Source organism: Leptinotarsa decemlineata, unplaced genomic scaffold (genome assembly GCF_025532065.1).
Source record: "Leptinotarsa decemlineata unplaced genomic scaffold, Ldec_3_MD MMD2_tig00000505_RagTag_RagTag, whole genome shotgun sequence".
In the NCBI taxonomy this organism is placed as follows: domain Eukaryota; kingdom Metazoa; phylum Arthropoda; class Insecta; order Coleoptera; family Chrysomelidae; genus Leptinotarsa; species Leptinotarsa decemlineata.
The window spans coordinates 8,598,067-8,655,622 of NW_027412549.1; the positions used below are offsets into that span (position 1 = coordinate 8,598,067).

General features: G+C 34.9%; 3 protein-coding genes across 3 annotated transcripts; 1 reads left to right on the forward strand and 2 right to left on the reverse strand.

Annotated features, from left to right (window-relative positions):
- Positions 1 to 10,082: 10,082 nt before the first annotated feature.
- Positions 10,083 to 14,948, forward strand: LOC141481880 (uncharacterized). The gene is made up of 2 exons (XM_074174222.1): positions 10,083 to 13,080; positions 14,284 to 14,948. Exons 1-2 carry the CDS (start codon positions 10,083 to 10,085, stop codon positions 14,946 to 14,948), a joined length of 3,663 nt encoding a protein of 1,220 aa, XP_074030323.1.
- Positions 14,949 to 28,192: 13,244 nt separating this feature from the next.
- LOC111507205 (uncharacterized) lies at positions 28,193 to 30,846 on the reverse strand. Its single transcript, XM_023162491.2, has 3 exons — positions 30,687 to 30,846; positions 29,614 to 29,731; positions 28,193 to 28,437 (listed from the first exon to the last, which is right to left on the reverse strand). Exons 1-3 carry the CDS (start codon positions 30,779 to 30,781, stop codon positions 28,273 to 28,275), a joined length of 378 nt encoding a protein of 125 aa, XP_023018259.1. The 5' UTR covers positions 30,782 to 30,846; the 3' UTR covers positions 28,193 to 28,272.
- A 4,817-nt stretch (positions 30,847 to 35,663) lies between these two features.
- Positions 35,664 to 38,514, reverse strand: LOC111507204 (uncharacterized). The gene is made up of 3 exons (XM_023162490.2): positions 38,356 to 38,514; positions 37,296 to 37,413; positions 35,664 to 35,894 (listed from the first exon to the last, which is right to left on the reverse strand). The coding sequence occupies exons 1-3, from the start codon at positions 38,448 to 38,450 to the stop codon at positions 35,718 to 35,720; spliced, it is 390 nt and encodes a 129-aa protein (XP_023018258.1). The 5' UTR covers positions 38,451 to 38,514; the 3' UTR covers positions 35,664 to 35,717.
- Between the last annotated feature and the right edge of the window lie 19,042 nt (positions 38,515 to 57,556).

Genomic DNA, 57,556 nt, shown 5'->3' on the forward strand with positions numbered 1-57,556 from the left:
GGAGATCTTGGCATTCTTCATATATTTCGGAAAAGAATGAGGAATATTCCATAATTATATGGATATGGATAATTTTATGGATATTGACAATAACAAAAACCGAGACAATTTCAAATGTTGCTGGGTTTCTCTTGCTCGTACCCGATGGATTCATTGCCAAAAAGGGCGCTTCGTTAGTTCCAACAGAAAACTAAAGAAGAATTTGAAAAATCAAAAATATTTCATTTGAAGTATTCACCACAAAAATGAATGAATTCAATGAAAGTTTCGCCTATTTCGACTTTATTCATCTATTCTTTCGAATTTTCTGAAAAGCTGTGTACTTTTGGATGATATTATTCATATTATGTATTAGGTATGTAAACGAACATTGAATAAATTATATAAATGAAATATATAATTATATATGTTCGTGACTATGGTTTCTTAAGGCAATAACGAAGATATTCATCGAGTTTCACGTTCGAATAATGAAATACAGATGTCGCTATTCCGCAGTTCTGATGAGAAATCAAATGAAGATATCTCAGTGAAGAGATAATGAAGTTATCTTCTTTTCATATACTGATATCATTTCATGCATCACCTGTTCGACTAGTAAACAGAAGATGTCTCTAGTTGAATCGTAATCATTCATTTAAGTATTGAGACTTGATTTATTTGAGTACAAATAATTTCAAAAATTCCTGTTATGAGTTATAAGAATTCGGCTCGCGTCGAGTAACGGCCACTTTTCTCGCTCCTTGAATGATATATCATTCTGCCACTCAGTTCAGTAATTTGTGTATCCTCTGTATTACACGTCCAAAGATTTTTTCGTTCGCAATTATATTACATTTTTCACTTTTTGAAATCCCATGAGAATTATAAAGAGAAATTAATACTCTGTTTAAAAATAACTAACAACATGAAGAGGAAAAATGATTTCAAATGAAACACCCTATATACTTCCACTATATTGATTCATTTCACGGCTATTTCGCGTAGTTTAGAATGTGAGATTTATGTCGAAAAATGGTTTTATTCAATACTAAATATCTCCTAATCGATCAAAAGGGAATGAAAAAATGTTCAACCGAATATCTTTTAGAATGGTGTATTTCCGTTATCTGCTTATAGTTCACTCAAGTGACGGTTTCTCAATAAAGGAGTAAAAAAAACTAGGGATGACTTCATGCTTAACGTTTTTCAAATGAAACTTCCTGCAAATAAGGCCATAACAGAATAGTACACACTATAAGCATGCAGAACTTGTGGGGTTTGAATCCTTGATTTCATATCAGAAAAGTATCCAATTCTTAAAGAGAATATGAAAACATCGGTTAAATCAAAACAATAAAAGATGAAACCCGAACCTTTGAAGTAGAATGAATTCAAAGCAAGATGAAGTTTTTCTTGATCTCCTGAAGTAGCCGACTTGTGGGTGAAACGCTCGTGGAGAAAAGTATCACAATTCTGGTGAGTTGATATCTTCAGGAGATGGAGTTTTCTTCTTCTCCTGAAGACGGCTACATGGCTGGTGAAACGCGCGTCGAGATGAGTATTGCATTTTTGATGATTGGGGAGTGTGCTTGTTTTGGATTGATCAAAACAATTCGACTTTTTTATTGAAAACTGATGAAAGCAGATGAAAAACTGAAGTCAAACCATTCGAAGAATCACAAATTCACAACAGCTGTTCAACTGATTTTCTATTTTGGAAAACTTCTTTGATTCTATTCATATTCCAGTGTCATAGGTTTCTTGCAGTAAACCCATAACATATCAACAAATATCAAAATCAGTTTGATGACAGTGTTGTGGATAGATACGGATGTATCAAGAAAGTTCATATTGCGTAAATGATCAGAGAATATTATAACAGTGTTACGTGTTAATTTACATTTTTATGATTTTCATTAAATTACCTAGAAAAAAATATATATACAGGGTGTCCCTGGACTTCCTCTTTTCCTCTCGGGAATGTATAGATGGGGTCAAAATATCACCAGTACTTCATATAACTTTTTTTCCTAAAAGTCTTCGTAACCAAGTTACGGGCCCTCGAAGTTACAAAATGAAAAATGTTTTTCTTTGATAAATTTTCAAGTGGATATTCAAAATCATCCAAATTTTGGTAATTGACTAAACAAATGAATTCCGTCGATGAGCTTTCATGCAGGAGTCAGTTGTTTTGCTACAAAGTCAGGAACGGACTACCCCCGATGGTCCACACCCCAAAACTTTGAAATGACAGATATTTTTCAATATTTTTCAACAAAATAAGGTTACTTGGACAATTTTATGAATAAAAGTACTCGTGTGGAAAGTCGATCGGAGCAACGAGTCTTGATAAAAATGTAGTTCTACTCGACGACATCAAACCCGCTCGTCCACCATTATTTGAAATGAATAATTATCAAAGCAGAAATAATAATGATAACGTTAATTCAACAACATTTATAACAGGAATAATACAAAGTATGCTAAAATGAAGTCGTAAACAAAAAGTACAGTACCTATATGGAATTTAAGTCACAATTGTGATAGCAGATATTTTTTCAAAAGAAATATCAAGTTCTGTAGATTCGTGGTGTTTTTAAACTAACAAGCTACTCTACTATGAAATATCGAATTCATTCCATATTCTGTATGTACATAATACGTGTGGAATAATCACGTTTCGTGTTGATCAGTTATCTGAATCTCATGAAACTCAACATTCGAATGTTTCAAATTCTTCTTCATAGCTAAACTGTTGAGGAGTTTCACTGATAATTATAATTTTATGGGAGAAATTCTTCAACACGAATCTAAATTTAGCTGAAAAAACGCACATCGGAAAAAATATTTACTATACTAATTAAAAGCAAACGAATGAACTACAAAAACGGCTGCACATGATCAGGTGAAAAATATCCAGGGAATAATGATGTTCCATTTCTTTCACAGATGTTGACAAAAAAACCTTTTAGAAAGTTTTGATAAAAAATGAGAAACTGGAATGCGATTTGTTTTGTTGAGTGGTGCGTTGTCATATGACTATCATTGTATTGTCAATATTCTATAGGATATTTTAAATTTTTTTGATATGGACGAGCATTTTGTAATGCTGCAGAAGCTCGTCGTCTGTATTTCGAGCATTTTCCCAATCGAACGGTACCGTCAAGAGAAACATTCGAGCGTGTCGATCGCAGCTTGAGGGAGACAGGTATGTAATAGTTGATAATTAATTTGAGCACGTTGTTTTATTTCGATATTATTGTAGGTACAGTTTTGCCAAAACGAGGTGGTGAGGGCGCTCCTAGGACTGTGCGTACCGTTGTATTGGAGGAAAATATTTTGGAAGCCGTCGCTGATGATCCTTCAATGAGCATCAGAAATCTATCAGAACAGTTCCATACATCCAAGTCCACTATTCATAGAATAATTAGGGAACAACTGCTCCACCCATTTCACATCCAGAAGGTACATGCCATGACACCTCAAGATTTTCCAGCACGACTGGAATATGCCAATTGGTTCATGGATAGGCAAAGAGAGGATATGACTTTTAATAATCGAGTTTTATTCACTGATGAAGCAGGTTTCAGTAGAGATGGAGTTATCAACTCTCATAATCTCCATATATGGGCTGAAGAAAATCCCCATGGGATATTGCAAACCAAACACCAACGGAAATTCAACGTGAATGTTTGGGCTGGTATCATAGGAAACCATCTTATAGGACCATTCGTTCTACAGGACCGATTGAATGGAGAACGTTATTTGGAGTTCATTCAGAACGATTTGAATGGACTTTTGGAACATGTTCCATTGCAAACCCGAAGAGATATGTGGTTTATGCATGATGGCGCTCCTCCTCATTTTAGTTTGATTGTGCGTGACCATCTGAACCATATTTTCCACAATAGATGGATTGGTAGAGGTGGGCCATATTCATGGCCATCGCGGTCTCCGGATTTAAATCCATTGGATTTCTTTCTGTGGGGGCATCTAAAAAGCCTTGTTTACGCTACACCTATTCACACAAGAGATGCATTGTTGAATAGAATAACATTACATTGTGAAGCCATACGAAACGACCCTGGAATGCTATTTCAAGTACAGAGAGGGTGTCTTCGCAGACTAAGAAAATGTATAGAGAGAGAAGGTGGTCATATCGAGCAGTTTCTGTAACGGATTTTTCATTTCTGTTTGCTCTTGAGGCTCTTGAGTTTCGTTAGTTAAACGTGTTTGCATTATAAAAATTCGTTATGAACATTTTACCTATCATTTCCATTTTCCTTAAAAACTAATATTTTCGAATAATGGTAGACATCTCAGGATAAATGTTGTTGAATTAACGTTATCATTATTATTTCTGCTTTGATAATTATTCATTTCAAATAATGGTGGATGAGCGGGTTTGATGTCGTCGAGTGAAACTACATTTTTATCAAGACTCGTTGCTCCGATCGACTTTCCACACGAGTACTTTTATTCATAAAATTGTCCAAGTAACCTTAATTTGTTGAAAAATATTGAAAAATATATACCTGAAAATAATACGCTTTGTATATTCAATTTCATCTAGTTATCATTCAATCACTAACCATCAATCAGTTCTTGTTTGTAATTGCCTTGTGGTAATTGGTGCTTCGAGTGTTCTCTGAGATTCCTGTGAAATACAAATACGAGAAATAAATAACCTAACGTTCTAATATTTAGTTCTTCAAAATATACCTTCACATTACCGTTGAGTTATATGCGCAATCTGTGTCACTTCTGTTGAGTTCATATCATTGAAAGGTTTGATTAAAAGGGTTCACCTGTGACGTCATTGAAGATTATTTTACCCCGAACAGACCCAACGATTATGGACATACAGGATTGCTTACTTATATATATCGCCAAGTTAAACAAGCGCCGAGCAGATGTGACGTAACACTGGTGACACTTTTAGTAGCTGCCATAAGACTGTATGTTATTTTACCATTATTTGATGATTATTTCCGGACAGTATTACATTGTTTTTGTTTATTTTGATTGAATTTTTATTTAACTATAACAATTAGGTTTCTGAAACATTGAGTTTGTTATTGTGAAAGTCGTATTTTTTTGTGCTTTTCTACATTTTTACGAGTAGACGCCATATGAGACTCTGTTATTTTCTTCTGTTTTGAGTTTTTTTTTGCCATTTTGAAACTTTTTTTGTTTTTTGAACATTTTGAAATTAAATTAATGTAAAAATTGAAAATATTCACATTTTTGTAAATAATAGCAATAATTATCTAACCATTAAATAACCTTGTAATTTTTAGTAAAAATGCCTGGTCGTATTTGTGCAGTGTCAACTTGCAGAAGCAATCAGTTGACTTTAAAGAAAAGTGGTGTTACTGATGTAATATTTCACTCTTTTCCTATTGCTAAAAATATGGTTTCCACAACTTTGCAAAAAAATGGATTCGTCGCTGCAAAAGAGGGGATAAATTCACTCTCAAAAATGGATTTTCTCAACTTAGAAGCCGTGGTACAAATGGAATTGAAATTAACGCAGACACGATTTTAGAGCAGACAGAAGGATCAAACTGCAGTAGCTCATTTTCATCTAGTAGTTCTGATATTTCTATTAACATTCCTTTAACTTCAAATACAAATATTCCAGAAATAACAGAGGACTCTTTAGAATATATTGCTGGATAATTTGCTAGAAAGCATAAAAATGATCTACCTGGTTTGAGCGACTATACTTCATAAAAGCAGAAGATCATAATTATAATATACCTTCTTGGGTCTAGCAACTTTCATTGGGAGGTCTTATTAAACCCACAGATAATTGGTTGGAAAAAATTAAAAAGTGGAACAAGCTTTTCGAAAAACATCATTTAAATGGATATAGAAAAGGGCCAGGAGTTGTAAAAACTCTTTCTTTTGAATTTTGCAAACTGAGAACAATTATCAGAATGAAATATAATAACTTAAAGGCCGACGAAAATAGGTCACTTGAAAAAAAAAATTTAAACAATTCTGATAATAGAAAAAAAATCGAGAATTAAATAAAGTAATACATTAGTCCTTTAAATTTATTTTTCTACATTCATGCAAAAAAAATTATATGAAATGTATTAAGTGGATACAGTAGTTCCTTTTTTCTCTAATGTAGTATTATAATATATTAAATTGTAGATTTATCAAGTTCATCATTTATGGAACAAAGTTTAAGCTAAATTTTTCATTTTCTCAATAAAAAATAAAAACCGTATCATGTATTTTCTGTCAAATAAATAAAAAAAGTTGTTACACCTATAAAAAATTTATTACTTATATATTTTTGATTATCAAGCGTTCATTATAAAAAATGGAACAAAAAGTTATAACAAAATTTTGTAGATAATACAATTATCTAAAACAAAGTTCATTACATAATTTTTGGGGGAGTTACAGTTATCTACCAGTGATTCTGGAAGAAATAACACAAATAACTCAATATCACAACTCTGGAATTAAATTTATTTATGATAAGTAAATATAATTTCAGAGTTGTGATATTGAGTTATTTGCATTCTTTCTTCCACGACCCACTCTTCGAAAGTAGCTAACCACATTATTTTCATTAGTAAAAACCCCATTATAGCCTCCAAATGTTGCTCCTATCATTTAGAGGCGTTTGCAGGTTATAACAGAGCGTGCTGGATTCTTGATCTTCTCCTCATCTCGAGGATGATTCCAACCTCTTCCCGAAATATATTATTCTGATGTCCAGGTAAGATGTGGGTAATATCCTATCATTGTAGGACGTTCCAAATAATAACACGGTGTTGCGTCCTGAGGATTTCTCGAGATACCCTGAGATTGTCGTAAGACAATATCATAACGTATGGTGAGGAAATCAATTGAAAGATATCACACGATTCATAGTATATATTACAAGGGTTTCGTGGAAAACTGGTTTGAAATTCCGAAACATCGAGACAATTTAGAAAAAATTCCATTAGGATCTATTTCATATATTTCTTCCAACTGAGTTATGGCGGTTCGGCTAATGTCGATTGTCATCGGTTGGAAATCCAGACTACCAACGCAACGCAGACTAAAACGGTGAAGCGGAAAGAGGAGATAAGTGAAAGTATTCGAATGACCCTTAAATAGTCATCTGGAGAAATTAGTCCGGTCATCACCCGAAGACGATTGTGGACACTAACAATATAAAGCGTATAGTGTATTAATCATAATCAGTTTCGACTCAAATAATGATTCGAAATATCCTGGCAAATGTATGATCCGATAAGATCTGTGTTCGATCTTCTTAATAGATATAAGAAGTTCTCAAGTTCGCAAAATTTGATCCATCTGTCCTAATGACATTTGCAGAACATCTATGAAGTCAGAAAATGGCAGCCTACGGATGATTTGACCTGGCTTCTTTCAATTCCCAAAATAGTTAGTTTGTCCCTTTTGGGTATATTCTACTAGTTGAATGCAGCTTATGTGATATTTTTTCGAAATTTAGATCACTTCGTTCATAACAAATCACCCATAGAACATTTAAATAGTAATTATATAATTATCGAGAAGTAGGAGGGAGTTGAAACCTAATATTCAATCAGTTTGACATCTTGATTCAAGGTCTATTCGACATTATATCTCGTTTTCAGAAATGAATAACCTAAGATTATCTGAAAGAGATTTTTGTAAACAAAACGTGTAAGACACAAGAAGTGAAATCAGCGACGATATCGTGAACTGTGTTGAATATTCACTCGAGTAGAAGGGATTATTGCAACTGATACATTTCTAGAGAACCGCAATAGTCTCAGACCTCATTTCTTTAGAGTTTTGTTATCAAGAGATAGGACTACTGCGAGAAACCAATTATAGTTAAAGGAAAATATAATTAATTTTTGCCCTATTTCGAAATAGGCATCACTTGAAGTTTGAAACCTGATGAAAACCTGGAATGAACCTAAATAACTCTACAATTTCGAGAAAGTTTTTTGGTGAGATGGAATGGAAATATTTAGAGTTTTTCATTCATTCACAAACTCAAAAACAAAGTTCCATTTGTGTTGGACACCCTATATGTTGTTAATTATTTTTCATTTCAAATAGAAAAGCACCTATCGTCCACCTATAAATTCTTCATACACCCTGTATAGAGTCGTCTCCCCAGATTTGTGAAAATTTTGTATATCGACATCAGTCATACATTCTTGAATTCACTCGGAAGTGAGACTTGGTAAATATCTATTTCGATTTTTACACACAAGATTTTTCAAATAATATGAAGTTTTTAGATGACTCAAAAATTTTTTGGCACAATCTCCTAGAAATTTTGGATATAAGTAATACGGATAATGATCAAAATTATCATCCAGTGGGTTACTTTCTAGAATTCAGACAAATATTTGTGGCTATTTTTTTGTATTAGCTGAAATAATTGACTGTCAACAGTGTGACTAGCGTGACATAACTTTAAGGAATCATTAAAATATTCCAGAATTTTATCGAAACTTTTGTCGATAATTCAAAATTAATTTTTCCAAAGATTGATTACTTCGAATAGGTCACACGTGCGTTCCTCATTGATTTTTTTGTGATGAAAAGATATTTATAAATAGAAACAATGAAGCTGATAACATTGTGAAAATGCATATTTTTTGTTTTCAATTTGATATATCACATTTGATAAAGTTTCATGTTTGTTCTACAATCAAATATATTTCTCTTATCTTAAATGTATGAGATTACGATATTATTTGAACAAAAATAAATAAAAAAAATATGTTAAAATGTTTTATTGAAAAAAAGGTGATAATGATACAGATAATGTACTTGAAAAATAAAAGTTGAAAGTGATTCTGATAGATGATTATCAAAAAAATTATTTTAATCAGCACTACGTGTTTTCTATACGTAGCTTGGCACAAAAAAGAACCTTTTAAAACTTCATTCTTTACACACATAATGTTGAGTCTCATCTCAATTATTATATTGATAGTACAATTTTTATTAAATTCACATTTTATTATTTTTATCATATTGCGCCTTTTAACGGGATTGAGTTATAAAATACCAAGCCGTAAGATTAGTACTTCGAAATTCTAAGCATTTGAATTTTAATTAGATTTTATACCTAAGATTGTATCCCTCAAAATCCTTAAAAGCTTATAAATGGCCAGCTTATCTATTGCTCCGTAATCCATCACAAATCTAGAGAAATATTTGAAATTTGTAGAATTATGAAAGGACCCTATTGTATTTGCTCTCTTGGGTTTTTCTAATATTACACAAAGGATTAAGTCTGGTTCTGTAATATTTCTTTCATGAATATTTCCACCTAGCTGTAGCAACTGAAAAGGTTGGCATCTGTGAATCTTTTCATCTGTGGGGTGGGCCTTTTCAAATGTCTACCCAATGAGGTGCCTCCACCCCTGAATTATTCTCCTACCATAGTAAGTTGCTCAAATCTCAGTTCGATATTGTAAATTTAAAATTAAGTTAGTATAATTTGAACCTTTGTAGAGAACAGTTGAAATAAACACTTGTCTGTGCTATCTTCGCATTCCTTTTATTTGACACAAGACTCAGTGCAAGCCTTGTGTGTAACTCAAATACGGACGATAAAACAATCGTACGTCAAAACATTGGTCCTTCGAGCCGGATTAGTGTAAAAATAATCAGTGTTGTTTCTATAATCTGGAAAGCAGTAAGCTTTAGTCATCGCAACTTCGCTGTAATTGCACAGTGATCATCCATATTCATTTGTGAGTCATTCATCGAAAGCCGCAGGTTCGCGCAACATATCAGAGTCGAAAAAACCATCCAGTGTTCATCGACAACTTGAAGAAAATTATTGCAATTTTCATCAATCATCATTCATTTGCTGACACTCCGACGAGTTCCGACCAGTTCCCGGTTCCAATAGTCAATCATAATCTTGCCGAGTCAAGTTCAATTACAATTGGACAACAACAGTATCAGGAGATACATATTCAGCGTGCAGGTAAGTCAGTTGGTACCACCTGAAATATACTTTTTTCCATAACTCCCTTTTACTTTATCGCATCTATTTCGTACCATATTGTTATATACCATAATAAGATTCCAGTAATTGTATTAAAATGGCCGCGGAACAAATCAAAGCCTTGAAAAACAAACGCGCAGGTGCTAAACGATCGTTAACCAGGTATTCAAATTTTCTTAAAGCATTTGATCCATCTAGGGATTTTCCCGCTCTGGAAAAGAGATACAAGGAAATTGAAACAACTCGTGAAAAATTTGAAAGCGCTCAATCAGAGCTCGAATCGCTCTGTGAGCTTAGCGATGAGCATCACGAGTATGGAGATGAATTCGAAGATCTATATTTTGAAACTTATTCAATTGCTACGAACCTTTTATCTAACCGATTGCTTGAAACTACTGTCACAGCAACTCCTACAAAAACAAACGTATCGGTAATACCCGCGAGTACGGAATTTGTTTCTGATCCAGAATCCCACAATTCCATTATAGATAGCCAAACTAACAATATTGCCAACCCTGACACTCAGGTTAATGTCGATTCAGCACTCACTAGTACCGTTTCATTACCATCCAATGTCAACCCTGCGTCAGTAAGCGCAGATCAGCCTCAGCAATCAATTACACAGCAACAACAGTTTGCTTCTGTTATCCCAAGTTCGCAACTTAGCGCAAACCTACCAACCATTGGTCTTCCTACATTTGATGGATCCATTAATACATGGTTGGATTTCCGTAACTTGTTTACTTCTTTAATCCATGAAGAGCCTAGTATCCCGCCTGTTCATAAGTTATTTTATCTTAAAGGCTGTTTACGCAAAGATGCCGCGCGAGCGATATCATCTATGGACTTGTCGGCTCAAAACTATCTCATAGCTTGGAATTTACTGAAAGAGCAATACGATGATCCAAAATTCATTCGCGATAGCCATATAAATACACTACTAGACTTACCTAGTATATCGAAAGAATTTTCAATGCGAGAATTCGTAGATGGCATCCAAACAAATATTCGGGTTCTTCAGACGTTGGGAGAACCCATCGATCAGTGGAATTCAATTTTAGTTTTAGTATTTCGAAGAAAGCTTGGCGAGCGTCTCCAAGAACGTTGGCAAGATTACAGCATTGACATTCCTAACCCAACACTTTCGCAGATGCTCACATTTCTCAACCGGCACGCTCGGCTGGAGGGTACTAAATCTCATAATCAAGCACCGTTAGTCAAACCGCATATATCTCGAGAAAGGGGTAAGATTGCTTACCAAAAGGCGGACTCACGCCCTCAGAAGGTCTACATGGCTGCTACGTCGCCAAATAGATGCCTTCATTGTGAAGGTGATCATTGGATATACTATTGCCCTGAATTCCTTACACTTACTCCAAAACAGCGTCATGAAATTGCCAAAACGAGTAATTGGTGCAATAACTGTCTTCGCAAAGGTCATCGATCAGCTCAATGTTCCTCTAGTAATTGCCGCACTTGCAATCGGAAACATCACACTCTATTGCATTTCGACAGCAACAAGCCAGCAGCTCCTGAAACTTCATCGTCGACAGCGGCTGCATCTTCCACTTTAACTTTACACACTCGCGTTGCTTCGGAAGCTGTTCTAGCCACAGCGCTTATTGATATAGTTAACATGCATGGTAAAACTAAAACATGCAGAGTCTTTCTTGACGCAGGCTCTCAGGCTCACTTCATTACTGAGAGCGTCGCAATGTTCTTGAATTTAGATTGCAAACCAGTAACAATCGCAGTCTCAGGTCTTGATAATACATCAACTACCGTAAACCAGGCTACTACAGCGATTATAAAATCTCGTCACAACAAATTTCAAAAGACAATCGAATTTCTTATTGTGCCTCAAATCAGCGCTGCTATGCCATCTATCACTATTGATCCTTCTTCCATAGAAATTCCAAAAAACATTCATCTGGCAGATCCCGAGTTCTACAAGGTGTCGCCAGTAGACGCTTTGATCGGAGTGAAGCTTTTCTATAAGCTTCTGAGCATAGGTCAGATATCTCTGAAAAATCACCCAAACGCTGTGCTACAAAAAACACAGCTGGGGTGGATTATAGCAGGGGAATTGAGAAATCAACCCTCATCTCGAAGCATCGTTTGCCATCTCGGCCTTCATTCACCATCCTCTCAGCAAGAACTTACTAGGTTCTGGGAAATTGAAGAACTGCCCTCGTCTAAGGCCCTTTCTCCAGAAGAAGAAGCTTGCGAGGAGCATTACAAACTTCACACTTCGCGGAATGATTCCGGAAGATATGTAGTAAGATTACCTTTCAAAAACCAAATTGAAAATTTGGGTACATTTTATTCAGCTGCCCTCAGGCGTCTCCATATATTAGAAAACAAGTTTTCTAGGAACCCTGAGCTGCAGCGTGACTATTCAGCGTTTTTAGCTGAATACAAGGATCTCAATCATATGTCGATAGTCCCGGAGCACGAGAACAATAGTGTCGGTTTTTACCTTCCCCATCACGCCGTGCTTAAGCAAGATAATGTCACCACCAAGATTTGTGTCGTGTTCGATGGATCAGCAAAGTCTTCAACCGGTATCTCACTAAATGATACCTTAATGGTTGGTCCCAAGCTGCAGGACGACTTGTTTGTTATCTTGACTCGGTTTCGGTCTCACATATATGCATTTACCGCTGACATCGAACAGATGTATAGGCAAATTCTCGTCGACCCAATTGACGCTCGTTATCAAAAAATTGTCCATCGGGACCATCCACGGGCTGTCATTAACACCTATGTCCTCAATACTCTTACTTACGGTACAGCTTGTGCATCTCATTTGGCTGTTCGATCATTGTACCAGCTAGCACAGGACGAAGGTCATCTGTACCCTTTGGCGGCTGTCGTTCTGACTAGGGACTTCTATGTTGATGACGTCCTCACTGGTGCCAACACCCATGAGGAGGCGTCCTGCTTGCGAGATCAGCTCGTCGAGCTTTTGGGGAAGGGAGGTTTTAACTTGCGCAAATGGGCCTCAAACGAACCCTCTCTTATTGTCAATGGTGCCGAGCATCCCACTTCTACACATATGTCTCTAGACCTCGAAGCTTCCATCAAAACTCTCGGTATACAGTGGAATGCTCGGAAAGATACGCTATTTTACAGCGTAAACATAGTAGCGCAAGGATCACACACCAAGCGAAGTATCCTTTCCCAAATTGCTAAATTATTTGATCCACTGGGTTTGCTAGGCCCAGTGATAGTATATGCCAAAATAATTATCCAACTTTGCTGGAAGTCTGGGGTTACCTGGGATGAATCAGTCCCTCAAAACATACATGATATGTGGATCGCATATCAGAAACAACTTCCACTCCTGGAAAAATTACTCTTTCCTCGTTGCTTCGTTAGCCCGAACGTTGTAAGTATTCAAATGCATGGATTCTGTGACGCGAGTGAAAAGGCCTACGGGGCTTGTATTTATTTGCGCACCACAAACAGCGAAGGTATTGTGCGAATTACTCTCGTATGTTCTAAATCTCGCGTAGCGCCCGTCAGCACGGTAAGTCTACCTCGCTTAGAGCTGTGCGCTGCAGCTTTGTTGGCAAAAAACCAGCCTCGTCGCGAAAACTTATCATTGAAGGATATCTCGGAGGCTCATACGCTAATTATTAAGCTTATTCAGTGCTCGACATTCTCAAAAGAAATTAATTGCCTCAAGAGAAACGAAAGTATTTCCACGAATAGCCGGCTAATCCCGCTCAACCCCTATCTCGATGATGTCGGCTTACTCAGGGTTGGTGGGCGACTTCAACTCTCGGAGCTACCAGAAAAAACTCGGCACCCTATATTGCTGCCCAGCTCTCATCACGTAACAGCTATACTTATACGCGAAGAACATCAACGTCTCGAGCACGCAGGTACCCAAACTACCCTCTATTCTCTCCGTCAAACCTATTGGATTGTTAACGGTCGTAATACCGTGCGCAAGGTACTTCATCGTTGTATACGATGCTTTCGTGCTAAACCCCGCTTGGCTGATCACGGCTCCGGCATTCTGCCTCAAGCTCGGGTATTAGCTTCACGACCGTTCCTGAAAACAGGAATTGATTACTGTGGCCCTCTATTTATAAAAGAGAAGCGATACCGCAATCGAAACAAGATAAAGGTTTATGTAGCTATATATGTATGCATGGTCTCCAAGGCCGTACATTTAGAATTGGTGTGTGACCTCACCACCGAGGCTTTTTTAGCTAGCCTTAGGTGTCTTTTTGCCCGACGGGGAAAATTCATAGAGATTCACTCTGATAACGCGGCTAATTTCGTAGGAGCTAATCGTGAGCTTCAAGAGTTGTTCGAATCCACAGATCATAAAACTGCTATGCAAAGGTTTATTGAGCATGAACGTATAGTTTGGCATTTTATACCACCCAGAGCACCTCATTTCGGAGGGCTTTGGGAGGCCGCCGTGAAATCTTTCAAGTTACATTTGATTCGATCTGTTGGCGACACACTAATAACTTACGATCAATTGGAGACATACGTTGTCGAAATAGAAGCGATATTAAATTCCCGACCACTTTCCGCCATGTCTTCCGACCCTAACGATCTCCTTCCCTTGACCGCTGGTCATTTCCTCATTGGTGGTCCACTGACTTCGTTTCCACAGGAAAATTTGGCGGACCTCCCTGCAAACCGACTCTCAGCCTGGCAGCACGCTCAGAAGCTGAAACAGCACTTCTGGAATCGATGGCATCATGAATATCTCAACAATATCATCAGTCTTCACCGTCAAACCAAAGGACCTGAACTTAAAGTTGGCGATCTGGTTATCATGCATGAAGACAATCTGCCACCATTGGCCTGGGCCGTTGGCCGCATCATAGCTGCACATCCGGGTCCGGATGGCGTCATACGAGTTGCAACCGTGAGGACCAAGAACGGCGAATATAAGCGGTGCAGCAAGAAACTATGCCCACTGCCGATAGACTAGCGGTTCCCTAATGCTCTCATTTCTTTGAACTCAGTAGTTCAAGGGGGGCGGCAATGTTGAGTCTCATCTCAATTATTATATTGATAGTACAATTTTTATTAAATTCACATTTTATTATTTTTATCATATTGCGCCTTTTAACGGGATTGAGTTATAAAATACCAAGCCGTAAGATTAGTACTTCGAAATTCTAAGCATTTGAATTTTAATTAGATTTTATACCTAAGATTGTATCCCTCAAAATCCTTAAAAGCTTATAAATGGCCAGCTTATCTATTGCTCCGTAATCCATCACAAATCTAGAGAAATATTTGAAATTTGTAGAATTATGAAAGGACCCTATTGTATTTGCTCTCTTGGGTTTTTCTAATATTACACAAAGGATTAAGTCTGGTTCTGTAATATTTCTTTCATGAATATTTCCACCTAGCTGTAGCAACTGAAAAGGTTGGCATCTGTGAATCTTTTCATCTGTGGGGTGGGCCTTTTCAAATGTCTACCCAATGAGGTGCCTCCACCCCTGAATTATTCTCCTACCATAGTAAGTTGCTCAAATCTCTGTTCGATATTGTAAATTTAAAATTAAGTTAGTATAATTTGAACCTTTGTAGAGAACAGTTGAAATAAACACTTGTCTGTGCTATCTTCGCATTCCTTTTATTTGACACAAGACTTAGTGCAAGCCTTGTGTTTAACTCAAATACGGACGATAAAACAATCGTACGTCAAAACACATAATCGGTATCGGTTCAATTTTCTCACCTAATGAAATAGACATCAACAAAGCCCACCGATTCTAAGAATGACATCACTAACTATGGCAGTAAAGTCTACGACTGAACAAACGAAGGACAGAACTAGTTGACGTCTATTTGTATACCCAACCATAACATGAATAAAAATAATAAAAAATGGATAATATGGACTTTGAATAGGTGTCAGCCTTCTGTTTTTTATTTATTTAGAGTGCTACTGTAGACTGCGCAGAAGAACCTCAGATCTGTGAAAATATAAAACAGAAATTTGAATTATTGGTATGATACAATCTATGAGTTAAAATTGGCAAAAAGGCCTTATTTGTGTTCATATTGTGTCGCAAATAATATAACGTGAAAAGTGGAGAAATGATTATTAGTACTACTTTTATTCAACTGGGAAGTGATTGAATCTATTATTATTTCAAGATATGTAATAAAATCCATATCAAGTCGCACACTCTTGATACTTTCGCAGTTATTTTACAAAACATTCCACTTAATGCGAAGTCTGAATTGCATATTGACAAATCACCTCTAGTTTGTCGTCCTAGCAAACCGTAGATAACATTCTGTACCGAAGAATAAGAAGTTGAAAACTACAATTACCATGAAACCAATATGTTTCAAATTGTATCATAACTAATACTTACTGTATCATGAACCACCTACTTCTTCTAAGTGTGTTTACAAACCCTAAATAAGTTTGAAATATGTTTTTTCCGTTAACCAGCTATCGCACCCCTACGAACGAAAACTCTCAGAAGTCGAAACGTGTGCGAGCTAAGGACTAACGAGGTCTTACCTTTCAACGTGTGATTACTAACACGGGTTGGACGATAGCAAGTGAAAATCGAGCGTTCAATCTGGGGCTTGACCCATCGACTCACACATCGGTCGATTGACTGAGTTAACAAAGCACCCACGTTAAACCGCCCGGCTACCGACCTCCTGTTGAATCTTTGTGTTGCTCCAGGTTGTTATACATTGAACCACAATGTGTCTTTTCATCCTCTTGAATACACAAACTGCGGTGTTTCTGCCATGGGTATGGACAGCTGTTATGTTACACTCACTATTTGAGGATTTGCCAAGTCCAAGTAGCTTTACACGTGTAAGTGCGGGACAAGCAGATTTTGCCCCAAAATCTACAAAAATATTCATCTAAAAGCCCAAATTCCACCATCTACAGAGTGTACAGGTACTCATTAACAAATTGTAAAGTTTCCCAAACCACACAAATTTGGAAGTCATTTCATTAACTCTAACAAAATTTCTTAAGAATTCCCATTCAACTGATGCCCTGATTATTCATATTTTTTATATTCATACATACATATAGCTCAAAAATGTATACAAATAGGGCTAGTGATCACTATACATGCAAAATATAAACATTGTATTTTCTTCATATTATATTCAACTACTGTTCAGTTCGACCTTTATCTAATCAAACCTGAATTGAATTAGGTTCATGACTAACTTTCAGATACTTTGCCTGAATGTATTTTCTACAAATCATCTCATTACTAATGTAACAGTCAGAAAAATATAATTTCTAGAAACATTGAGACAATGTAATACAAAAGTCAGGATTGCATATGATATGTACACAAAAATTCAATCTGACACATCATATTCTAAATTCCATCAGTTCTGACTTCCATTGTTCAATATTAAATAATATGATTTGGAATCCTTTAAAGAATAAATGAAATTAAAACAAATTGAAATGAATAGCTGGAAATAACAATTATATTGGGCAAATAAACCCTGAAATGAAATAACAATAAAGAAAGCAAAAAATTTGAAATCAATTATAATGAAATGAAAATCAAAAATTGAAAGATTCCAAGCAAAGTTACTTCATGACACTTCTATTAATGATATTCACAATATAATTGTCATTTTGAGCTATTCATTATGATTCTTCAATTTTATTTTTTCTTTCAGGGATTTCGAATCATATTATATCATATTTGACAATGGAAGTCCGAACTAATTAAATTCACCGTGGAACATAGTCTACTACCTCCAAACTGATCAGATACTGATTCATGAAATGGTTTCAATTTTAATACATGCCAAGTTCCTGCATCAATTCGAAATTTTCTAATTCATGAACTACTTTGGACACGACTTTCTTCACTTTACATAATAAAAAACGCGGCGCAAACTTTGCAGCATATTCATCTGCAGCATCCGAAAGTACAACATTTTGTTTCCAAACCTTTTCATTTACCTGAAAAATATGCTCTCGTTTTCTCAAATCATAATAATTAGCCTTCCTCTAACATGAGGCTGTCAATTTGTCTTGAACCTTATTATAAACAACTTTCCACTATACATTTTCCTAGTTTGAGAATTATTGTTCCAATCAGATTCATTGATGTTACCATAATAATAACCATTAACTGGAACAATCCTACTCAAATTTAAAGAAATGGGACTGGAACCTGTTACCTCGTGAATAGCAGAATTGATGGAATGCTGAATTTTTAAAATTCCTTCATCCCACTGTAAATGAGAGTTTTCAATGGAACAGTTAATAACTGTACTATTATTTCTCTCTGTGAGACTATCATTTGGGTAATGATAACAAGTACACATGACTTCCTTCATTAAACATTTCACCCTTTTGAGCAGTTGCATTATCTAACAATGGAACTTGAGAAATACCAAAAGACAACATAACTTGAGCTGAGGCGTCTCTAATAAGTTTCATTACAATAAACTTAAAAAAAATTGGGAACTACTATCAGCAAATCATTATCCTTGGAACTGCTTGTGAATGGACCCATCACATCTGTATTCATAAATTGAAACATGAAATGAGCTTTTCTTTCTGCTCCCATCAAACCAAAACCTTGAGCATTGCTAAATTTTTTACTACAGCACATTATACATTTTCTGACATATTTTGAAATATCCCTCCTTATTTGAAACCAATGGAATTATTCTTCAACATTTTTCAATATTTTAAAATATACCATCCTAAAGTTGCAAAATTATGTGAATTATAAATGAAAATTTTCATTGTATTTGTTTACGAAGCAATTTTCCTAGGAGTATGCTTAAAAATATGATTATTTTCACCCATTGGCTGAGGATGTTTTTCAGAGTTTTTAATTATGTTAGTTTTCATTTCCTTATACCGAAGTTCAAGATTACTTAATGGAATGCCCAGAAAACTAACTTCTTCAGAAAGTGCTGCTCGAGATAAGGTATCAGTGATAATGTGGAGTTTACCCTTTCATTGAAATCAAATCAAATCGAAATCAAGAGTAGAAAGTCTCATAGCCCAACGACTAAGTCTACCATAGCTACCAGATATTTCAGAGAGGTATTTTGAACTAGCGTGATCAGACAAAACTTAATAATTCCAAATTATCTTATGACTTTCTTGTTTTCCCTTAAATAAATCATTTAGTGGGCTTACCAAAGTACTGAATAGAGAAATGAAGCTCCAATACCAGGATCACATTCCTATGAATCGTTTTACTTGAGTTGCTATCTCCAGTCTAGGATAACCTTCCATTGCTTTGATCTTATATGGTGAAGTTCGTAAACCCCTCTATCAACTACAGAACTCAAATATTGAATTTTTTTAAATCAACAGTTGAGTTTGTTTCTTTCAAACGATTGAAAACTCCTTTGTACAAATTTATATGTTCAGTGGAAGTCAAAGTACCCAAAACTATGTCATCTAAATAAACGAATACTTTGGGTTGTTGGGTTGTGTAGGTATTGCTTCTGAATTTGATAAACTCAGTCTCTCAAAATGATACTGACCTCTTCCAGGAATTAGAAATGCTGTCTTTCTTTTACTCTCTTCATCCAAATGGATTTGCCAAAAAGCAGATTCAAAATCAATTGTTGAGATGAATTTAACGTCACTTAACATTTTTAGAATATCATCTAATAAAGGAAGTAGAGCTGATTCAGAGCTGTGCCCTCAAAAAAACTCTAAATTCATTAATAGCTTTTTTGCAAGAACAGGTGAGTTTCAAGTACCAAATGAAGGTTCTACAACACCCAACTGAAACATTCTAACCAATTCTTCATTAGGAAGTTCCAACATGTGAGGAGAAAATCTAATATAGCCTCTTCTCAAAGGGATTGTTATCTCCTGTATGGATGTAAGCTACAGTTTTGTCTGCAAATCTGTCTTCCGAAGAGATTGACCTGAATGAATTGACTATCTTTTTCAATTCTGATTTTTGTTCCTTTGTGAGAAGTATACAAAAACCTACATTTCAATCCTTTTTACTGGACTTCTTGATGAAATATCAATATTTTGTTTATATTCATTTCCAATTTCCCAAGAAAATGTTTCTTTGGTAGTCCTGGAATTCTCCCCAGTACAACAATCAAAATTCTATAAAAATCATTTAATACGTTCCAATAAAAATCAGGCCCCACCGTTGGCTGCGCTAAGTTTTATTACTTTTATGGTTTTGATTGAAATTCAATTCATAAGTGCTGCAAAGGGTTACCAAAATTTGGACGTCATCTACAGGAGTTTTTGGAAATACTGTATCCCCTTTCAACACTTGTCACTGTAGACTAACTTTGTTACACCGGAATGGTGCTTGATGGAATCGAGCTGGTTTTACTCCGCAATCTCCCTCGCGAAGGTGTTGTGCACCTTGTACATATTGCCAACGCGATTATCATTATTCATTACTATTATTATCATTTTTATAATCTTTATTATCCATTTTGTCCTCACTCACAAAATCGGTAGATACTTGATTGGTAGCTCTCACCCGATCTTGCTGCTCGGTGCGGTCCCCAAGTCGTTGATAAAGTTTTGCTGAGTAGACTTCTTCGCCTGGAGAAGAAGATGAAACTTATCCCAGAGGAGCAATTCGAGTTCCGAAGAATACAAACATGACCTCGCAATTAGTTCGAGTTGTTCACGGGATAAAGGGATCTTTCCATCAGGCGAAGAATACAGTTATGGTCCTTTGCAATGAAAATTGCCAGATCGAACGAATTGAAAAAAACAAGCCTCAGTAAAGGAGGTACATTTCAATGACATATAAATTTAATATTTGCTAAAATATCATTTATATTAATTATTTTCAATTCAATTCAGATTATTGTCTCAAAAAACAATAAATGCTTATAATTAGGGATACAACCAACTACAAAGTTCAATAAAATAACAGTTATAAGATATTAATTATACAATCAACACATTACATATTATGGAAAAAAAAATTACAATGAAATATAATCGAATAAAAAATTTGTTACAGAAAGTATATGTTGAAAACGAATTCAAGTGTAATAGAGAAATACAATGCAAACTATGAAATTCCTCTAATTGGATTTTGTCTCAGTTGACAAAAATATTTTGTAATGGAATAAGGATTCTTTTTTTTTCTCTGGAATTGAATTATGTATGATGATCCCATCGTGATATATCGACATTTTTTCAAATTTGCTTGTTTCTTAATTTTTGAAAGTAATTTGAATTGTCTGTAGCATGATTGTAAATATGTCCAATTCGAATGAAATTCAAGTTTGATTTCTTTGTATTACTTTTAACAGAATGGATGAAGTAGCTAATTTTGACTATATAGAGTGAATTCAAGTCCAGTAAATAGTTTGGTTTATGTAAGATCAATGTTGGTCCAAATATGGTGATTTATAAATGCTTCTTATTATTTTGTTTTGTGAGGTTTTCACAGGTTTGATTATAGCTTGTCTTGCTGTTTCCCAAACAGAAATAAGATAGTGCAAATTTGAGAAAATGAGAATGAAATTTATATTTTTGAAAATGTGAAACGAAAATACAGTAAAACGAAGGAAATATTCAATATACGAAACGAAAATGACCACAGAGTAAAAAACAACAGAAACATATGGAGAATAAAAATAAAAGTGAGCAACAAAAATTAAAAATTCAAAGCAAAGTACTTCAGGACCACGTTTCGATTGTTAGTAACCACAATCGTTTTCGGGTGTTGACTGGACTATTCCTCCGAGGAATGACTATTCATAGGTCATTCGAGCGCTTTCTCCTATCCTCTCTTTCCTTTTTTGGCTTCACCTGTTTAGCGGGAGTCGACCGTTTGGTGGGAGTTGAACATTATCCGCTTGATTACAGGTTTCCAGATGTTGCATATCTCTACGCTAGCTTGGCTGAATGCGCCGTTGGACAACATATATGCAGCTTTTTTGAACTCTCTCTCAAACCAGGGTCCCTCCTTGTGGATGATCTCAACCTGGGACCACTTGCTGTTATGATGATGAGTCCAAACATGTTCTGCTATTTCTAATTTGCTGGTTCCTAGTTTTCGTAAGGCTGCTACGGATGGTGTTTCCGGATCTGGAGCAGGTTGTGGTGTTGTACTTGGACCCAATTCTCCTCGTATTTTCAACAACTCTCTGACGTACGAAAGTACAAGCACTGGTTATGATGGCTTGTCTTCCTTGCGAAGGAGCTTTTTTGTATAATGTGCAATGGAAAATATGAGTCCCCACCGGCAGAATACTGGATAATGTGCTCCATTTGTAACTTTTGGGCTTACAAATGCACGGAGGAAACGGAGTGGTACCTAATACAAAAAGGTGCGCCAAGAAGCTGAAAACGTAATGAGTACTTTTCAACAAGAGAATGCAAGTTGCTATCTAAGTCATAAAAGTTGTAAATGTTCATGAGGAACCTATCAGAAAAATATCTATTTGATTATCATCCCAATTTTATTGTGCCACTTTCAAATAGTGATAATGAATGTTAATGTTGGACAAATATCAGAAAAACTCCAAACTTTGCTCTAGTGAGCAAAGTTTGGATAACTCTAAGTAAGTGAAATTCATTGAAGAACCCATCATACCACTCATTTAAAATACTTCATTTTTTGATGTGATACATTTTTTTCTTCAATGAAATGATATATTTATTATTTTTTAATTAGCGCTAATGAATTCAGAGTTGATAATTTAGTATATTTCTCAGTATGAATTTTATTGCGAGTAGGAACATCCTAATTCAAATACATTTCTGATATTTGTAACATGACAATATTCAGGAGTATTTCATTCAATGAACAAATATCTCGAATTAGAGTTTTTGTTTTCAATATTGGTAGAATATTGTAGTGTGCATTGTGTTTGAAATATATTTGTTTATGAATATTATGTATTTCATTACTACATGTATATGCATTTTGATGCATGAATATATGCATAATATCATATACTCGTCACATTTTTGGAATATTGCAAAATATTCCTAGGATATTCATAAAATATATTTGAAGAATATCCTATGGTGATTTCTTATTTTATATTCCTACAATAAACTATGAATATCCCGAATATTTTATGAATATTCCTTGGGTTCTATTCCTGGAATATACTAAATAGCATGTATATTACATATTCTTAGAATATTTCAAGATATTCTAAGAATATTCCCATGGAATATTCTTAGAATGTATCATGTATCAAAGGTTCGCCAGGAGCACTTCCAGGGAATATTTTCCAGAAGATTCATTATGTATATATATATATATATATATATATATATATATATATATATATATATATATATATATATATATATATATATATAATGATGATCCTAAGCATAGGAATCTCAGTACCTGTTGGAGATACAGCTTAGGTTAAATTAGGAAAAAGTTGTGTTCTTTAAAGCTCATTTACATGCCGTTTAGAAACTTGAATTTTCATGGCCTGCTGAGATATTTGGGAAAAACGAGAATTTGACAATATCAATTTTATTTTTTTCTGACTTTATTTGAAAAGATATCAAAAAACGAATAACACTTTTTCATTGGCACTTTTAAGGTACTACACGATGGTATTTTTAAATTTTATATCCGACGTTTCGTTTTCAAGAAACCATCATCAACTTTATTTTTTTATACGACCCGAAACAAAAGTACACCCTGTATCTGATTCCATTTTTTATTACGAATTCAACGATGTATCACATGCCATTGTTTTCTTTTTAGTTTGAAGGAAAATAACATTTTTTCTATTTTTAAAAAAATATTTCAGTAGGCGTTGCAAACAAATGCTTTGACGTAAATACCTGTCACCGAGCCTGTCAAATATTATTTAATTACACGATAAAATAGTAATTGTCGTTGTTGTTAGCCTGTTTGTCGAGTTGTTGTTTTTAGAGTTATTGTTACTGTTGTCGTTATTATTGTTTATTGTTGAATAGGTAATATTGTGTTATTATCGTCGAATATGCCGGGTGAGCATTATAGTCTTGAAGAAAAGTTTGACATGCTAACGTGCTACATTTTGTGCCATAAAAATACTGTAAATACTGCAGCAATGTATCTTAATACATATCCAGAAAGAAAGCAGCCATGTAAGTCCATTTTCTTAGAGCTGGCTCGAAATTTAAAAGAATGTGGTTCATTTAAAAAGCCTGTTTTATCTCGAAAAAAGGAATCTTCAGAAGAAGCCCAAAATAATGTTTTACAAGCAGTTGTTGAGAACCCTGAAATATCAACTAGGCAAATCGAAAATAATGTAGGAGTAGCCAAATCCACAGCTCAATTTATTTTGCGTAAAATAGATGTCACCCCTATAAATTTAGGATTTGCCAAGGACTTGAACCAGGGGATTTCGAACGGCGCCGAAATTTTTGCGAATGGTATACACGCGCGTGTGAAGAAGATTATAATTTCCCTTCAAAAATAATATGGTCCGACGAAAGTATGGTCACTAATAATGGTATCTTCAACCGCCGCAATACGCATTACTGGGCTCAGCAAAATCCGCGTGTTAAGAAATTATCAAGACATCAAGAACGTTTTGGGTTTAATATGTGGTGTGCAATTTTAGGAACTAAAATTCTAGGTCAATTTTTTTACCATAATTCTTTGACCGCCGAACGATACCATCATTTATTGCAAAACTATGTAGAAGACTGTTTAGATAATTTACTTCTGGCACAGGTCAATAACTGTTGGTTTCTACAAGACGTGCTCCTGCACATAATTCTAGACAAGTTCGAGAGTATCTTTCGCAGCGATTTCCTGGAAGGTGGATTGGAACCTTTAGTGAAGTGTCTTGGCCAGCGCGATCCCCTGACTTAACTCCTCTGGACTTCTTCATATGGGGTTTTGTTAAAAACCGGGTTTACCAACATTCCTTTGAAACTGAACAGCAGTTACGAGAATGTGTAACTGTCGCATTTAACAGTATTACACCAGAGATGTTACGTGATGTTTTAAGTTCTACAGTTAGAAGATCATACTTATGTTTGGAAAATAACGGAAACCTGTTTTAACACCTCCTTTGAATTGAATAAAAAATGCGTTAATTTCTTTGTTGTTTTCATTACTTTAAAAAAATCATTATTAACCTACTTAAAAATACATTTTAAAAATAGAAAAAATGCAATTTATCCTTAAACTAAAAAGAAAACAATGGCATGTGTTACATCGTTAAATTCTTAATAAAAAATGTAATCAGATACAGGGTGTACTTTTTTTCCGGGCTATTTAAAAAAATAAAGTTGATGATGGTTTTTTGAAAACGAAACGTTGGATATAAAAACTAAAAATACCATCGTGTAGTACCTTGAAAGTGCCAATGAAAAAGTGTTATTCGTTTTTTGATATTTTTTCAAATAAAGTCAGAAAAAAATAAAATTGATATTGTCAAATTCTCGTTTTTCCCAAATATCTCAGCAGGCCATGAACATTCTTCAAGTTTCTAAACGGCATGTAAATAAGCTTTAAAGAACACAACTTTTTCCTAATTCAACCTAAGCTGTATCTCCAACAGGTACTGAGATTCCCATGCTTAGGATCCTTATCTTGGACACACTGTATATATATATATATATATATATATATATATATATATATATATATATGTATATATATATATATATATATATATATATATATATATATATGTATATATATATATATATATATATATATATATATATATATATATATATATATATATATATATATATTCATCGTGTAAGGCATTATGGTCGAAGATGGGTAGTACCAAAAAACTAATAGGAGACAAATAGGAGAAGCTTATCATGAAGATGTAGGTCACTTTGCTTATGAGAAAACTATAAACATATTGACTTCAAAAAATTAATATATTTGTGAAGAAATACATAGATCCTTATTTACATTGTCTCTACAATGAAAAAATTGTGGTAAGAAGTCGGGATTTTTCCATTCTAGCCCAAGTATTCGAGAGCACATGTAGAAAGAAAAAAACACATATATAATTACTGATATATCATCAACATTTGATTTAGCCATCGGAGGCTCATTTTGCCATCAAGGGCTCGTTTCGCCATCAAGGGCTCTTTCTGTCATCAATGACTCGTTTTGCTATCAAGGATTCATTTTGCATCAATGTCCTGTTCTGCCATCAACGCCTCATTCTGGTTTATTTCTTCAACGTGTTTGGAATCTGAACGACTTCAAGATACAGATTTTGACAATTTCAGTGTTGAGCCATAATTTTCCAAAATTTTCAGAACTTATTCAGTAGAACTAACCCCTCGGTTTGGATTCAGATGGTATGAAAATGTTATCAAGGTATGTCTTATATGGAACTGTCTTGAGGGCTGGAAAATTTCGGTTATAAATTTTCGAAAAACTGAGAGACCTTTACATAAACCAAACTGGGTTCTCAATTATTGATAGTGACCTTCTGGTGTAATTTGTTTTCTAATAGTATCTGATGATACTTAACGGCCCAATGAATCAGAAAAAAAACAACCTTCTTCTTTAACCATCTTTTTATCAACTAGTGAAGCTGGACTTGTTGCATGTATGGAGAGGAAAATGAACAAAAGCTTCGAGAATGATGAGACATACTGTGAGAAGATGGATGACTTTCTGAAAAAAGGATATAGGATAGGACAGTGCATCCCTCTATTTTACTCCATGAATTATTTTGTTTTCATATTTTTTGTTTGTTACTGGTAATTTACTGCAATTTCAAACAAACTCCATTTTTTGGCAACACTTTTATTGTTTGAATGAATTTTTTTACGTTCAAAGTCAAAATGTATTTGAAGTATGCTAATCGTATTTTTTCTCGGTACATAATCTTGACCAATTATGAGTAACCGTTCGGAAATTCCATTAGCGAACCTCTCCTGATCACCATGTATTAGCGCTTGACAAATTCTAAATTTGTGGAGATAAAATTTATTGTTTCACGATTGTCAATTTCCATCTCCCATTTCTGGTATGGAGTTTCATGAAATTTTCTTGAATCCACTTTGCCGCAGGATCTACAATTGGTGAAATTTCTAATAAATCAATTTTCACCCACAATCAAGGTAATGAGAAAATGAGAAAATTTCAACGTAGTTTTGTATCCATTTCGGAAATTGCAACTCATCAAAGTATACCAAATTATCATGCACGGAATGTGAGCACCTTCAAAAAGATTCACCCCTGATCTCAATCAAGACTACTCTCTGAAAGTGGAAATGAGGTCAAGTCAAAAATGTTCACTCAAAATTTTGGTTAAAATACATAATGTTTGTGGTGGTGTGTTTTGAGAGGGGCCCTGCTATAGGCTTATGCCTATAAATGAGGTCAACACAGCAGAATACATTTGTCTATCACCTTTTTTGGAAGCATAAACCGAAGAGTTATGGTTTCACGTCGCCAAATATATTTTCAATATATCAACAGTATAAGTTCTGATACAGTTTGGCATAGGACAGTTTTAACAATACTGAATTGTAATATAGCGAGAGCAAATTTTAACCTATTTATTGTTTTCATTTTTGGAACTACAACCCATCAATATATACCAAATTATTCATGGAATGTCATTTTGGCTATGGAAAACATACCCATATTTATAGGAAGATAACTGAGCTCACTTTCAAACAGATGAATAGAAATTTCATAGTTTCATTATGGTTACAAGAATTACTTCCGACTGTCAAACAAGTTATGAGAGCATTTTTTTGAGAGCTTTTATATCGATAACATTGATGCCGTCTTCATTTCCAAAAATATATTTCGAAAAATCTACACATTCACCGAAAGGATTTTCATACATTTTCTATCTGATATCGAAAGTAGACTAGTTGAAAGTTGAATGTTTTTTATGAATCCGTTCTATCAGAGATCTACCAACTTTTAATATCATTCAGCTTTCGTATTGTGACTGATATGAAAAGTTAGGGTCTATTTTAGAAAACACCAACATTACCTTGATCATGATATTCTCAAGTATTTGGAACTATGACCGTAATGTTGAATTGAAAGAAATTGTGATAACAAGACATTTCAACACTGAAAAATACATTGGATTCTACCATACAAATATAATGCAAATTTTCAATTCCTCCTCCGTGGATCACATGATTTTCTCCACCAAATTTTGTGTCATATTCTTGTTCGCGTATTGATATTTACTTACTGGCTAATTTGTTAAATGATTTGAAATGGGGCTAATAATGTCTGATCAAATGAAAAGCAACAGTATGAGCTATATCATTTTAATCCAAGATTAGTTTTTTCTATAATGAATCATTGATTTCTACAAAGTAATGGATTGATCGATTACACTTCAGTAGAATTTCCTTTCTTAGCTGTATAAACATCAACACGATATTTGAGGCCTTGCAATATCTGAGAAGTTATTTTCAGTTGAACAAACTTGGCGTTGAGTCCTCCTCCAGTTTGTACTACGGTACCTCCACCTCCACTAGTGTTTAAGTCATTTGCCTGAAAAAATACATTTTTTTTTAATTTCAATATATTTTCTGTAATGTTTCATGAGTCGAAATTTCGATGATTTTCAAAGTAGGTCATCAGTAATCATAAACAGAAAAGACTGCAGGATGATTCAATCGATCATCAAAACATTGAATCGAGACTAATTTTGACATAAAACTATCATTGTCTGAGTTATCATCATGGTATTGATGAACATAATATTAATATGTTATGGAACAATTAGATATATGTATTCAAAAATTCAAAGGAAATTTGATGTGGTTCAAAACGTCACGATCACAATGAAAAATTGAAGAGTCCTTGTATTTATAACTTCTTATAAATACTGTTTCGTTTGTCGAGGTGACCATCTGCCTTCGAGAATTATTTTGTAATATTATTTTATGCGTAAATCAAAATAACAATAATATCTGTTAATTTTGAATCATGCATATTGAACATTCAGTTCAAAAGAATTTTAAGCGCAAACAAGAAGTTATTCCATGGAGCTTTCGAAATATCCAACAAATTTCTATATGCAACGAAGAGTATTAGAAATCAATTACTGAAACTGAATTAAGTAAACCTTGAGCCTCATGAATAATTTTACAACATGCTATCTATAGAAACTCTTTCTGATGAGATTAGGTTACATTGAACAACATCACATGAATTGAATTCTATGTCTCTAGATAAACATTTGTTGGTGTGTGTTTTATAGAGATAATCAACTTTTTGCATGGATGTTCCACTTATATACAAGTACAAGATTGAGTTGTACATGAATATTTTCTCTAAACCAGTATTTTTTTTCGATTATGTTTCGAACATAATGTTTTCCAATTGATGGACTCTTGGATTTTCCAGTCAATCAAGTACTACTGAGCGGTTGGAGAATTTCACATTTCAAAACAAGTACATATGCTGTTGAAAATAATGATTCCTAAGGATGACTATGATCCTTGTAACAAATAGACACAACGTTTAAAATATGTATATTCCATCTCCAGTGGGAATCATCGGTAATGATATGGATTGTAATTCTATAATATCCTGTTGGTTTCCGAATGTTAATTAATCGAAATTTGGTAATTCACTACTGTGGTAGAGAATAAATGAAATCATGTTATAGCAGTATGAAATGTGAATGACATCTTTGAGGAAAGTCAAATGAAAGGTACTCACTATGACACAAGTGATGGGGTCATCTAATAATCCACTTTCAGGAACTCGGATGGTGAGGGTTACAGGTCCAAAGATAGAAAAGGGAACATCTTTGTCTACGTGAGCTACTAGTACTTCCCTGAAATAGAGTTGATTCAATTTTGAGAACTTTTCATTTTATTGTACTGTGAAGAAATACAATCAACGACAATAACTTCTGCTGAATCCTCAGTGTAACTTTTATATTTATGAAAATGTATCGGTACATATCCTCAGTTATCAATTATCATGAATATTTTTTCATTTCTATTCATATTTGGAAATCTATATTTGCCAATTTTCAGAAAATGGATGCTTTCATTTCCCAAAATACGCCTAACCGAAAGGCATCGAGCAGAATGTCTGACCGATTGGACTTCTTCGTTTATTTTCAATTATTCATTTTTCATGAGATTTTATCATGGAAATAATATAAAGATGAACAGTATATTTTTCAAACTATATAGATATTTTTTTTAATCAGTTCTGAATAACAGTTCAGATGTTTGGCCATTAATCAGCAAAAAAATATGCACAAAAACTTTTTCAAAGATTCATCTCATCAGGATATGGTTGGAAGTTGTCATCGAAATTCTTTTAGAATTATCATTAGGTAAAAATGATCTTATTTTCAATATCATAAAATTCAAAATTTCATGTCACGTTAGGGAAGCATCCTATTCAAACCTAAACTTGATTGATAAAAACTTCCAACAAAACTGAAAACTCATTTGTGAAACGTATTTTAAATTATCATGAGATTAGTATTGATCGTTAATATAAGAAACGGAAAAGGTTATTCAAATTCAGAAAAGTAAGAATGATTCATTGTGAGATTATTAGAGCCCACATATTCAAGTTTCATTATTCATGTCAGGAAGTTCCTAAGTAATGTATCACAGACAAAAAATGTTTCACGAAAAAAATAATGAGTTGGAATAAATTCCATGCAATCAATTAATCAGTAACTGAAAACTGTGTGCTCTCAACTTGAAATAATCCTATTTCCATATAAATGTAGTACATTAGGATTCAAATAAAAGCATGAAACTTACGCCTTCGAGTCATCTGGACATTCATAGAAATCACTACCAAGACTTGAACTCAAGATGGCGAGCAATACAGCTACCAAAGAATATTTTCGAAGCATTTTCGTTAAGTGAATTCTTTCGAAACTGACACGGTTAGCAATATTTCCAACAAATTTATAGGCGGCATTTGGAGAGCTGTGGGAACCTAATTGGTGCACATATTTTGAAGTTGTTCAGATATGCATAACGCTAATCTTTTTGAGCGATATCATTTCATCTGTAAATCATAAGGATTCTGAGAGTGTTGCAGGTTTGATGAGGACGCTGATTTGAACATTAGATTTTGATAATTTTCATTTCTGAAAATATCTTCTTCTACAGACAACTCACTTATTACTTTTCAAAATAGGGAAATGAATGGGAAATACTCACGGTATATTTTGCGAATCACTTCGCTCAAAAACAACTTTAGAATCATTTAATATTTACCAATAAGCTAACGGGATACATCAATAGACCAACAGTTACGAAACCGGTGCGAATGAGAATTCCAAAAGCAATTTTTCAGAAGCTATACCTATAGGTTTGCAAAAGTTACCCTGTGATCAAGTCCTGAACTGAAGATTAGATTAGACTAGGTATCTTTATTATGCAAGAGTTTTCTAAAGGCTAATATTTTCAGAATAGTTAACATTTCAGTAATGGAAAGTTACTGTAGAGTCACTGAAAACTATAAACCGTTCCGGACGGCTGAAAGAACAAATAGGTATGCCTTTATTATTCCCTGTCAGTATCACGTCAACATGTACATGAAGAGGGTTCTCATTTTTGCCTGAAGAGCGTGCATTTGAAGAAATTTGGGCTAGAAGTTTCGCACTCTAGGAAGTTTAAGAATGGTCCAGAATATTCGAGAGTTTTCTACAGCATTTCACAACATTTCGAAACATCTCAGGATTTTTCCCGACATTCGGGAATTGACGGAAAAAAATCTGGTAACATTTTAGATCATTGTGGCACGAGTAGGAGAGTTGAATGTTGGTCTCTCTATGCTAACTCTCCGTTGAACTTATTTAAACAATGTATTGTTTTTCGCTCATTTTTACTGTAAGTATGATTTATAATGTTATTCAATGGCGAAAATATTTACAACTCATTAAATTATAGGCCCTGGAGAAGCTTCCCATTTCCCATTAGAAGCGAAATCTTGGCAAAGTAAAGCAGAGTTTGATTTTTGATTTGTCGACTGAGGGGTCTGATTGTTTGTGGGAAGCGATAGAACGGATCTCTATGTTGATGGTAATGTTTGCGTATCATCCCACTTGTTCATATTATTAGGTCGTTTTTTAATTTCGATAGCCTCTCTGTAGATTTGATGTTTTGATGTAGACTCACCATCAAAACATCGGTTCAACAGCAAGAGCTTCTCTTTAAGTGAACATAATCTGCAGGAATTTTAATAAACTTTAAATGCCACTTTGACACAGACACTACGCTCAGATCGTCTCGAAAATTTGAATGTGTAACTTTTGCATTTCCATTAAAAAATCATGTAGAGGTCAATTTGCACATTTATGATTTATTTTCGGTACATGAATCAACCAACAATTGTATCATAGATGAGTTGCGCTTTTTCTTTCCCTGTCGTTTGACTAAGAGAAAAACTGCGCGATAACGCCCAAAAATGTCCTTTCCATAGGTATATCTTATCAGTGGTACTAGACCATAAATTACACAAGCACTGCATCATCGATGCAGTGCTTGTGTAATTTGTCTCAAATACGCTAAACCAGATGAATGCAATGATACTCATATATCATTAATGAATAAATACAAGAAAGGTGCCGTAAGGAGTAAATGATCAATAATGAAAATATGATCGTGATTCTGGTTCTATCAGAGATGCGTTGAATGTGATATTTTCTACTATTAATGTAATCCATTTGAAAAATGATGAGCAAAGCATGAAAATGAAAATAATGGGTACCGCTCAATTACTTTAGAAATTGCCTATCTCTTATTGAAAGCGAAATCCATTTCTTAGCTATAAAAAATCCCGTTTCCTCATGTTGTTTTCGAAAGTATACTGATATCAATTGAAAAAAATCACATAGTGATATCTGAAGGACTTCAGGGCCTTCAGATAACGGAAAGCACATTTTGTTCTGTTACCAATTGAATGATTTTATCAGGTATTTTATTTTCATGTAGATATATTTCAATTGCTCATGTTTTCTTTGGTGAGAATTTTTGGATATCAATAATGAAACTTGAATTGTGTAAGAATGATAATCTTGGAAAAAATCTTTTTAGAATAATTTCCATTCCTCATCAACTATTTTTCGATAATATTAAATACCTTTATTTGATGAACTTTCCCTCATTTAACTGTCATAGGAGACCTGATGTTAATTCAAATGGAATTTCGAGAACTCTTTTCAACCATATTCCTGAAAACATACATTTTCAAAGAAAGATACTTTTGTTTCTGTCTTTCTCTTTGGTAATGAGTATTTGTGGGCGATTTTCAGATTGTTATACTATTCCAATACCATTTTTTTCAAGAATGAATGATGAATCTCCTGAACAGCTTGAAAAATATTCTAACCAATTTCTCACCACTTCTGTTATCAAATCTTAAACAACATACGTTCATATGTTCAAAAAGTTTTAGGTACCTATAACTGAAAATTCAAGACAATTTTTTGAAAAATAAGAGCAATTGATCAGATGAATTTCTGAAACGCATACGGAACCTACTACAAAACCACCTACTACAATTGATATTATGAAACACGTGGAGCGGTTTTCTCGTATTTTTAGGGTTTTCAACCTTCCACTATCTGAAAAGTAAAACAGGGTAGATTGAGAGAGAAAGCGCTAATTGTGAAGTGAAAAGTTCATCATAAAACGATACTGCCTGCCGATTACCTTCTCGTGTGTTTTTTTAGAGACAAACATTCAAATTCAGCAGATTCTCAGTAATACATTCTGTTCTAATTATCAATATAAAGTATAAAATCAAGTCGTTTTCCGCTGTCTGCCCCTATGTATACTTACATGTTTGAAACTATACGGAACGGATTTTGATGCGGGTTTTTTAAATAGATAGAGTTATTCGAGAAAAACTTTGATATGTATAGAACATGCATAATTCAGTGGAAAAATACTGATTATTTTAAAGGTTTCTAATGTGATATCATGAATCTAATGTGATATCATTTTTTGCGCTTACTTTTCAAACGCTGGCTAGACCCTTCAAGATATATCAAAAAATTCACTACAGTATTGTACACCTTAAAGAGATCTACAAAATGTCCGCGATGGTATATCTACAATAACAATTTTTCATCCTCGGGAAATAATGGCTCATTCACGAAGCGATTTTGACCAATACAGCATCGATCCTTATCCAATTAAGTACCTTTATTACATTGTGCGTTCAATATAGATAAATATGGTCCTCCACAGCATGTTATTCCAATGATTTTTTTCGAAGATATTACAGATTCAAAATGCAGGTCATACTTATCGGTTGCAATTCATGATCAGCAGTGATCGCATTGCACCCATGCGAAGCCGGGGCGGTCCACTGGTATCCTATATAATGGCAATGGAACTATCGATATTTATATGAGCTTTCCATATTTGAATGATATAAAATAATTTTTTGAATTGTATCTATATTTTCATTCAGGGACTAGTTGCGTTGGCAAACTTCTTCATGAATTTAACAAGTTTTGTCATGGCAGGATACAATTCCATTTTATTGTTCTTCATGTACGGCGTGACCAGCCATCAAAATGTATTTGAAGTATGCTAATAGTATTTTTCCTCGGTACACAATCTTGACCAATCATGAGTAACCGTTCGGAAATTCCATTAGTGAACCTCTCCTGATCACCATGTATTAGCGCTTGACAAATTCTAAATTGATGGAGATAAAATTTATTGTTTTACGATTGTCGATTTCTATCTCCCATTTCTGGTATGGAGTTGTCAGGAAATATTCTTGAATCCACTTTGCCGCAGGATCTACAATTGGTGAAATTTCTTGATAAATCAATTTTGACACACAGTCAAGGTAATGAGAAAATGAGAAAATTTCAACGTAGTTTTGTATTCATTTTGGAAATTGCAACTCATCAAAATGTACCAAATCATTCACGGAATGTGAGCACCTTCAAAAAGATTCACTCCTGATCTCAATCAAGACTACTCTCTGAAAGTGGAAATGAGGTCAAGTCAAAAATGTTCATTCGAAATTTTGGTTAAATTACATAATGTTTGTGGTGGTGTGTTTTGAGAGGGGCCCTGCTATAGGCTTATGCCTATAAATGAGGTCAACACAGCAGAATTCATTTGTCTACCACCTTTTTTGCAAGCATGAACCAAAGAGTTATGGTTTCATGGCGCCAGATCTATTTCCAATATATCAACAGTATAAGTTCTGATACAGTTCGGCATAGGACAGTTTTAACAATACTGAATTGTAATATAGTGAGAGCAAATTTTAACTTATTTATTGTATTCATTTTGGGAATTGCAACCCATCAAAATGTACCAAATTATTCATTCATCTTATTCATCTTTTATCGAAAGTAGACTAGTTGAAAGTTTGATGTTTTTATGAATCCGTTCCATCAGAGATCACGTACCAACTTTTGATATCATTCAGCTTTCGTATTGTGACTGATATGAAAGGTTAGGGTCTATTTCAGAAAACACCAACACTACATGATATTCTCGAGTATTTGGAACTATGACAATAACGTTGAATTGAAAGAAATAGTGATAACAAGACATTTCATCACCAAAAAATACATCAGTTTTTATCATACAAATATATTGCAAATTTTCAATTACTCCTCCGTGGATCACATGATTTTCTGCAGCAAATTTTGTGTCATATTCTTGTCTGCATATTGATATTTACTTACTGGCTAATTTGTAAAATGATCTGAAATGGGGCTAATTATGTCTGATAAATAAAAAGCAGCAGTATGAGCTTTATCATTTTAATCCAAGATAAGTTTTACAAAGTAATCGATTGATCGATTACACTTCTGAAGCATCGATAGTAGAATTTCCTTTCTCAGCTGTATAAACATTAACACTATATTTGAGGCCTTGCAATATCTTAGAAGTTATTTTCAGTTGAACAAACTTGGCGTTGAGTCCTCCTCCAGTTTGTACTACGGTACCTCCACCTCCACTAGTGTCTAAGTCATTTGCCTGAAAAAATAATTTGTTTTTTAATTTCAATATATTTTCAGTCGTGTTTCATGAGTCAATATTTCAAAGATTTTCAAAGTAGGTCGTCAGTAATTACAAACAGAAAAGACTGCAGGATGATTCAAACGATCATCGAAACATTGAATCAAGCCAACAAAAATTTATGTAATTTTAACATAGAACTATCATTGTCTGAGTTGTCATCATGGTATTGAAGAACATAATAATAATCTGTTATAAAACTATTAGATATATGTATTCAAAAATTCAAATTCAAGGGAAATTTCAAGTGCTTCAAAACGTCACGATCACAATAAAAATTGAAGAGTCTTTGTATTTATCACTTTTTATAAGGTGTCGAGGTGACCATCTGCCTGCGAATATCTGTTAATTTTGTATCATTCATATTGAACATTCAGTTCAAAAGAAATTTCATGCGCAAACAAGAAGTTATTCCATGGAGCTTTCGAAATATCCAACAAATTTCTATATGCAACGAAGAGTATTAGAAATCAATAACTGAAACTGAATTGAATAAACCTTGAGCCTCATGAATAATTTTACAACATGTGATCTATACAAACTCTTTCTGATGAGAGTAGGTTACATTGAACGACATCACTTAAATTGAATTCGATGTATCTAGATATACGTTGTCCCAACATCTTTTACGAATACATTTCTTGGTGTGTACGTGTTTTATAGAGACAATCAACATTTAGACAATCAACATTTTGCATGGATGTTAAACTTACATACAAGTACAAGATTGAGTTGTACATGAATATTTGTCTCAAAACCAGTACTTTTGCTGTGAATAATAAAGAATCTTGAGGATACCTACAACTCTCAATATTTTTTTCGATTATGTTTCGAACATGTTTTCCAATTGACGGACTCTTGGATTTTCCAGTCAATTAAGTACTAGTGAGCGGATGGAGAATTTCAAATTTCAAAACAAATACGTATGCTGTTAAAAATAATGAATCTTAAGGATGAGTATGTTCCTTCATTAACATTTTTTTGATCACTTTATGCAGTGTGTATAATTATTTTAGATAATTTTCAATAATTTTTTCTCAATTCTATACAGCATGTTATTACCAAGATTCCACTGAGGAATAATATATTATTTCAAGATGTGTAAGAACGAGAATATTTTTTAGATATTGGAATTTCGGTAACAAATAAACACAACATTTGAAATATGTATATTCCATCTCAAGTGTAAATCAACGGTGAAAATATGGATTGTAATTTCATAATATCCTGTTGGTTTCCGAATGTTAATTAATCGAAATTTGGTAATTCACTGCTGTGGTGAAGAATGAATGAAATCATGTTATCGAAGTATAAAATATGAATGACATCTTTGAGGAAAATCAAATGAAAGGTACTCACTATGACACAAGTGATGGGGTCATCTAATAATCCACTTTCAGGAACTCGGATGGTGAGGGTTACAGGTCCAAAGATAGAAAAGGGAACATCTTTGTCTACGTGAGCTACCAGTACTTGCCTAAAAAAAATTGATTCAATTTTGAGATCTTTTCATTTTATTGTACTGTGAAGAAATACAATCAGAAACAATCAACGACAATAACTTCTGCTGAATCCTCAATGAAACTTTTATAGATATGAAAATGTATTGGTACATATCCTTAGTTATCAATTATGAATGAATGAATATTTTTTCATTTCTATTCATATTTGAAAATCCATATTTGCCAGTTTTCAGAAAATGAATCCTATTATTTCCCAAAATACTCCTAACCAAAAGGCATCGAGCAGAAATATCTGAAAGATTGGAATTCTTCGTTTATTTTCAATCTTTCATTTTTCGAGAGATTTGATTATGGAAATAATATAAAAGTTAACAGTATATTTGTCAAACTATATAAATATTTTTCAATCAGTTCTGAATAACCGTTCAGAAGTTACGCCATGAATACAGATCAGCAAAAAAATGTGCACAACATTCAACTTTTTCAATGATCCATCTCATTAGGATGATATGAATCATTGAATGAGAAGGTGAGATCATGAAAATTGAAATTTTATGTCAGTCGATAAATTGGAAAAGCATCCTACTGAAACCTAAAATTAATTGATAAAAACTTTCAACAAAACCAAAAACTTATTTGTGAAACGTATTTCAAATTATAATGAAATTGGTATTGATCGGTATTATTAGAAACGGAAAATGTAATTTAAATTCAGAAAATGATTTCTTGTGAGATTATTACAGCCGCTATATTCAAGTTTCACTATTCATGTCAAGAAGTTTCTAAGGAATGTTGAATCACAGACAAAAAATGTTTCTCGAAAAAAATAATTATTTGCCATAAATTCCATGCAATCAATAAATCAGTAACTGAAACCGGTATGCTCTTCGCTTGAAATAAATCCATTTCCATATAAATGTAGTACATTAGGATTCAAATAAAAGTATGAAACTTACGCCTTCGAGTCATCTGGACATTCATAGAAATCACTACCAAGACTTGAACTCACGATGGCGAGCAATACAGCTACCAAAGAATATTTTCGAAGCATTTTCGTAAAGTTAATTCTTTCGAAACTGACACGGTTAGCGATATTTCAACAAATTTATAGGCGGCATTTGGAGAGCTGTGGGAACCTAATTGGTGCACAAATTTTGGAGTTGTTCAGATATGCATGAGGCTAATCTTTTTGAGCGATATCATATCATCTGTGAAACATAAGGATTTTGAAAAAGTTGCAGGTTTGATGAGTTGACGCTGATTTCAACATGAGATTTAGGTAATTTTCATTTCTGAAATTATCTCCTACAGACCACTGACTTATTACTTTTCAAAATAGGGAAATGAATGGGAAATACTCACGGCATATTTTGCGAATAACTTCGCTCAAAAACAACTTCAGAATCATTTAACATTTACCAAAAAACTAACGTTATACATCAATAGACCAACAGTTACGAAACCGGTGCAAATGAGAATTCCAAAAGCAATTTTTCGGAAGCTATACCTATAGATTTGCAAAAGTTACCCCGTGGTCAAGGCTTGAACTGAAGATTGGATTAGACTAGGTATCTTTATTATGCAAGAGTTTTCTGAAGGCTAATATTTTCAGAATAGTTAACATTTCAGTAATGGAAAGTTACTGTAGAGTCACTCAAAACTTTAAACCGTTCTGGACGGCTGAAAGAACAAATAGGTATGCCTTTATTGTTCCCTGACAGTATCACGTCAGCATGTACATGAAGAGGGTTCTCATTTTCGCCTGAAGAGCGTGCATTTGAAGAAATTTGGGCTAGAAGTTTTAGAATGGTTCAGAACCTGGTTTTCTACAGCACTTCACAACATTACGAAACATCCCAGGATCTTTCTAGACATTCGGGAATAGATGGAACAAATCTGAAAACGTTTCAGATCATTGAGGCACGAGTAGTTGAATGTTGGTCTCTCTATGCTAACCCTTCGTAAAAAAGGGAAAAGAGAGACGTTTCCATTCGTTACCACTTGGAGGGCGTGCTTTTGTAGATATTGAGGCTGGCGTTTACTCCTTCTGGAACGATCCAGAATATTAGAGATTGTTCGAGATCATTCCACACTTTTCCAGAAAATTGCTGAATATTCTGATTTGTTTTCCGATTGATTCGACCGTTACTTGATGAAAATCCATAGTGCTTTCATAAACTACACCTCACGATTTGATCTTCACACTACAATCAATGAAAATTTCCATTTATGTATGTATATTATAGCTACTATAAGCCAATTGCTACTGTTTTAGGATAAAATAATAATACTAATAATGTTCATACACAAAATCAGTATCATCATTTCTGAGCCATATTTCATATGATGAAAGAATATTACGTGCTTGCCGGTTAGATTTTTATAATAATGGTGAACATTGAATATATACGCGACTTATGAGACAAGCCACGACGAAAACTCGCACGTCCATAGAGCCGTTGCGTGTTTTTGTTCTGAAAGTAAATTCAACGATTCGATGCTTCAACAAGATTTGCATTATGAATATCGTAACAACTTCAAAATATGTGCACCAATTAGGTTCCCACAGCTATCCAAATGCCGCCTATAAATTTGTTGGAAATATCGCTAACCGTGTCAGTTTCAAAAGAATTCACTTTACGAAAATGCTTCGAAAATATTCTTTGGTAGCTGTATTGTTCAAGTCTTGGTAATGATTTCTATGAATGTTCAGATGATGACATTGAATCCTAATGTACTACATTTATATGGAAATGGATTTATTTCAAGCGAAGAGCATATCGTTTTCAGATACTGATTTATTGATTGCATGGAATTTATTGCAATTGATTATTTTTTACGTGAAACATTTTTTGTCTGTTATACAACATTCCTTAGGAACTTCTTGTTATGAATAATGAAACTTGAATATAGGGGTTGTAATAATCTCACAAGAAATCATTCTAAATTTTCTGAATTTGAATAACCTTCCGGTATGATTTTAAGATTCGAGAGTAGAGAGAGGGATCATTCCAAGGACTCCAATAATCAGAACAACCATTTCGACAGAGTGGTCTGGATAGAGTCTGCGGAGTACGTAGAGAAAATATCGATATTTAATTCGTCTATCCACCTCTTTTCAGACGATATTCGTCTCGCCAGGAGCTGAAATCTCCATGACAAATATCGTCTTGCTCTGGTGGTCGAGAAGGACTACATCAGGCTTATTAGCTTGTATGAGCCTGAGAGTGGGGAACGAATTGTTCCAATAAATTCTGCACTTTTCGTTCCCAACAACACAACGGATTCAATATCCCCCGGAGCGTAGGACAACACCGGTGCCTCGTCAATACCGTAAGAATGCCGTCGATATATAGGCCGAGACCGCATATGCTGAACATGCTGATAGCAAGTGCATTAGGATCTCAGGCGCCACGTAGCAAGCTCCACACCATGTGTCAGAAACCTCTATACCCATCACGTGACTGCCATAGAGTTAGGGGTTGAAAACACCATCTTGGCAAGCCATGATGAACCCCTAAATTTCCGACTTCAGCCCATTCGACCTGAGGAAAGCGAAAGTCAGGCGCTTTGATAACTCAAGGTCTCCAATGTTATTGAAGGAGACTACATGTTTTGGCTCATCCTTATGTTATGTTTCCGCAGAAGTGAGGTGTTCTTTGCGGCTTTTATATGAGTTTTTTGCTGCGGAATCTGAGGTTTTCCGCGATACTTCCAAGGCAGTGCTGTTTGGTGGTCAGCAGCACACCTTGGCTCAAAGTGTGATGGATATGTCGTAGATTGGCGACTATTCGCCGCACTGCTGGCGTGAAAGGCCTATTGGCCGCCCTGTAATCCATCACATGATGGATACGAGACGTGTGTTGTCTCGCCGACGTGATCTTACCCTCCATCTTGTGTACACGCCGTTCAATCTACCGAACCGCAAGGGCGGGATTTAGTCCTTCCGATTCGGAAAGCGATTGGACGACGTTATACACGGCGGTGTTGATTTACCAGATGTCAGCCTCTTCAGTTAAAACACTATGAACCTCCGCATCCAAACAAGCCAGTTCTTATGGTTTCCAATAAATTCGGCACTTCTCGATCCTCACAAGAGATTCAATATCCCTCGGAGCGTAGGGCAACACCGGTGTCTCATCAATATCGTGAGAGTGCCGCGAACGGTAATATAGCACTCTTAGGGCCGCGTTATGTCAATGGATATAGGCCGAGACCGCATATGCTGGACATGCTGATAGCAAGTGCATTAGGGTCTCGGGCGCCTCGCGGCAGGCCCTGCACCTTGTGTCAGGAACCGCTTCACCCATCACGCGACAGCGGTAGACTAATGTGTTGAAGACACCATCCTGGCAAGCCATGGTGAACCCTTCAGTTTCCGACTTCAGCCCACTCGATTTGAGGAAAGCGAACGTCAGGCGCTTTGATAAGTCAGGGTTTTCAATGTCATTGAAAAAGACCCCATGCATTGGCTTATTTTTGTGTTTCCGCAGAAGTGAGGTGATCTCTGCAGCTTTTATATGAGCTTTTTGTTGTACGGGTTCCAACTCGGTGACAGAGTTCACAACACAACAAAAAAATATTTTTTGAATGTTTCCTACACTAAATTAGTAAATTTCTACTAATTTTGGGGTGATAAAAACGAAAATAACAATGAAAAATTTTTATTAGCTCTGGTTTTTGAGATACACAGTACTTAATCTTAAAGAGTAGTTATACTATACGTGAAAAGTGAAAGTACATAAAACAATATTGTTATGTTTCTTTTAGAATATTTTAATATTTAAATATTAATATTTAAAGAGTAGTTATACTATACGTGAAAAGTGAAAGTACATAAAACAATATTGTTATGTTTCTTTTAGAATATTTTAAGTACAAAATTAATAAAAAAAAACATTATTCTTAGTGTTTTGACAAATAAAAGAAGTTTGTACCACCAAATTTCAATTAAGTCCATCCGATTCATTGTAAGATCGCTGTCGTTTAGCTTGTCTTTTATAAAACACTTCTGGAGCATCCCTACACACAGACCAGCAGTAGTCTGCAAGCATTGCTTCATTCCAACGGCCCTGATATCTCTGTTCCATTAAGGCAATGTCTTGATGGAATCTTTCTCCATGTTCGTCACTCACAGCTCCACAGTTTTGTGGGAAGAAATTAAGATGAGAGTGAAGAAAATGAATTTTTAAGGACATGTTGCATCCAAGTTGGTGGTAAGCTTGAAGAAGCTCTTTAACCAATGCTTTGAAGTTATCATCTCTTTTGTTACCTAAAAACCCATGTACAACCCCCTTAAAGGCTTCCCAGGCTCTTTTTTCATTTCCTGTTAAAATCATGTCAAAAGCAGGATCATTTACAATTTCACGGATTTGAAGCCCAATAAAGATGCCTTCCTTAACTTTAGCATCACTCAACCTGGGAAACTTTGCTCTCAAGTACTTAAAAGCTTGTCCTTCCTGGTCCATGGCCTTCACAAAGTTTTTCATTAGTCCCAACTTAATATGTAACGGGGGAAGGAGAACATCCTTAGGATCTACAAGAGGCTCGTAAACTACATTTTTCTCATTTTTTTATAGTGAGATTTTCTATCCCGACTGTCCCACAGACACAAAAAACAACAGTACTTGGTGAACCCTAATTGCATTCCTAGGAGTATAGCAATGACTTTCAGATCACCACAGATGTGCCACTTGTGTTGTTCATATTTGATTGATTGGGGAAGTGTTTTCATATTTATATACGTTTCCTTCATGTGAACTGCATGACCTATAGGAATAGAGGGTAGCTGATTTCCATTATGCAGAAGTACAACTTTTAACCTTAGTTTTGAAGAGTCTATAAAGAGTCTCCATTCAGATGGAGTGTGATCCAAATTCAAGCAGTCCATCAAACCATTAACATCAGAACAAACTACGAGGTTTTCTTTTTTCTCAAAAAAAAGGAAGCAAATCTTTTTGACGCTGTCTGTACTGAGATATTTTCACATCATGTTTTAGAAGATTCCACTGTTGTAGTCTTGACCCTAACAGCTCAGCCTTTTCCTTAGACAAGCGAAGATCTCTTATAAGGTCGCTCAACTCTGCTTGACAAATTCTGTGCGGATCACTAGACCTATCGCTTACCTCAAAATCAGGGTCATAGGTTGTAGAAGGATGGGTTGCTCCTTCTGAACAGTCTTCATCACCTTCCTCTAAAATTTCATAGTTTTGGGGTGGAGAAGGGACTGGCAAATTGTCTGAGTGTGGTACAGGCCGGAGAGCAGATGGGAGATTAGGGTATTTAACCGTTCCTCTTTTCTTCATAAATAAACCTTGCTTAATGGGAGGAGTTCAGAAATAACAGTCGTCTGTATGATTGGTAGGCTCACGCCAAACCATAGGTACTGCAAGAATTACAACATATATGAGGAGCCCATGATTTATCTTGGTCCCCAACTTTCACACCAAAATAATGTTCATAGGCTGTCTTAACTTTAGGTGTCATTTTACGTTTTTGAGCCTTAAATGTTATTTCACCACATATATAGCAAAAGCTATCGACAGAATTCACACACTTTCGAGGCATTTCAGATCAGCACTTAAATTAATTTAAAAATCAACTTCACACGATAATTTCAATAGCAACCACGTGCGTACAATTGACAAATTCACATAGGTTATGTTTACTACTTAAGAACAGCTGATGAGAGGGGTGTTATGTAAACAAACATGTGTACCAACTGTTGGTGATATGTCGTTCATTTGTTGAAAAGTCAATATACATATATATAATATAATGATACTATATCTTGAAAACAAGAGCTAATATATAATTTTTATGGTCACTTTCGGTTTTAACACGTGGAAATACATTAAAATCATCTAATTTCAACCCCGAAACAAAAAATTTGTTGTGTTCTGTGTGGTCACCTCGTTCAGTGTCGAAAACTAAACCGAGTTCATCAGCTGCTAGGGCAGCTGCCCTTAAGAGAAATGCCCCAATTCCTGCTTTCTCATGGTCACGGACTCTGCAGAGAAGGGAGTCCGAACTCTTGACGACTTTACAGGCTATATCCAGTACCATTCTGTCATGTAGACACTCCAAACTCAAAAGTCCACGGCCTCCCTGTTGTCGGGGGAAGTGAAACCGTGGTACGGACAATTTGGGATGCAAACTCCTATAGAGATGCATCATTTTTCGGGTCTTTACGTCGAGTTGACACGCTCCTCCCGAGTCCACTTCACTATTCCAAACGAGTAGAGATTGGAACGGCAAGCATAATTGTTGCAGCAACTTTGTTCTTCTTCGACAGTTTTGATGACCAGATCTGTCGAAGTTTGTGCTGATACTTGCCGCGGAGAAAGTTCTTCACTGCTGTTACCTACTGTGAGAGACGTTGTTCCACCTCGAAGTAAGTATACGTTTCTCCGGCATCCAGATGGTGTAGGATGCTTCCATCTACGAGCTGCACATCCTCTCCGTAGTCCCCGCATCGTCCTCTTTTGAGATGGACCATTGCACATTTGCCTATCCCGAATTTCATACCGATAGCATGCGTGTACTCTTCCACCACCCTCAAGGACTGATAGAGATCTTTCTCTCCAAAGGCATAAAGTTCAAGATCATCCATATAAAACAAATGGGTGACCTTGTGCCTCCGGTTTCCGGGGGTGCCACAATTATACCCTCGAGTATTTCTGAGCGCAATGGATAATGGCAATAGTGAGATGCATGAAAGATATATATCATGTCAAATTTGTCTCTAGAACTATGAAGGAAAAAATATGTAGTAAATTGTTTTGTTGTATATCAAAGGGAGTAGGCAACGTTTCAGAGTAGCATTCAGAGAAACAGACATACAGGCGGTGGAAACTTTGTTTTATAATATATGGTGAAGTTTGTATACTTGATGACTTGTTCATTTTGTGGGAAGTCATGATCACTTTAATGAGAATACTTTCGTTTAATTTTCACTAGTGATATGTGTGTTGACTGCGAATATGAAGATTATATTTCGAAGCCTCATTGATGACTAAATCAGTCGTTGCTAACAACTGAATCAGTCGTTGATGAGACTGCCAGAAAATGTTTCAGGTTCACGGTAGATGATGGTGAATCAAATACAAAAGTTGTAATAAAAAAACACATTTCAAATCCTTCTGTGAAAAAGTTTGGTTATTTTTAGTGAAGTGAATCGGTTGAGTATAGTGGTTTTGAGTTTTATGTTGGATTTGAGTTTTCTTCCATCTAGAATAAAACATCAATATACATATATAATGTTATGGTCATAGACAATTGACATAAATGGAACAAGTGAATAGAGATATCACCATTTGGTAAAGGAATTGAAATTTTTTCCTTACAGTGACCATGATTAAAGATCCTTATTTTTTCCTCAATTAGTATTCTAATAGAAACTTTCGAAGTAAAGTATTCTACAGAAAAACTCCTGATGTGTAAAATCTATGAAAGAACTAATTTCTTCGTTGGTCATCTATCAAAAAATGCGATTCACTGAAAGGTGAATTCATAGTACAAATCTTCGGCAGAGTGAGTTTTCGTAGGATGCAAATATTTCATAATGTTTCCAAGAATTATTTCCACTTGAATTGAAAAAATATCAGCAAACAACGTGTTTGATGGCATAAAGTCACCCGTTGTGGTTCCTTGAGGAGGGCAGGCGTTTATCGATCTCTCAATGATACCTTATCGAAGATTTCCGAGGCCTGAAAATCCATTATCTACGTTCTTATGAACATAAATCATATTGTTATATAATGAATATTTCGTTTATATAGGTGAGTGGGAAAGTAGGGATTCATATAACAGAGTGATGACTGAAAATACTTCTGGAAACTACTTACTCGCATTAGAATAGGTGTTGACCACAATGAACCCTTGCGGGTTGCGGTGGAGGGTCGAATAGACCCATTTACTACATATATATATATATATAGTATATATTATATATATATATATATATATATATATATATATATATATATATATATATATATATATATATATATGTATATATACTATATATATATATAATGAATGAATTTATTTCCAACATTAATATGGAAGTGTCCAATCTCCATATAGTCTTTTTCAACCAAAATTACTTTTTTAATCCTTTACTGACAGTCTTCTTCGATAATATTAGATACTCCTTCTTCAACTATCTTTATCACCTTCATATCAAATTTTGAAAAATTATTTTCACGCCTGATGCTTTATTTCAATTTTCCCCAAATCAACTCGATGGGATTAAAAAAAATAGGGGGGAAGTCTCAATATGGTGTGTCCATACTTTTCAGCAATACTCTCAAAGGCATACACTTTTTCAAATGTTTATGTCTGTAAAACTTCAAGTAGTTGGTTTTTGGTATGGTTATCTTTGTATTTCATCTTTCCTCGAATTTTCATTCGGTACTTTTATGAGCTGTCGAGTATGATAGGAAGCGTTTGTCAAGAACTATTACACTATTCGCATCCAAATTTGGGATCAATGTGTTTTCAAACCATTCCATAAAAATATTAGCTTCCATGTACTTATTATAGTCAAGTCCTCAAGTTTTTTTCCACATAATTTCAAAGAATTCAACTCATCCTTTACTTCCTCCGCAATGCACAATGATTAGTCGCGATTCTTTGTTTGCAGGCATGTTAGGCATACACATTCTCGAAACATCAGTCCACCCTTTCGTAACTCTGTCGTGAGTGTCATACCAAGTTTCGTCCAAATAGAAAATTTGCCGTTGTTCTTGTCTATATTTAGTTACTTGTATTACGCAATTCCACTATTCTTCTGCTTTCCATAACTGCTTGACGTTAATTTATTATTATAAATCTAAATCCTATTTTCTTTATACAATTCTGAAGAGTTTTGTCACAGCAGCTCACGTTATGACCGGAAGTATTCAATTTCTTCCTTATGATTTCAATTGTAGAAATCTCATCGCTTTTGTAACAGTCGTATATTGTTTTTTTATTATTTCATTAGATGAACATCTAAAGGTTTTGGTAATCCCGCATCAAATCGCGTCTTGCGATTGTTTGTTTTTGAATATTTTACGTACAGTTGAGAAAGGAATTTCGGTCAAATCTGATGTTGCTTGTAATAGTTTTTTCCCTCGAAACCAAACTTGATATGTAGATTCTTATATGTATACATACATTGAAACATACTCTCTGTGTTTCAATATTCAAATGCATCCGAATCTTATTCACAGGTATCTCTTCTTCGCATTGTTCACCAGCGCTGTTGTAATCACTACACAGGAAAAAGTCTGCGTTGTTATCGTACTCGTAATTACTATTAGTACTTGTCCAAGGACGCCACATTTTGAACAAATAACAAAAATTTTAGGTAATTATAACTTCACCAATATCAAATTTCAACAATCAAATCGCGATCAGTTCCTGAACTGAACATTGACGACACAACGGCGGTACTCATTGCTACATTATATTGTTCATCGTAACATGACTTCAAATTTAATTTTATGACTCTTCATCCAATCATAAAACTCGGTTAATAAAAATTATCCAATACGAACCGCCAATTCTTCAATCCACGTGTTCTATTTCGAAACGGCATTATTTCTTTGTATTGGTTGTTTTGGCCTTTGAGTTCGCCGATAGCTTTACGAATTACTATATCGATTACTTCGACTATACAATATGTTGAAATTTGTGGAATGGGTAAATCAACTATGAAAATATGGAGCGAAATAATTTTCTGTGATTTGTTATCGATTAAAAAAATTAATCAATTATTTGAATTTGCAAATCTATATTACCGATTCCTCGTAACAGTTTCTCATGTACTAACTGGGAGAAAAATTTCTGGTTATGAAATGAGGAGCTTCTAAATAGTGAAGGAAAACTATTTAGAAGCTCCTAGAGCGAGTTTATTACAAGATAATTTTTCCTTTTTTATTTATTCTTTTGCGTACTAGGCGACTTTTTTGAGGTTAATTGAAAGAGCAATTGAATGATGATTTGTCATCATGCAAATTGAACTTCGCTTTTTATTTTCATTATACCTGATTAATTTGCTTGAAAAATGTATTTCAAGACGATAAAGACAATAGTATTATCATCGTTTGCTGCCCAAACTTTTTTCCCAAAAATTATTTTCTCCTAAAATTGTACCACTATCAATTTGAACGAAGTATTATAAGATCTCTAACATTTGTGTGCTAGGATTGCACGCCCCAAATCTTATTTCGCGAAAATTTTCATCTGTTTAGGTGACGGAAGGCAAAAACAATCAAAATATGTTAAATTTAGTGTCTGTAAAGTTCATTGGTTCGGGTTTGTTGTTTCTGAGTGGCATTGATATCAACAAAAATCGCAATTCTTTCGACGTGCAATGAACCAAATATACTTATTTTTTTTTCAGGGTATGATTTACAAAAATACTATGGAAACATATATCAAGTTCAAAAGTCAATTGGAAAAATGGCGCCGTTGGATATGTTCGCCACGACATATTTTCTACTGATGAGATATATAACTACTTATATTCTCATTAACATACAATCACTATATCTAAAAGAAAAAAAAATGTTCCAAATGAAGCACAATATCTATAACCTTGATCGAGTTGCTATTTGGATAGATATATCAATAATTGATGTTTTCAAGTTTGAATCACTTGCAGAACACTAAACCACTGAGGAGATAATAACTGTTGAATATAGTTGACAATTTCACCTCGAGATTATTTGATATATTGAGACGTTTTTTCTTCTGATCAGATAGATAGATATTATTACAATATATTTTTTTTGGTACATATAGATATTTTTCAATAACAGTGTATAATTAACGAAAACACTCAATGTGAGATTTCAAATTGAAAGTTTACAAACCCGCGACCATTGTAGAATAGCATCTTCATGCGTTACAATACTCAACAAATTCATCTAGATGCCTAACACTACTGGAATATCATGACACCCAAAGATGATATTGTACAGAGAACACGTGTCGCGGTTTTGAGAACTTTCAAGAAGAAATCTCACATTAAAGTCTTAAGTGTACGTTATAATGGATTTTCAACAAGTATCGGTCAGTTCTGTCTTTAGGGTCATGTTATTCAATGCTGAATAACATGCTGCTTCAGTACTTGGAACTATTCCTCCTTCACATAATTTTGATGAGATCATGCATTGCCCTAATTTCAGTACAGAACTGAAACCTCTTCGAAATAAGCCAAAATATGTGGATATTTATCAGTCCCCTATCAAGGTTAATTCACAAGTGATTGATCCAACTTCTTCTTTTTCAGTGCGGTCAGTGGACTCAGGTCATTCTTGGCCACAAAAAATGAGTTGCATTCCTCATAGAATTGGTACCATTTCAGTGGAAGCGCTTCTTGAAGCAAGAGCCGAATCGATCCCTCTACGAAACCCTTTTTCACTTGGAAGGATCGATCGCAGCTTGAGAAATAGTTCTTATGGAGATTCTGTGAAACGTGTTCTTCCTTACGAATCAGTAGAGAGTTGTCCTAAAAATCTAGAGAAGAAAATTGGATTGGATAATTTAGGAAACACTTGTTACATGAATAGCATTTTACAAGTGTTGTTCATGACGAAGAATTTCAAGAACGAAGTTTTAATGATGAACGAGAACGGGAATGTTTCCTGCTTATTCATCAAACTCAAACAACTGTTCATGCAGCTGCAGTTTCGTAAGAAAGTATCATCTTTCCCTCCAACCAATTTCCTGGAGTCTTTGAAGTCCACTAAATACTCGTTAGGACAACAAGAGGATTGTTCCGAATTCTTGGGGTTCTTGTTGAATACTCTTCGTGAGCAAAACAATAGCAAAATCAATACTCCCAGCCGCTCTGGACTGAATGATTCCGTACAACCCATCTCGTCTTGTGTTTGTAAATCTTTTGCTGGAAAAATCCTCACTTGTTTACTTTGTGGTAAATGTTCAAGAAGTACTGAAAACTTATGTGAATTTCTGGAACTTCATCTAGCTTTTCCTAATACGACTAATTACCAGTCCGTGCAAAGCTTATTGTTAAATCATCTGAAAATGGAATTTTTAACAGGTGCTGATCGACTGTATTGCCAAACATGCGCCAAACTAACTGACTGTTATAAGGAAACAAGTATAGGTAAGGCACCAGTCAATCTAATAATAACACTGATGATTTTCAAACAAGACTCAACCTCTAACGGAAGCAAGAAACTCTTTGGAAGGTTCGAAATAGATGAACATTTCAACTTAGCAGACCACTGTTATAATATTCATGCAGTCATTTTCACTGTGGTTCTGGCGTTGAATGTGGTCATTATTAGGCCTTGGTCAAAGAAAAAACGGACTGGTTTAAGTTTGACGATAGTCGTGTCACGAAGTGTTCTGGCGATGCATTGAATTTATTGGAGCCTCTGGAGACACCCTACATTTTGTTTTATGAGAGAGAGGATATTGTTGGATCAAGATCTTCAGATGATGTGGTGCTGCAGGTTTTTCCGGGTTTTCCAGCAGCTGAAAAAGCAAATGCGCCACTGGAATCAATGAAGTCGCCCCGGAGCGCCAATTAATTTTTATTGTTGTATTTATTTTATTTTTATCGTTGTCTTAACATATTATAAAACTAAGACCTAATATTTCAATTTAAATCTTAGTTGTCATGGAAATGATATTACACTTTATATTAATTCAAGGTTAAGTTGAAAATATAGATTACATCACGTAAAAAAAAATGTTATTCAGTATATTGCGTAAGATTTTGTATTCTGGGTAGACAGACATATATTCTCTCAACATTCGCATGGGAATGCTACCACTATCAACTGATATATGAATATTTCTTGGTACATATACATATTTTTTTAGGATAATTTGTATATCGGTATTCAAGTATTGTGTGAAATATTTTTGTCTGAACGGACAAACAGATATTACTTCAACATATATATTCCCATTAGCTTTGCTCACTTTCATGATAAAATATATTTTTCTCCTTGCATTTAGACCATTTCATCACAAGTCTTTGTATATTTGGCATATTGCGTTTTCATATCAACAGAAAGACTGACATCACCCCAACATATTTCCATCAACTTCAAGACATAGGTACAATTTTCTTGGTGCATAGCGACATAAATTATCTGAGATATTTTTTCTGGACACACATGTATTATCGCAACATATTTCAGTCGGTGTTCGGGTAATTTTCATGAATAGATATAATGTTTTGTGCATGTGGATATTTTTCCAGAAGTCTTTGCCTAATTTGGTGTTATTTGATAGATTGTATAAAACATTTTTTTCTGATTAGACATAAGGCAATATCATCTGATTACATTCTCATTAGTGTGAAGTTACTTTTATTGAAATGAGATATATTTCACTTGATGCATATACAGGGTGGGCCATCGAAAACTTGACATGGAGGTTTTGGGTACTAATCTTCCAAATCCTTAAAAACGCTCACACAGGTCGATTGTTATTGGAAGGGGGACAGTTTTTTCCCCATTTACAGCGTCGTCACTTCAACCCCGTAGCAGAGGGGTGAATAACCCTTGGAATCGACAATTATGGCGATTAACTGTGCCATTTAGAAAAAAAAAGAACATTCATCACTGAAACAAATGTTGAAAACAACACTAACCAACTCGCAAAATTGCAAGCGTCGATCGAAATCATCTTCATTCAGCTCTTGCGTTAATTTAATCTTGTAAGGATGCATTTTGTGGGTTCTTAAAATACGCCAAATGCTGGTTCGTGACACCCCGGAAACAAATGCTAACTTTCTTGTGCTCAAAGTATGATCAAGCTCAATCATGGCATAGAATTGCCACATGTGTCGCCCCATTTGTTACTGGTGGTTCGATTTGCCGTTTTGTTTGCTACAGATCCAGTAGCGCGAAATTTTGAAATTAAATCGAAAACATACTGTCGCGACACATTCTTTCCATGTTGTTGATTGAACAGTTCAGCGGCTCTCGCAGCACAACGTCTATTTCCATAGTACAGTTCAATCAACTCAACCCTCTCTGCAGTTGTGTAAACCATTGTTTCTTTAGCAAAACTTTACGGCACTCACTACTAGTAATAATGTAGATATCACTTTTAACATGAAAATGAGAAATAGAAACATTATTTTTAACCATTTCCCAATTGTAATAGTCCTCTCATCAAAGGAGAACTAAATAATTTACAAAAAAGTAACGTAAGTAACAAATGAAAGAGTTTCAAATACATTCCAACTGAGCAGTGGCGTACAACAATTTGTTGCTATTAACAATATTGAAAAAGTTAATTATCGGAAAGAACTCTTTTGAATACTTCCAAATTCGAAAAAATATACACCATTGTTTAGAGAATTTCGAGATCTTTCAAACGATATTCGACTCGATTGAAATTCTAAGGGTTGTTCACCCCTCTGCTCCGGGGTTGAAGTGACGACGCTGAGGAAAAAAACTGTCCCCCTCCCAATAAAAATCGATATGTCAAATTTTCGATGGCCCACATTTTTTCGCGTTGATTGGTATATCCTGCAAAATGTCTTATGATGAACAGACAGACAAATATCATATGAACATATTTTCATCAGTATTGAGGCACTTTCGCCATGATAGATATACAGTTTGTCAACTTGAAATGCACCACCTTCTATATTGTGGACATATATTGTGAACTAGCGCGGGGGGGGCAGAACCTCTAAAATCTGGAAAATAAAAAGGGATTGAGTGATATTTCATTTTTAAAAATAACACATGCTTCACCTGTCTTTCAGTACTTTTGTCGAAATGGAGTGAAACCGTGAAGATATTTCAGTACCAGTGTTTCGTAATAAAACTCAAGAAATCAATAACAAGTAATTCATCTTCTCAAATGTTCAAAATGCTGTCCATTAATATCTAAACAGTGATAAAGTCTGCTCTCAAAGTCCTCTCTAGCATTCCAAAAAACTAATTCTAAAAGTTCTCTACACGCTGTTTTTGTTCTCATCTTCAAATTTTTCATATTTCAAGGATTTGTTTCATGAAAGAAAGGATTGGATCATCCGAGAGAAGAAAATATCAAGAGCAGATAGTATTTGGTTCACAGATGGATAAAAAACACCTTCAGGGTCTGGTGCAGGTGTTTTCAGTTGCAGATCCAGGACAGATATCAACCTTATGATACACTGTTTGGAACCTTTGGTGTGATGATGAATATAACTGGAGTTTTTTCCCAACACCAAATCATTATTTTTAACACATCGACACGTGTTTCGAGGTGTTAAAAATAACGATTTGGTGTTGGGAAAAAACTCCGGTAACATTCAGATATCAACCTGCTTAGGGACCTATACGACTGTATTTCGAGCTTAAATCTATGGTATTGAATTATGTGCGGAGAGATTGGTAGAATGCAACTAAACACACAGATCAATAAAAATTTTCTCGTGGAAGCTATTCGCTCCTACCAAGCAACGTCTCAGTCGGTAGCAAATTGCCAAAAACGACTCTCCTCAATAGGAAGCCATAACAAATTGTCTCTGGTCCAAATTCCTTGCCACACTGGCCTGGAAGGCAATGAGGCTGCTGACTCCCTCGCAAAGAAGGGTGCTGCAAGTAGTTTCATCGGATTGAAACCTGTCATTGGCATTGCTTTAGGCTTCGCCAAACAAATATTGAACACCTGGGTGGCAAGAAGATTGAAAGACTTCTGGCAAAATCTTTCAGGATTGGCTCACTTCAAGGAATGTATTCAGCTTTCGAAGTTTGATACCAAACAGTTGTTGGACTACAATAGGAATGAACTACAAAGTCTAACAGGTCTCCTTACAGGTCACCGTCGTCTGAATCATCATATGCAGAGACTCGGACTGGCGGAAGAGAGTGTGTGTCGCTTCTGCTTGCAGAATGATGAAATAGCACTGCGCCTGCACTGTGCCTGCCCCACTGCGGACCGAATCAGGTTTTCAGAGTTTGGTAGAACTACACTTTTACCATCTGACCTGGAAGATCACTCACCATATAAATCAATCGACTTCGTCAAGAAGCTGGATTTATATGGTCAAGTTTGAATAGGGGTGAGACACAATGAACCTTTGCAGGTTGGTGTGAGGTTAAAAAGGTTCTTCAACTCAATTAAACTAGGTCCTTCTCTCATGTTGAACCGTTGCTAAGAAGAACATTCTCATGAAACAATGTTTACTGAATCGAAATTAATAAAATAATCACATGTAAGCAACTAGTATGATATTCTTGTGACATTGCAGTGATATTGTTATCAATTTGAGTTGATTTGAAAGGATGAAATGTCACTCACATGACAGTGTAACATAAAGAAAGTGTATATAGGCTTACCTTCCATATTTTTAAGGAGTTTAAGTTGAAGCAGGTTACCACATAATTCTGTTACAAAGTTTTTATCCAGATAGAAAATTATTCGACGTGACGTTTCGGTTGTTAGTATCCACAATCGTCTCCAGGTGATGACTGGTCATCAGCCATCAGTTTCCAGAAAAATCGATTAACAACCGATTTTGGTCACGAAAATGGCTCAATATATCAGTTCTCCACACTGTAATTCATATTGACCACTGAAATTATCATGTTCAAGTTTTGAAAATATTTATCTTGGAGTCTGTTTCGGAATTGTAGTGTTAAATTTCTTACAGAAGGCTACTCTCTATTGTATTGATGTGCTGCCATCTGTTAACGTCAACCTTGACTGTATTCATTATGTTTTGTTGCCGTCACAGTGTCGCTTCATATCGAATTATAGTCTCCTTTTTTTTCATCAGTTATACTATATACGTGTCCTCAAGCTAGGCAATCAATTCTTTATGATTGTCTGGTATGTTTTTTTTATGAATATTGGTTTCCGCTGTCATTTTTTCTCTCTAAACTGTCGATCAACGTTTTTCACGAGCTTTCATTCAACTTGCATTGTTTGTATGTGTTTGTGTATTTATGTGTATATGTTACTTCAGGTGAAGTCTTGTAACTTTAGTTTCAAGGGGGACATATTTCTATATAAAAGACAACCTCTTGTTGTTCACCTCCAACCCAAAATAACCCTCATGCCAAAAATTTCAAATTGCAATAAAAGTTGAGTTACAACATATTCGAAAAGTCTTCAAATCTGTATTCAATCCGGTAACTTTTTCCGCAGTTCCGGCATAATAACCCGGAAAGTTACTATGCCGGAACTGTGGCTTTGGTACTGAGCAATATGGGCCCTGAATCAGATTGGAAAGGGGGTCTATTAGAAACATAAAAAGTGATGAGGAACCATACCCGGGAACACACAGGAAAACGGGAAAATAATCACAGGGCTATTCACTGAACACTGCCTTTTGAGATGATGCCTGAACAAAATAATGTTGTGCAATAGAGACCTTGGCTGTGAGCAATGTACCAAAGGGACAGAGACAACTTGTCATCTTTTATGTGAATGTAAAGCACTGGATCATAGCAGGCAAAGAATTCATGGAAAATCCAAGTTATGCCCAGAAGAATGTGATATTCCGGCAGGGGACCTGTACAAAATAGTTTGAAACCAGTTTCAGACGGCTTCTCGATAGTAGAACAAAAAGCAATGAGGAGAAGCCCCAACCTCATTTTGTTATGGATGATTCAACTAAAGAACTTGGCATAACTCGATTATTCATAAATTTGAAATATTCATCATCATTCAGATTTGTTTTCAAAAGAAATGGCCCTTCAATAGAAATGTCCAAAATTCCTGTCCAAACACTCAGTTCTTGGAGATATCGTGTGAATTTGGTGGATTTGAATCACTTCAGTAGAGAAAATGTTATCGATTTACTTTGCTATTTAAATAATTCATTCGAAATACATGCGATGTACAAAAAAGTTGAATTACAGTTGACGTTTTCAATGCTTACATCTTTTTCATTCCATGAATGTGATATGCCATTCAGCAAGATTCAGAGCCCGACAGTGACGAAAACTCTTATGTACATGAAATTAAAGCGAGTGATGACAGGAATGTGTGGACACAAAAACTACAAGTAAGCTGCAAAGACAGAATACTTGAACCTATCACATTCAAACTGGATACTGCTGCTGATGTAACAATGGTACCTGTCCAAGTGCTGAATGATGTAATTAATGAACTACCTCTGAATGAATCTTCGAATAAAGTATTTAGTGCAAAAAAGCAAGAAAGATTCAAATTTCTAGGTACAGTTGAACTAAAACTGAAATATAAAAATAGGAAAATTACTGAAAATGTATTTATCTCTGAAGAGATCGATGTCCCATTGCTGAGCAGGAAAGCATGCCAAGGGTTATATTTAGTAAAAAGAATTTATTCTATAAGCACTGAGACAAATTTGGTCTCATTATTCCAAGAACTAGGCGATATGGAGGGTGAATACAAAATCGAAATAAATGAAAATGCTGGACCATATGCAATTTCTGTACCAAGAACTGTTCCAGTTCCATTGAGAGACCAAGTAGAAGAAACTTTAGAAGGAATTCAGAAAAATGGTGTCGGTGTTCCCGTAGATCATGCGACTGAATGGTGTGCCCAATGGTAGTTAATATAAAGAAAGGAGGAAAACGGGTCCGTATCTGTGTCGATCTGTCAAGGTTGAATAAAAGTGTCAAACGTCAGTTTCATCAAATTCCAGCAGTAAAGTTACGATTTGCAGAGATTAGAGGGGATGAATCAAGCAAACTTGATAGCAAACTTAATTTAGCCAAGGAATCAAGAGACTACACAACATTTTTAACCTCATTTGGAAGATTTGAATTCCAGAAATTACCTTTCGGTATTACATCAGCACCAGAGGAATTCCAGAAAAGAATGTCACGAGTCCTTGACGGAGCAAAAAATACACTAGTTCATATGGATGATGTGCTGATATGAGAAAAAAAACACAAAAGTGGAACACGATGACTGCCTAAGAGAAGTGCTCGAGAGAAAAAGCACGTATAACCTTGAATTAGGGCAAAACTGAATTATGTAAGCAGAAAATCGATTTCTTGGGATTTGTCGAAGGATGTGGTAGCACCAGATCCAGGCAAGGTGAAAGGAATTGTAGAAATGGAAGCACCAAAAGATGTCAAGGAAGTTCAACGCCTTATGGGTACTGTAACATTCCTTATCGCTAATAATAGTGAAATTATGCAACCAAGTTTAGTCAGTTCAAGCAATGCATTTCTATGGGGCCCA

Excerpts from the sequence above, each read along its gene's own strand:
- LOC141481880 (XM_074174222.1), top strand. The coding sequence starts at position 10,083 with ATGGCCGCGGAACAAATCAAAGCCTTGAAAAACAAACGCGCAGGTGCT. Across the intron at positions 13,081-14,283 it reads AGCTTCCATCAAAACTCTCG|GAGCTAATCGTGAGCTTCAA; the intron begins GTATACAGTGGA and ends CTAATTTCGTAG.
- LOC111507205 (XM_023162491.2), bottom strand. The coding sequence starts at position 30,781 with ATGCTTCGAAAATATTCTTTGGTAGCTGTATTGCTCGCCATCTTGAGT. Across the intron at positions 29,732-30,686 it reads TGTCCAGATGACTCGAAGGC|GGAAGTACTAGTAGCTCACG; the intron begins GTAAGTTTCATG and ends ACTCTATTTCAG. Across the intron at positions 28,438-29,613 it reads ACCCCATCACTTGTGTCATA|GCAAATGACTTAAACACTAG; the intron begins GTGAGTACCTTT and ends GTATTTTTTCAG.
- LOC111507204 (XM_023162490.2), bottom strand. The coding sequence starts at position 38,450 with ATGCTTCGAAAATATTCTTTGGTAGCTGTATTGCTCGCCATCGTGAGT. Across the intron at positions 37,414-38,355 it reads TGTCCAGATGACTCGAAGGC|GCAAGTACTGGTAGCTCACG; the intron begins GTAAGTTTCATA and ends AATTTTTTTTAG. Across the intron at positions 35,895-37,295 it reads ACCCCATCACTTGTGTCATA|GCAAATGACTTAGACACTAG; the intron begins GTGAGTACCTTT and ends TTATTTTTTCAG.